The sequence below is a fragment of the Mastigoproctus giganteus genome, chromosome 12 (assembly GCF_048544385.1).
Source record: "Mastigoproctus giganteus isolate SK-2022 chromosome 12, ASM4854438v1, whole genome shotgun sequence".
In the NCBI taxonomy this organism is placed as follows: domain Eukaryota; kingdom Metazoa; phylum Arthropoda; class Arachnida; order Uropygi; family Thelyphonidae; genus Mastigoproctus; species Mastigoproctus giganteus.
This window is the reverse complement of record NC_143586.1, coordinates 27,282,307-27,354,395: the sequence shown is the minus strand read 5'-3', so window position 1 is coordinate 27,354,395 and position 72,089 is coordinate 27,282,307. Positions and strand designations below refer to the sequence as shown.

The 72,089-nt window shown below is 38.3% G+C and overlaps 2 protein-coding genes across 4 annotated transcripts; one reads left to right on the top strand and one right to left on the bottom strand.

Annotated features, from left to right (window-relative positions):
• The first annotated feature begins 16,846 nt into the window (after positions 1-16,846).
• Positions 16,847-23,805, top strand: LOC150076815 (FMRFamide-activated amiloride-sensitive sodium channel-like). Its single transcript, XM_090385688.1, has 12 exons — positions 16,847-17,103; positions 17,367-17,484; positions 18,981-19,102; positions 19,903-20,024; positions 20,213-20,385; positions 20,466-20,564; positions 20,676-20,769; positions 21,115-21,184; positions 22,742-22,787; positions 23,155-23,198; positions 23,372-23,447; positions 23,601-23,805. Exons 1-12 carry the CDS (start codon positions 16,847-16,849, stop codon positions 23,766-23,768), a joined length of 1,389 nt encoding a protein of 462 aa, XP_090241814.1. The 3' UTR covers positions 23,769-23,805.
• A 15,653-nt stretch (positions 23,806-39,458) lies between these two features.
• LOC150076814 (uncharacterized) lies at positions 39,459-58,359 on the bottom strand. Of its 3 annotated transcripts, none has more exons than XM_090386482.1 (3): positions 58,250-58,359; positions 42,003-43,543; positions 39,459-40,426 (listed from the first exon to the last, which is right to left on the bottom strand). In XM_090386482.1, the coding sequence occupies exons 2-3, from the start codon at positions 43,369-43,371 to the stop codon at positions 40,206-40,208; spliced, it is 1,590 nt and encodes a 529-aa protein (XP_090242608.1). In that variant the 5' UTR covers positions 43,372-43,543; positions 58,250-58,359; the 3' UTR covers positions 39,459-40,205. The 3 variants fall into 3 exon arrangements, with proteins under 3 accessions (XP_090242608.1, XP_090242609.1, XP_090242610.1); XM_090386483.1 differs by lacking the exon at positions 58,250-58,359 and adding an exon at positions 45,998-46,060; XM_090386484.1 differs by lacking the exon at positions 58,250-58,359 and adding an exon at positions 45,302-45,541.
• Positions 58,360-72,089: the final 13,730 nt, after the last annotated feature.

The following is a 72,089-nucleotide window of genomic DNA, read 5'->3' as shown; positions in this document are numbered from 1 at the left end:
CCTAGTAAAGTCACAATTTTTGTTTAAACCATAAATTATCCAATTTATCCAAATAATAAATTGAGGCCTCACTTGGATTGCATAAGTATTGTTGATTTAAAGTCGCATAAAACGTATTTATACATTTGAGTATTAATTTGAGTTATTTTGTTTTTTCTCTTTCCTTCACTTACTTCTTCAAATGGATGCAGAAAACGCCAGTTCTAAGAAGCACTCTCCATCCTATAGATGAAAAGAAACTCCAGTACATTGAGCAAGCAACTGGCTGTAGGTAGGTGTTACTGATTTCTCACTAATATATATCGCCCAACCAAAAGGTATTTGGGAAAAATCATTTTTGGAGATTTGATATTTGGAGGATTGAGATTCAAAAGTCAGTCTATTCTGGTTTTTGAGAACAAGGCGTTTTGTGTTTGCATTCATAAAAAAACTCAAAAAATTTAATTTAATGAATTGTGAACCTCGAGATTAAAAAACTTTAAATTTTTAATGTTCAATTTTTTTGGTCAGCAGTGTTTATATACCAGGGTGGTGTATTTGAGAAGGTATAGCATGTCTCTTTTCTTTAGAAAGTTCAGCACTTTAGAATCATCATACAATTTTTCTTGTTCAGTACTTTTCAAGCTTTAGGTCGACCCTCCTTATTGGGTTTGACATTCAATTCCCTGAAAGGGATGCCTTCATCCAATGTACACTTGTAGAAAAACGTAAACGGGTTTCCCTTTTTCATAATGGAGCCACTGTATCTTCAACCAGTTTACATTTTGGCCTTCAACATTCTTCTTCCATTTTGTTATGCCTTTTTCAAGGGTTTTTGCTTTCAAAAAGTCATCTTGTTGCATCTTTACAACCACAAACCTGTTGTGTATTCTAGAAGACTTCATAGTATCATACCATCCATCCGGAACATAGATAATCTTGTTTTTTTCCAGCTTGCTCAATCAGTTCAAAGTCTGAGTCATTTGGAAAGTAAGAGTGGCCAAAACCATGAATTTGTGGTCTATGACTTTAACTGAAGTTTCTTGAATCAGTTTCATTAAAGATAAGGATACCTCGATGTTCTGTTCTTTTTTTTTTTGTTCAACTTAATATGCTTAGTCAGGCAAGAAGAAATCTCCTGTGAACCTCTAGATGTAATGGTCTCATCCCAAACGTACATGTAGCCAAGATTATTTGTGACGTCAAACAAACCTAAATTATAGCAGTACATACGGAATGGCAGACCATGCGGCATCAGCATAATGTGTCTGTAACTGCATATATTCTTTGGTCTGTCTGAAAAATCCAACTTTCCAGTGGAAGGGAAACCATGCATCCATTCCATGATCCGACTAATTCAGCCCAATTATGAAAAAAAGCCAATAAAAATTCCTTATGCCATTCAAAGGATTTGTTTTCATACTGAGTCTGGCTGCTTTTTCATGAACTCAGCTGCCATTTTTCCGATTACATCTCCAATCGATTCAAGTCACATTAAGCAATACAACAAATCATCAGTAGATTTTAACAGCTCACTCCTTCTTTGTCTTTGTAGTTCAGCAAGGAAACGACCTGAGTTCGAGTCTCATCGATGACATTTGGAATTTTTATGGGCAGTTTTCAAAAGGTGGCTGAGTTAGTCGTCCTCAGGCGAGGGCAGCATGGTTTTTTCTCCCGGAAACTCAGGTTTTTCATCCAGCAAACAGATAATGGACCACAGAACCCATGCAAAGTACCGACATCACACACGGAGAAATATGGCCCTTGTTGCTGATGCTCCTAAAACTCTAATACAACGACAACCTTCAGAAAGATAAAAACAGAAAGGGCAGCAGGATCGATCTCTGAGTTACAGCACTTGCTGGTCCACCCAGAAGATTGTCCATTTATCGCTAACCTCTGTCTCTTATTTTCAAGCCATCCCCTGATCCAAAGAAGGGGTTTTACCATTAACTCCACTTTATTATTTTTAGGAACCTTGTCTAAAGTTTGATGAGGTCAAGGTAACGAAAGGATTTCGCTGTTATTTACTTAGACCTGGACAGGATTCAAAGTACAGCGACCATATTATTGCAAATAGAGGGCTGGATCTTGTGACATTTAAGATTTGCATGTTAAGGATTTTGCGAGACTTAGATTACGTATATTAATTTTCCTATTTGATAATTTACTTTCCTTATTTTAATGGGGATATTAAAAAATCTTTATCTTTCAGGAGTTCTTTGACCTCATATAAAAGTCCAGGATTGAATATCAGTCAAAATATATACACGAAACTTGAAATGGAGGTAAGGTTATTTCTTTGCATTAGATTTCTTTCCTCATAACAACTAAACCTTAATTAGGATTGGCTGTGGTATTGGGAAGTATTTATTTATTTTCAATTCACAACTCAACTTGCATATTCCAACTGGATCTGCAAAAAATTGGACGCTTTCAGTTGCAGAGATCATCAGAACAGGTGATCAACTTTAAGACGTAGTCTTTCTTATTTATGAAAAATGTGCAATGCTTTTATTTAGAGTAGAATCTCAAAAATCCGGAACATATGTTCTCATATTCATACACTCCCTAGCCAAAAAATTACAAACCTTTTTGTAACTGTAGTCAGAACAATTATGCAAGTGTAAGTTGGAATATGATATGATTACAAGTACCATGGTGTCATATAAATACTGTACGCTCTGCTCTTCTGGGGCTTCTTGGTGAAGGTGTTATTGTTGGAACACCTTTAGCAGGAGTGACAATTGAGAAAAAAAATCAATGGTGTGTCGAAAGAAGCCATCTTAAAAGTGGAATTTAAGGTGAATTGTGCACCAGAATATAAGGTCCAGTACGCAGCAATGAATAAAAAGTACAATTCAGGCAAAGAGAGATTCATTTCCAACCGAACTATGCACGAGAGTTGAAGATTTTGGGATTCGATTGTAGTGGTCCTACCAACTCAAGGCTATTGTGGAATAGTAGAATAATATCGTGATCTCACTAGTATCAATTTACAATTTGTTGCACTAATGGTAGGGTGGAAGTTAAGCGCGAACCTCATGAAGCCAGACTGTTTCGCATCCACCGCTCAAGCTGGAGGTATGGAGGTATGGAGTTCTTTATGTTGGTATGGACTGGATTAGCTCATACCATGCTGTCTTTCTGTTATATCGGGCCACCTTTATGCTTCATTTTTACCCCTATTGCGATGGAATCTTTGTAAAAATAGTATCTGGGTCGAGGAACATTCCCATCATTTCTAACATCCTCCCTGGCAACCTAATTCTTCAGCTCTGAATGCAACTAAGACTTTCTGTGATATGATGGAAATAGTAGTTTGCATTTGCAGTTCTCTTCCGACCGCAGTAGATCAGCTGAAAATACCCTGATGATAGAGTGGTCAAATGTGGGGCTAGACTCCCTCAGACACCTAGTAGGATCCGTTCCAAGAGGTGTAATGCTGTACTTAGGGGAAAATTTTTGTCCTACTAGATACAGATGCCGGATTTATGGGATTCTATTCTATTTTGCAATTTCAGAATTGTATACTTCTTGTTTTCTTTACAGAAAGCTGATTTCGTAATTATCGGAGTTGGAATCGTCTATTCGCACCACCTACGCATTGACTTTACTCTTCCATTCAGACATAACTCTATTCTTTTTATTTCATCGAAACCCAAAAGAAGAGTTGATATCTTTGCATTAGCAAATCCCTTTTCTGACTACGTGAGTACCATTCTTTGAATTTTAAGATAAAATTGCATTAATACACCATCTGTATTATTGAACGATACAGAGTAATCACTAGTTGAACACATTTTTTGTCGGATTGATCAGACAAGATCGCCCCTTAATAGATCCATGCTGTGACTGCAGTAGGACTGCATTACTTCTTTAACCAGAGACTCCTGGAACAGAAGTTAATCTAACAGATCTGCAATTACTCGTATCTTTTTGATTCCCTTTGTGAAAAAGGGGAAACACATTTTTCATCTCCAATTCAAGGATCAAGGACCCAAGAATGTTCTTGGGTCCTTGATCCAAGAATGTTCTTACAATTATGGTAAAGGTCCCTTGCCTATTTTCTTTGCTTCTTTTAATATAATAAGACAGAGCCCATCAGCCCAGAGTGGATTATTATTTTTACCTTCAGCAATTCTTGGTTATCACAGAATCATTTAGCTTCCAGTTACAATATGGTGTACCTCTGGTGTTCCAATCCCCAAATACTTCTTAAGTCAATACAGAAGCAAAATATTTATCGTTTTTCAACAACCTGAAGAGGATCATCAACAGTTAAATCATTCATATCTAGTGGATCGATGTGATTCATCCCCCTTCCTTCTATTGTTAATACAAGTAAAGAAATCTGTGGTCACGGTCATCTAGTGGTTCTTCTCTGAAGATTTCTAACGCACGAAGAATGACTGCTGATCTCTAACATGCTGCTGTGGAAAACAGTCATCCAATAAATTCACAAGAGTCTTGCTGTTATGAGAGTGACCAATCCACCGGATCCAGCCTATATCTGGAAAGTTAATGTCCCCTAAAAGACATTGTGACTTGCAGGCTCACTTTATTTGCCTTTATAGTGGTGACATTTTTTTGTCCTTTCTGTACCCATTGTTCTCTCCATATTCAAATTCAATATTCCTTACGTCTGAGTTATATCATGCCTCTTTTCTTCTCTTAGTAACCCTAACATAGTCCATCTATTTATTTGTCCCACGAGCTCCACCATCGAGCCTTAATCAACCATGATTTGTTTTCCAGGCTACTGTTGTTGTAGTAGAGTTTTAGGAGCGTCCCTGACTGAGGTCGTTTTCTGGACGAAAAGTCCCAGTTTCCAGGGAAAAAACCATTCTATCCTCGCCTGAGACTGGCCAACTCAACCACGTTGTGGAAAAGGCCCATAAAAATTCCTCCTCACAGACGGGACTAGAACTCAAGTCTTTTCCACCGGTGTGGCGAATGATGGCAATCTTACCAACTGTGCTGCCCACGAGGGCCCAGGCTACTGCATGTTTGATCGGAACAGTACAAGAATCCATCTATGTCCGCCTCCAATAACTGTCAATCTATTAGTCTTTGTATCCTCTCCACTCATAAACTAGCACCATCCCCAGGCAGAGGTGACAATGTCCCTTGCACTGCTTCTGTTCAAGCTCGTGGACTTCTGTTGTTCTTTGTACCATTTAATAGGCCTTCGTGAAAACGTTACGTTGACTCAATATTCACATTTAATGACATACAAGGATAATGTGTGGAAATCGTCCAGGGCTAGTCCTAATGGACAGCATGATATTTGTATTCCTTGTGGCTTCTCGTCATGGCCATGTTATTCGGTATTGTGCAGGAGTTCAATAATTGCACCTAAGAGACCTCTGGATTTTTATCCCGAAAAACCACAAAACCTTTGACCATATTAGGAACTAATTTTTGATTCTAAAGTTCATTGCATCCTTCTCTCAAAGTGTCCAGTGTATGAGACATTTTATTCTGATTTTAGGTGTGGATATCGGTTTTCGTTGCCCTGATTTTTGCCAGTGTATCCATCTGGCTCCTGTTGAAGATAAACTATAGATATGAAGAATCTCACTTTCCAGCCTTCAAAGATGTGTTCTGGAACATTTTTGCATCGTATACTTCTCACGGTAAGGTGTAGCAGTAATGTGTTTGTTAAATCCTAAACCTTTTGGGAACAATGGACATCTTACACAAACTCAAAGAGTCTAAGATTGCAAATTCTGTTCACTTTTATATTTCTTGCAGGTGTTGGTCAGTTAAGTCGTTACCACAGAATTAGATTTGCCATTGCAATCTGGTTGCTCTGTTCCTATGTGTGCTCACTGAGTTACAGCAGCAGTATGGGTTCATTGCTGATGATTCCAATCACAAATGGTCCAATTGAGACCATTAAACAACTGCAGAATGGACTAATAAATCGGGGGATGAAACTTACGTTTAAAACTGGCCACTTTTATTACGGCCACGTGAAGGTAACTTACTTTGGTGTATTTATTGGCACCATTTGTTGATATTTTTGTTTCTTTAGGATTACCAGGTGTACCATCAATTGAAATTTCAGTAATTATGCAATGGATCTTTGATTGCAAGCAATACTTATTTGGTACTTTTCGTTTCCAAAATGCAGATGATTGCCGAACAAAACATGAAAAACATCTTGAAAGCTGTGGACCAAGCAGAGCTGGTTGAATCTAACGAAATAGCCGAAGAGTTGGCCCGAACAAAGAATTATATCTTCATAACTGGATCGCCAGATTCCATCTGGAAAGCTTCTCTTTTAGAAAGGAAAGTATTCGTTGTTTCTAAAGAGAGTTTTGGCACTGGATACATCAGCATGGCCACCATAAAATACCACCCTTGGAGTGAAGAATTAAACTTGATGTAAGAAATCTATTACACACATTTGAATCCTCAGTAATATAACTTTCTTTCTTTATGTAATACATTTCTTTCCAGGCTGTAAATCCACGAGAGTTTCAGTCCACCAGAGTGCAAAAACCAATTTAAAACATTAAATTGGTTTTTCTAATCCATGTTGTGACAAAGATTCAATAAACTTCCTCGCGTCATTGAAGGGATTCGAACTCAGGTCTTTACCAGGCGGTGTGGAGAGGATGGTGATTATACCAACTGTGCTATCCACGTGGTCTCGTGTAATGGTGCTTCACGAACTTTGGCCCAAAGACGTACATTTTTAAACGGCTCAACCCTTTTAGGATTTTCATCTCCAAATTATTTTTCAAGTTGTTTTATGTTTAAATTACTGTGACTGAACAGGGCCCTCACCGGACAGGACAGTGGTTATAAGCACCGTCCTCCCCACATCGCGTGGAAAGGAGGTTGCTTTGAGTCCTGTCAATGACGCGAGGAACTTTTATGGGCTTTTGTTTCACATCGTGGCTGGGTCAATCTATCTCTAGCGTGGATAAGAAGGTTTTTCCTCCCAGAAACCTCGAGTTTTTCATCCATAAAACCGACAAATGGACACGAGAACACACTTTGTGGACATGAGTCAATGAAGTTGTTCAAGAGGAGAAAAGTACTGACCACTGTGGTGTGGTGTGGTCTTTGCAAGAAAGTCAATTCAATACTTTGGGCAAGTCAAAACAGTCATAAAAGGTTCTCTTAATCGCCTGAAGAATTTTTTAAAGAAAGATTTATATGAAACAATGAAAAGGTTGTAGAAATGTTATTTTTTTAAAGATAATTTAATGGTAAAGAAAGAGACAAATACAGAGAGTTAGTGAATGAGAAAGATAAAAAAAAATAGAGAGAGAGAGTAGAAGAAGAAGAGAGAAAGAGACAAAAAGAAATAGCAAAAGAAGGGAGAGGAAGAGAAAAATAGAGAAAAAAAGGACGAAAAGAGAGAAAAATAGAGAAAAAAGGACGAAAAGAGAGAAAGAGCAAAAGAAGAAAGGAGAGAAGTAGACAAAGAGAGAGAGCAAAAGAGAAGAGAGAGGAAGACACAAATAAAGAGAAAGAAAGTGATTAAGTTAGTGAGTGAGTGAGTGAGTGAGTGAGTGAGTGAGAGAAGAAATGGAAAGAGACAAAGAGAGAGAGAGAGAGAGAGAGAGAGAGAGAGAGAGAGAGAGAGAGAGAGAAAGAAACAAAATAGAGAGAAAGATACAAGAAGAGAGTTAGAGAAAGATAAAGAAAGAAAGAAAAAGAGATAGAAAGACAAATTTGTTTTAATGACATTTTTATTTAACGCAGGACTTTGAAGATGATCGAGGCGGCCCTTTTCGACAAGTGGTTGTTTGACTTCTGCTACCGCACCAAGAAGATCAAGTCCTCCCTACTGTCCACAGAGCGCCAAGCTACCATCAAAATGAAGCATCTCGAAGGAACTTTCTATCTCTACTTATCCGGCATCGGGACATCTCTGTTTGTTCTTCTGGCAGAAATATTCTTCCACAAACTTCATCCCGATAATTGATCGACTCTCATTTTAACCGACACCTGTACTTTTAACTTTTTTATCTCGAAACCTTAATTTAAGTTTCATTCAGGTTTAAATTTAAAGCTCGTAGGCTCTGAAAACTTTTAATTAACTTTAATTAAAACCTTCACGGTAGAGCGAATTATCGGTCGTCATTTTCCACATCCTTAGTCTGCAAGATTACCTCACTTAACTCAAGCAGACTTTTTATTCTGGGCATATCTTAAACTCCTTGTTTACAGAGTTTTCAAGAAGGACCAAATCCGTCTGGAGTTGGTGAAATGTGTTGAAGGTACAAAACAGCCTTTAGGGGCGAAAATGCATTTGAAATGTTGAAAAATAGAAATAAAATTATTGTTTGTAGACAATTTTATCCACACGTAGATATTCGTTGGTGGAATCGCATAAGTAAATACACTAATGGAGTACTGTATTTTCTTATGAGACTCCAGGATGAATATCCTCGTGCGGCCATTGTTTTTTCTTTTGCTTTTATAAACACGTTTGGCAATAAAGACTTGAGTCAGTCATCTCCGTCTGCAATTACTTCTGACACATTTCATAAGACGTAGGGTAATTAATCATCAGCTTGTTCTCTGAAAAAGTGCATCATCAAGTGCGACGCATTTGGACAGCTCCATGTTGTTCACAGCACACAAACTGCAACCCTACTTGTTTCTTTAGCTGCCTATTGGTTTTCTTCTGGACATCTAAATACCATGCACTGATTGCAGCTCAAAATCAAATACAATAACTATAATCTTGTTTCAGCATGAATGTTAAAATGAATAGTTTTGCAAACCGAAGGAAGAAAACTAAAGAGAGAGAGAGAGAGATGAGAGATCGAAACAAATAGAGAGAAAGAGAGTGATAGAGATGGAGAAAGGAAAAGAGACAAGTAGAAAGCGAGAGAGAGAGAGAGAGAGAGAGAAAGAGAAAAGAAGAGACAAACAAAAAGAGAGAGAGAAAGAGAAAAGAAGAGACAAACAAAAAGGGAGAGAGAAAGAGAAAAGAAGAGACAAACAAAAAGAGAGAGAGAGAAAGAAAGAAAAGAAAAAGAGAGAACGAAACAAATACAAACAAAGAGAGAGTGAGAGAGGTGGAGAGAAAGAAAAAGAGACAAATAGAAAGAAAGAGAGAGAAAGAAAAACAGATTGAGACAAATGTAGAGAAAGAGAGGGTGAGTGAGTACGAAAGATAAAAATAGAGTAAAAGACAAAGAGAGAGAGGAAAAGAAGAAGAGATAAACAGACAAAGAGAGAGAGGGAGAGAGAGAGAGAGAGAGAGAGAGAGAGAAAAAGAGACAAACAAAAAGAGAGAGAGAAAGAGAAAAGAAGAGACAAACAAAAAGAGAGAGAGAAAGAAAGAAAAGAAAAAGAGAGAACGAAACAAATACAGACAAAGAGAGAGTGAGAGAGGTGGAGAGAAAGAAAAAGAGACAAACAGAAAGAAAGAGAGAGAAAGAAAAACAGATTGAGACAAATGTAGAGAAAGAGAGGGTGAGTGAGTACGAAAGATAAAAATAGAGTAAAAGACAAGGAGAGAGGAAAAGAAGAAGAAATAAACAGACAAGAGAGAGAGAGAGAGAGAGAGAGAGAGAAGAGGAAGACAGAGAGAAAGAGAAAGTGTGAGACAGAAAGTGATAAACAAAGTGAGAGGAAAAAGTCACAGAAATAAAAAGAAAAAAAACAGAAAGCGACAATTAGGGAGAAAGAAGGAAAAGAAAGACAAACAGGCTAAAGAGACAAAATAGAAAGAGAGAGAGACAAACAGAGAGAACACGAGAGTGAGAGAGAAAAATAAAAACAGAAAGAGACAAAGAGAGAGAGAGAAATAAAAGGAGAGAGAAAGACACAGAGGTAGAGATACAGAGAGACAGACAGTACTAGAGAGATAGAGAAAGCAAGATAGAAAAACGAAGAAAAAAGACAAAAGCGAAAGAAAGAAAAGGTTTAGAAAGAAAAGGGGTTAGAAAGCGAGTGAGAAAGAGAGAGAGAGAAAAGAGAGCAACAAAGAAAGAAAGAAAGAAAAAGAGAGCTAGAGAGTGAGAAAGGAAACAAAAGAGTTAGAGAGAAAAAAAGAAAGAAAGAAAAAGAGAGTTAAAGAAAGAATGAGACAAACAGAAAGATTTACAATTTTATCTCGAAAACGTTTTTGATGTTACATTTTTTTTTTTTTTATTTCTCGATGAGATAATTTCATTACGAAAATTCATTCGGCTTCTGCAGCGCCATCCAGCGTAATGAATGAAAATTTAATAGTAACCATGGAAACGCGACTAAATGTACTTCTCGAAATATCGCTCGATTAGTGAGAGTGCGTCGGGGCTGCAGTAACGAAGGGGAAAGTTCGCAATTCCCTGAAAACGAGAGAGGAAATATTAATAAATGTGTGGGGGGGGGATGCCCGCGTTGCTGGTGAATAAAAAACAACTGGTATCATTTTATAATCATTGCTGAATCACACCGAAAACTTGTAGGAAATGTTCATCGGGGGCTTTTCACGGCATTAAATCCCACCGGGATCGTCCCGGATATTAAAAATCCTCGCGCCTTGCCTTCTTCCAATTTAAAGTACATCCAACCAGCACATTTTGTCCTCACCACTTCAAATGTTTTCTTTCTCTTTTTTAACCACTTTCATTCACTATTATAAACGAATAAAAATTAGTAGGGACTCACCGAACTACACTGGTGCCCAAAAGTAAAGTTACAACTACATTTCTTCCCTTTCTTTTTCTTTCTAATAAATCGCGTCGAATTTGGTCAGATGGCATGTGTTCACCGCTTGGGGCGTTTAACGGAAATATTTATTTTATTTTAAACTAATAAACAACGCTTAATTCTCATTTGTTAACATCACCAGATCCGTGATCAACACAATTCTTCTCTTTCTTCTCAAGGTCACTCTACTCACGGTTCACTTGGATCCGTTATGAAACCCCACCATGGAACATGCCCCACTCTCTAAAGCAGGGATTCCACCCTTTTTTAGCTGCCAACTCCTTAAAAAAAGAAATATTTTTCCCTCGTCTCAAAAATACACCCATTTTCATTTTAATGGGCGTATTATAACTGCCATTTTACCATCACTGATCAATAAACAGTGATCGTAATTTTTCATCAACAACCGTACTGCTTGCTATTTCTAGTTAGAAATAAATAGTGGGAAACCGTCTGGTCCTATTGTAGCTTTGTTCGGTCATTTGTAATGACATCAATCAGGGTCTTTCAGAGCCATGACCACGAGTGGTTCGAGAAACACAGTGAAGACATCACCCATCTTTATTGTACCCCAAATTCTCCTGACCTCAATTCAATCGAACTCCTATAGGATGTCTTGGAACAGGACGTGGTGTGTCCATACGCCTCATCTATTCCGACACTGTGGAAAGCCTTAAAAGCAGCGTGGCATGGGGCATAATAACTTACATCAGACAATATGGATGCTTAGGGTTCGAAATGTTCCCTTATTCAATTGTACAGCAAATTTAGTTTGGTATAATTCAAAAACAACAGCTTTTTGGTTATTGATGAAACAGCTGAACGCCATTCCATCAATACGACGTTGAATTTTTGTTGTTGTTGTTGTTGATGATGATGTAAGGTTTTGTCTATAAATTGTTTGTCTTCTAAGGGCGATTTTCGGTTTGCTGGATGAAAAACCCGATTTTCAATGTTTTCTTCCCATCTGAAAAAAAAAAGGAATAATTCAAAAGGAAACTCAACTCCCTTCGCTTAAGATCACCTCAATTACAGATGACCTTAAGAATTCTGAAAACGTTTTTTATTAATTTTAAAAAATTGAAAATATGCACGCTCTGCCACGTCATAGACGTGTCTTCCGTACTTATGAAGTGGCAAATACATGACATTGCAAAATATTAGATGACATTGCAAAATATTAGATCACATTTATTCTTAACTTTAAATGTTAATAATTTGTGGAAGTATCCACTCCTTCCATTATATTTTACATTTTGAATTGAAACGCAGAAAACAGCCCTATAATGAAACACGCAAACTCTAAATAAAATATGGGTTGCGCACGCTCATTCCTCTGACCAATTAAAACAAACGAAGCTACAAATAATTTATTGCTCCGCCTATCAGCACTCAGTATAATTGTCCTCTCAGTGATCCTCACTTGGCAAAATCGGTTGCGCTCTCAAAACAGAACTGCAGGCAACAGAGAAATGTCACAGGACTCTTGGGTGAAAGGGAATTGCAGCGCAATATTAGGTAAGTCGAATATTTCGTTATTTTGTACCTTTAATGAGGTCTATAGTTCCTCCTGATGGGTAGCCCTAGAAAATATGTCAGTAAATTGCTTGTGTCATGTGGTCCATTTCTGGTTTGCTGGATGGAAATTCAAAGTTTCCGGGAGAAAAACCACTCTACACGCGCCTGAGATCCACTAACTCAATTGCTCTTGTCATTGATGGGACTCGAACCGGCCCTTTCTATCCCGAGTAGTGAAAATAGTTATAGGTGACTTGAATTAGTGTATTATGTACTTTTCCTCTTTTTGGATTTCTTAATCATGGCATCAGGATTTTTGTATTGATGGGAAATCCTGATGCCATGAACTTCTGGGATCAACTTGACTGTTTTACCTTGACCAATCCCTGTATTTGACACTATTCATCCATCAGTACGTCTTTATTATGCCTTCACTGGTGGTGAAGTGGATATACTCACCGTTTTCCCCACACGGATTGAAACAGCATTGAGTTAGCTAAATGTTCATAGCATCCTTCCACTTGCTCAGACAACACACATAAGGGAGGGTAACAAATTTAAACTGAAGACGGATGGTTACAGGATGGATGTGCGAAAATTTGCTTTCAACCAGGGGTAGTTGATTGTTGGGACAAACATGGGAATGCCAAAAACAAAATCCTTCCCACATCACATGAGCTTGCCTCCTTTCGTCATTTGCCAATACTAATACTAACCTATACCTTGAGACCAACTAACCTGGCCACCTTGAGAAAAAAGCCAATAGTTCCTCGAAGCACCAACGAGATTCGAACTTAGGACTTTTTCCACCAGGTGTGGGAGGATGGTAATTATAACCACTTCGCAATTTACAGACAACATATACGGTGCAATATGAAATTAGTCGTTGATGGACCTAAAATCCGACAACGAACAACATTAACAACATATTATTGATTCAAGTTCTGATTAGGACCAGCTCTATGTGTCCATTGGAAGTTAAACCTGACTGGACAGTCGTCAATGCTTATATTTAATGCCAATTCTCTTTGCTTTTCTATTTGGTGGAGTGATATATCACGTTACAGTACAGCCATCAGATGGATGCAACTGGGTGTGGCTTTGCTCGAAGAGCTGCTTTCACCCAGACTGCATTACGCTAGCAGTGAAGATCGGAGCTAATGTAATGGTACAGGCCACTTTTTTGTGGTTCAGACCTGCTCTCACCATTTTCAATCAACTGCAGGATGAAGGCCTCTCCAGCAACTTTCCAGTTCCTTCTGTTTTGAGCACTGGCCATCCATTTACTACCCACAAACTCATGAATTTCATCTATCCATCTCCGCCTTTGTCTTCCAGGTTTTCTTGTAGCTCCTCTTGGGTACCATTCTGTTATTTTCTTAGTCCATCTGTCATCATGTCTTCGAGCTATGTGTCCTGCCCAAGATCATTTTAGTTCTTTAGTTTTGATAAGAATGTCCTTTACTTGAGTTTGCAGCCTAATCCATGTGTTTCTCTTCTTATCTAACAGTCTGATTCCCAATATAATTCGTTCCATTCTTCGCTGTGTAGTTCTCAGCTTCTCTTCCATTCTTTTGGTGAGTGCCCAAGTTTCACTTCCATAAGTCATGGTGGGGAGTATACATTGGTTCATTATTTTACGTTTCAGACAAACTGGGATATTGCTCTTCAGTATGTGATTATATTTCCTGAATGCTATCCATCCAAAATTTATTCTTCTCTTGACTTCCAGCCATTTATCATTATTACAGCTAATAACTTGTCCCAGATAAGTATATGACTCCACCTTTTCAATTACTGCTCCTTCAATCATTATTTCCCTTTCCGTGGCATACTTGTTCATCATTACTTTTGTTTTAGCCATATTCATCTTTAGTCCAAAATCCTTACTAACTGTGCATAACTGATTAAGATTTTCCTCTAATTCTTTGGGATCGTGGCTTATGACCACAATGTCATCTGCAAATCGTAAATGGTTTAGGTACTCTCCGTTCACATTGACTCCTTTCTGCGACCAGTCTAATCTTCTGAAAGCTTCCTCAAGGGCAGCAGTAAACAGCTTCGGAGATATTGTGTCTCCTTGTCGAACTCCTTTCTCGATTTTAAATTTGCTACTGTCTTTGTCTAGTCTAATAAAGGATGTAGCACTCTCATATATTTTCTTCAAAATCATAATATATGGAGTATCTATGCCTTGTCTTTCCAGTGCCCGAAACATTGCCTTATGCAGTATGGAGTCAAATGCCTTTTCATAATCCACAAATGCCAGGCATAGTGGTGTTTTATATTCATTTGCTTTCTCCATTAGCTGTGATATTACGTGAAGGTGATCCATGGTTGAGAATCCTGTCCTAAAGCCAGCTTGCTCTTTCGGCTGATTCTCATCAAGTATTCTTTCTAATCTGTTAGTAATCACCCTGCTGAACAACTTGTAGATGTGGGATAACAAGCTAATTGGTCTATAATTTCCAATTTCTGATTTATCTCCTTTCTTATGCAGCAAAACTATGATTGCATTATTCCACTGCTTAGGCATCACACCTTTTCTAATGCACTTTGTGAAGAGCCTTGCCAGTCTTTGTGTTATGTCTCTTCCTCCCAATTTTAACAACTCTGCAGTACCTTCATCTTCCCCAGGGGCTTTCTGAATCTTCATTTTCTTCAATGCATGTTCTACCCTATCAGGAAGAATATCGGGTATGCCGTATGTGTTGCTAATTTGCGATCCAACTTCCCCACTGCTGGCATCATTCCCTCGCTCCTTGTATAACTCTCTATAGTAGTCTTCTGCTATTTGAATTATGCCTTCTCTGCTGTTTATAAGTACACCATCGCTATTCTTCAGTTTCAGTATCATTTGTCTTCCTGTATTACTGCTCATGGCTGCTGATTTAAATCCTTTGTTTTCCCTTAATGCTTGTTCTACTTTTCTTGTGTTAAATCTTCTTATGTCCTCTCTGAGTCTCTTTCTAATGGCTTTGCATAACTCAGTATACTCAATTTTCTCCCTGTCAGTGTTTTTCTTGCTCTTCATTTGTCGTCTTTGGTTCATCATGACAAGTATTTCTTGATTAATTTTTTCTTCTTTGGATTTCTTTTTCCCTATAGATTTCTTGGGCTTTATCACTTTCAGAAAGTTGTTGCATTCCTTCTCGATATCTTGGTCCTGAGCAGTCTGCAGAAGCTCAAACTTATTCTTAAGTTCAAGTACATACTGCTTTTTCTCCTCCTCTGTTATCTCAAAGACCTTTGTATTATTTACTCGAGTCAGTTTTTTTCTTTCCTTTCCTACATCTATATCAAGTGTACATCTTACCATTCTTGTTTGTTTGTTTGTTATTAGGTTTTTAGGAGCATTAGCAACTAAGGCCATATTGTTCTGGGATATGCGGTGGTCATTCCCTGACCTTTCCGCATCCTCCGTTTTTGGCGCTGACGGACTCGAACCCCGGTCTAATCAAGAAGCGTATACTACGCACTGCTTGCTCCTTCCCACCTGGCTACGGAGACGCCTCTTACCATTCTGTGACCTGCTCTACTGGTTGTCATAGATGAAGGCATAAACAAAGCCGCCTACTGTACCATTACCATCGCAAGTAAAAATCATCTTTTCTGTATTTTTCCTCAACATTAGTCTTCGCATTCGGGTTCCCTAAAAACTAGGACCGGCCCTGTTAGCACGATAATCCACCGTGTCACAAAAAATATAGCAGTGGACAAAGAAAGGGCATTTGTTCATTATACACTATTGTTATTATTTGAATTCTTTTAAATACTTATCTGGGGTACAAATAAACTAAGCGATTGTTCTTAATTCTGCAGTTTGGAGCATTGGCCCTCAGCCATAGAGCACCATTTCCTAGGGAATTCCAGTAAGGTTTTGAACTTTTCTAAAATCTGTCAGAAATGTATTTTCTGCATCATGTTATCAATCTTTCCATGAACTTTCCCCGCACAGAGAATTCTACACAAGGATTCAAAAGAGCACACCGTTTCCCTACAAATTCTGGGGTCCCAGATTCCCTGGATCTCTTCTCGGATTCGGTCAACTTATCACTCAAGGGCTGACCTCCAGATCTGAACATAATATTATAAATGAACTACCATTATGGGAAGGCGAGAGTTCGAATCCCGTCAATGACGTGAGGAACTTTCATGGGCTTTTTTCACTCCATGGCCGACTTAGTCGATCTCAGGCGAGGTAGTAAGGTTGTTTCCTTTCCCCCACGGAAACTCGAGTTCTTCGTCAGGAAAAAAAGGCAACCCGACCAGAGAACACACGGTTTATTGACATAATACTCATAGGTAGATCATTTGGTTCTCGGGTGCTTCTAAACGACGATTTGGTTCTCCCGGATGGCTCTTCTGCCTTGAAGTCATCAATAAATTTTAACAAATTCACCTGCACTTCTTCATCAATGTCATTAAGGAAGACAATAAAAGTGGCTCAGATACTGATCCATGAGGGACTCTACTTTCTGCATTGGACGACCAATGTAGAAAATAGAGTTTTTTAAATGTTTTATCCTAATTCCATTTACAAATATATATATATATATATGTTGATAAATATTTTAATATTTGTTAAAGATCGAATGTAGAATCTTTTAAATATGACTTCCTTAATTCTTTGCAGAGATAACCTTCCATGTATTTCTAGTGGTGAGTCAAAGAGATGGGACCTGTCCGCGAATACTCCTCACGTATTTTTCAGAAGTCCTTGATCACAGGTCTACCAGAAATAGTGTCCACCAAAAGTTTATTTCGTAAAGTGATCAGAACTTTGATTCTTCTCGGATGTCTAGTTGGATTCATTTATCAAACATACTCGTTCTTCGTCATATATTTCAAATATCCATGTTACCAGGAGACAAACTTCGGATCTTACAAAGAACTGGAGCTTCCAGCTATTACATTTTGCAATAAAAACCCGTAAGTTTAAATATATAAATACATTTCGATTTGTTTTATTTGATTTATATCGGTGGTGTAATTATCGTACACCAAAACCCTCCAATGAGGGATCTCACTCTACAAACGAAGTTCTTCACTTCAAATGGACTTGGAAATATCCAATTTTGAGTTCCTCAGGAAGTGGTCCTTTTAGATATTTACAGTTACGCCACTGATCTATAGTAATAATTAAACTGTATAAATTTATAATTTTACATATCTAAAATTTTATTTTGTTTCAGAATTCGCAGAGTGGCATACTGTAAAATGTTTCCTGAAAGATGTGTCCCAATTAGAAATGTGTCAGCATTTTGTGATAGCAAACCGTATTTCTGTCCGTTTGGCACCCGAAATCTAATGGTAAGAATCTCCTGAAATCATTAATATAAAATGTTTCATAAACCGGATAATTCATATCATTCTATCTAATTCTATCTTTGTTCTTATCTCAATCATTTGTTCCATTTAATTTATTTGATTTATTTACAAGCATCATCTGACAGAATCCCAATTATAGATCAATTCAACCACTGCTCATCTCAGTTGTCCTAATTATTCGGTGTAAGATTCATTTCTTTCTTGATCTTTCTTGGCTTAAAATCTCTCTAATCCTCTTCCAACAACACGATTGAGGTGAGTGATCCTCTAGGCACCTCAGATCACAACTTAGCGATGGCCTCTTTTCTAATGGAGCCTTTCTTTCATGGCCATTCTCAATGTAGTGTTGTTTGGCAACAAGAATGTAAAATGGAATGATCTGCGACATTTCTTTTCTTCTTCTTTTCCTTAGCTGGATTACTGTTTTAAATCTTCCGATGTTAGTGTTAGTTCTTCTTCTTCAACTGATGATTTTCCTTCTGCTTGGAAAAATTGGTCATATCCAACCAGTTCGTTCCTAAAAAGCCTGAAAAATCTCTCCCATCGAACTTACTTCTACTCTTTCTAAAGTAATGGAGAAATCCATTATCCACCAGCTCCAAAACAGTATAGAAACCTCCAATCTGATTAATGATCGCCAGCATGGATTCTGTAAGTTTCAATCCACCGATGATATATCTTTACAAATTTAATGGAAAAGTTTAGTGAAGCTCAAGGAGTTGCTCTTGATATTTCAAAGGCTTTTGATCGTATTGGGCATAAATGTCTTCTAAATAAACTTTCATCTTATGGTTTGCCAACTGTTTTTGTAATTGGGTTTCCAGTTTTCCCCCTGATCGCTCATCCGTGTGATGTAAACGGCTGTCTGTCTTCTGACTTCCACACTAATGCTGGTTCCCCCAAGGTTCAGTTCTTTCTCCCACTCCTTTCCTCTTGTATATTAATGACCTTCTTCCATTAAGCAGAAGTCCTTAAAACTTTGCCCTGCACAAACAGCTTCAACTTCTCGAATATCCACAACCAAATACGTAAATGCTGATCTCCTGGTCACTTACCAGTGTGGCAATGATAACTTAGTTATTTTCAATCCTTCTAAAACTCAGTTCTAAATTCTCTCATTTTTCGATGACCCTCAGATTTCTAGACAAGATCCATGAAATATTGTTCCCACATCTGGGGCAGTTCCTCTGTAACTTCCCTCCTGCTTCTAGGCCCCACTCAAAATAGAACAGTTAGGTTAATTCATGGTCCATCACTTACGAAGACCCTCAACGTTCTGCAATCCATGCATGGTACCAAGTAATATAGGTTATAATATCTTTCTTTTTTGGGGGTTTTCTTAAAAAGAACTGTAGTGTGATTATTTGTAAATAAATATGTCTAATTTGTGTTTTCTTTATTTTCTTATTAATCAATTGTACAATCATTTTAAATCGGGTATAAGAAATTTATGATAAGAAAATCTTCATTTATTGCAGTTCCCTCGAATGTGGGATTATAGCCTTAGCTATGAAGAGTCAAAAGAATTAGGCCATGGAGCTGAAAGCATCATCTTTTCTTGCTCTTACATTAATAGCGTAGGACAGCGAGTATCTTGCATGTGAGTATTTATGCCGACTGATTATTATCATAAATCCTTCAATATCGCTAAAATCTGATCTAGATACAGAACTGTTCCATCACCAAGATGGCATCTCCAAAATATGCATCCAGAAACGCCTGTAACAGAAACCAACAACTCATATTCCCTATGGCAGACCCCAATCAATACATTAGGCATTGAGATGGTGCTCTACTCACCTATCTTAAGATTAATATTAAGTGCTCAGCACTTAATCTTATAATCTCCTTCTTTTAACCCCAATATTGATGGTCACCAACTTTCCCCTGACCTTCCACTTTAATAGAGCAAATGCCGAACATTTGCACGTACATTCTCAATTTGTTTACCACAGAGCTAGCTCAAATATCTTCAAGAGAAATCAGGGCATCGAATACTGGGTTCTGAACCAGCCCAAAGGATGCCCTCGTCAGCTGAACGGCATCCCAGCACTGCACCACCTCTGAGACATGTGGGACCAGAGCTGTGCTCAAAATCCTTCTGGATATTATTATGGAATATACCTTTCACAATTATCAAAGATCACATCAATGTGGATAGCATGGTTTCCCTCCCGGAAAATAGGGTTTTCATCCAGAGAAACAGGCAATTCGACCAGCGTTAGCATGCAATTTTATTGGTTTTCGGGTGCCCTAATATGAAACTTCACTTTTATCCACTTCCAAAGCTTAAGGTTTTAAATTCGAAGTCCACCTTAAAATTTTTTGAGCTTCAAAGATCGACTTAATATAAGTATTATAAAAAATCTAATTCTTTAAAATGATTCATTTTAATTCCAGTGAATACACAAGCGAGAAGATGGTGATTTCCCCCTATAGTACAGGATCTCAGAAGTGTACGACCCTATTTTTCAGAAAAAAGAAGGGCCCGCTAAAAAAACTCACCATGCTTTTCAAAGAAGGTATGTATAATTGTTTTGTAGATTGGATTGAGTAATTCTAGCAAGAGAAACAAAATTAAAGTAATCGGTTGCAACGTTATTCGTTGATTCGAATTTTGAATGAGTCATTCTAAAGAAACATGGGCTTTTGGGACTGGGACTAGTGAGTGGGCCTACTACAGTTGCTGAACCCTATTTTATTCTTCCAGATGAGCAGATATTTCTGCTTTTGAAGGTGGACTTTTACGAAGACGAATATTTTTTTCCCGAGTGGAAAATTGGAGGTTTTCTTCAAGTGCATTCCCCATTCTCATATCCAGAGCCTTTCACAGATGGACAATTGATTCACCCAGGAAAAGTGTATCGTGTTGTAATCAGGACCGTAAGTGGAATTGATATTTTACTTCAGATTTTTGACTTCTTCACCTTTTTAAACTTTTTACCAATTTTACCTTTTTTCAGATACATGAAAAGCTGTTGCCACCCCCTTATCAGACAAACTGCACTGATTACGTCGCTGAGTGGGAAGCAAATGGAGGTTCTGGACCTTTGACCACAAAGGTATCTAATCATCCATTACCATACCGCCATTATTTAAAACTGCCAATTAAGTGAAAGCAGTTGGTCAATAGGTCAAATCTTCTCATAATTCAATTTTTATTCATCTTTCAGGAGTGTTACTATTCTTGTCACATCGAAGGTATCAAGGCCAGATTTTGCAAATTCCATCCATTGTACTTCCCCTACACAGATTTCCACGGAAATGGTAAATGTGGTTTGAAAGAGCTGATGAAATACTATCGCTATAAGTTTCATTTATAAATTCTTTTTACAGTTTGAACCAGGCTTAAACTTTGGATGGGCCAGATGCCATTTAGTATCCCGTTAATTGGCCACTCTTAGTGGAAAACATTGAAATTGTACATTGAAGAAAAAATTTATTGTCGATCTTTTTTCATGGATCCACCCATCAGTTATGTGCCTGTCAAGTTCCTGAATCTTCGATTATCTTCTTGGACGATGGCGTCTTATCCATCGCAAAAATTCAGCTCGGTTCAAATATGCAATTGAATGTCTAGCAAGGTTGTAATCTGCTCTTCCACTCATTTAGGGTCTCATTTGTGCAAAATCACGGACGAGAAAAAAGAATTATGTTTACAAAGATGTCGCCCAGCATGCAAGTAAATATTCATTTATTTAATTTGTAGCCGATATAAATTTTTATTAATTAATTCAATGACCAAAAATTTGTACCTTGTACTCTTTTCAAAATATTTAATTAAAAAGATAAAAATTGGTTTAAGCACATATTGATTTTAGATTCATTATTTGTTTTCATAATCCTCTTCTACTATTGATTTATTATCACCGAAAAATTTAGCTTTACTCAATATAGAGGTGGACGAATCTGGACTTTATTTCTACTCCTAGATGAAGCAATCTTCCAACTTTCTTCTGATAACCATGCTGAAGTTATTGTGCTTGTCATCTAGCATTTAGTACTATTCTAAACAATTCCCTGAAGAACTCTGTCAGCTGATTAGCCTCACATTTCAGGTACATCCTTTTCATCCTAAAAACTAACCGAGATCTTTAAGATCTTTTGAGAACCAAGTTCTGATTCTCCAAAAATCTTAAACAACAATTTTCCTCTGATTTCACTAAAATCTGACTTAATGATGGCCAACGTGCTACTGATGAAGGATTTTGGCAAAATCTCATAAAGAATTTGAAAAGTTCGAGTAGGACTGCCCTCCCAATCTTCTTTAATAGAATCACCAAAGAAGGTAGAATTTATTAGGAGTTGTCTGCGTCTCTTTAAGATAGCAAAATCTTGAAAACAGTTGAACTCATTTGCATATTTCCGATATGATATATAGATAAGTTAACACATTAGATGGTTGCATCTTAACATAATCCACTTCGATACCAATGTCTAAAATACAGGGTGATTGCTATCAATTATTTTCCCACCTTTAAAAATTAATAATTTAAAATTTAAAATTATATATGCGAACTTTTTTAGACACTATAAAATTAATTAGAAATTTGGTCACTGGGGTAAGGGCGTGCATAGTACTTAATTTTTAAAAATAACGCAAAGCTAAAATTTTCACCAAGCAATTGAAGACCAAATCTCCACGTGTCCACAATTACTTTCCGCTGAGCAACCAAAAAGTTTTTTCTTTACAGCTATCTTCACAATTTCCGATGGAACGTTCACTACCTCTCAATGTATTGGGTCCTTCAAATTCAAACCAGAAAGAAGTTTTACTCCTCATACTTTGAATTACTTCTTGTGACGCTGATGGACGACCACGTCTAGGTTTAAGAGTTAGGAACCTTCTTCATCACGCTTTACAATATTTAATAAGGTTCTTCTCGAATAAGGAGTCCTCGAGACATTTTCTGTCTTTATTAGGCTCTGAAAACAGTAATAATGCAGTCGATATAAGGAAAATATGACTAGCCTGCCCTCGCCTGAGACCGACTAACTAGGCCACGCTGTGAAAAACACCAATAAAAATTCCTCTCGTCATTTATGGGTTTCGAACTCTGTTCTTGACTCTGTTAAGAGGACGACGATACACAAATTGTGTTACCCACGACGGTGGCCATTTGTTTATTGGAGTGAATAAATTAATTATCCCCCTTTTGGTCCAATTTCGAACAAATTTTTTATTGTTTTAAAAACTGCCAGACATTCAGATTACAATCTGGATTTTCTGTTTTTTCAGTGAAATCAAGTACAGATATCAAGTGCGAGAGACAGAGAAACCAGTGGTAAGTATACTGAATGAAAGAAAATGAACGGTTGAGAATCTTTCTTAAATAAGGTTTGACAATTAAGTTTCAGGACTTGGCCCACTGATTGGTGTAAGACCACTTAGAGCCATAATTCAACCGTAGGACCTAGAAGACTGCTCTCCTCGACAATTTTCCCTGCATACTGTAAGTCGTTCGCAGGCAGTCGTATTAGACGTGTTGTGTTCTTCAAGGTGGTGTCAGAGCAAACATTAAATTTTGTTTCAAATTGTCAAATCTTGTACAAACTTTCGATTTTCAAATTTCGCTTCCAAAATTTGTGAATTTTAAGTTAATTTATTATTAACTCCAATTGAGATAAATTCTTTTTTTTATTTTTCCACAGGCTGGTCTCTTTAACGAGACTAAACATATCACTAAAACTCAGGGGTAAGTATTAATTATCCATTTGAAATGAAATAAAAATTTAAAATTGTTTGCTTTTCGTCTCTTACTGCCATTTAAAAAAGGGGGACAGTTTTCGAAAAATACTCATTGTATTTCTTAAATAATTTCATTTTTACAGCTTTATAAATATTTAACAACCTTTCTTCTATTTTCAGAGAGAAACAACCATCGTTCTTAACGTTTTTGATGAATAGACAAGCGGTGGAATACGTTTACCAACCCAAATATGAGGTGGGACATTTTGACAACTTTTAGGATGATAATGCTTGTTTGATACAGCAGTCTTTTATGTTTTTAATATTTATTTACTTTTCCACAAATAGTGGTCAATAACAGGTTGGACAACGAACTTAAAATTCTTAAATTCAATTCTTGTTTTCACAGAATGTTGAAGTTCTCAGCTACGTTGGTGGTTACATCGGAATTTGGCTTGGAATATCTCTGGTTGCTGTTTTTGACCTGTTGGAGAGTATTTTGATGGTACTGAGGGTCTGCTGTGTCGCCAATAACAAATCTCGAAACTCAGGAAGAGACGCAGAAGCCAACGATTAAAAATATCAATCCACAAAATATTACCGATTGCCTCCTCTACTGAATTACAATTTTGCGTTTTTCATCCAGTATTACTGTTTGTTAAGAAAATCTGCAACCCATTATCCAAGCAGTTGATTGAATCTTCACACGTTGATCAATTTTAATTGAATAAATATGTATTATATTAATATTTCGGCATTTTCAACAACGTATGGTCATTGTTCTTCCAAGTAATTTCAACATAAATTTACTCCTTGCTATCTTGTAATAACAAAAGATGGAATCAATCCAAATTAATTTTATTTCTATTCTCTATTTTGATGTATAAAAATCCATTGTATATACATTTCAATAAATGTTTTCTTCCACGGAATGAAGCCATTTTGTGTTAATGTCTAAGTTGTTAATAACAAATGCCACCAGATTCCTCATTGGTGTCACTAATCAGGAATCTGGCAAATTTCACCGCAAAAGTTGGAGTATGATCGACAGTCATTGATGCTTTAAATACCATGACATTACATTAATTATCAACTTCATCTTCAGAGAAGTAGACATCGGAAAGGGTGGAAGAAGTGCAGTGGAGGTGCTCCGAAGGGAAGCCATCTCCTTCAGCTTGCGAATCATTATGCCTGAAAACGAATTCATTCAGATTGATAGAAACGCTGGTGGAATTTGTATTCAAAAAGATTCGATTGTCACTCTTAGTCTGTTGGGGATAAATTTGCTTAAGAATTATTACTTCATCTACTGAAAAGTCTTTCTCATATCAACAGCAGCTGCAATAGGAAACCGTGAGAAGAAACCTGCATTTGTATTTCCATGGTTGGTGATCGGAAGAAAAATATGAGACATTAGCATTAGCATTAGCATTAGCATTAGTAGAGGCATTTGATGCAAGAAAGCAAGCTTATGCAGCGTCGGCCAAAAAAAAAAAAAAAATAATAAATAAATAAAATAAAATAAATAAAAAATAACCACTTCCACTTCACCCCTCTGTTTGTTCGAAATACCTGTCCAGCTGAGCCTTAAACTTATTTAGGCTATCAACTTCCACAACAAGGGATGGAAGTCTGTTCCACCAACCAACCACCCGCTGGCTAAAGGCAAATTTCCTCACGTCTATCATACATCTGTCTTTCCTCAATTTGAATTTATGCCCTCTCAGGTGATTATTCTGAGCAAGAGGAAGAATCCCATCAGCATTGAGCATGCTCAAACCATTCAAGGCTTTATACACCTCTATCAGATCACCTCGCCGGTGCCTAGTCTCCAGACACTGTAATTTGCAAAATTTAAGCCTTTCTTCGCTCTTACGAAGTTCCAGCAGCTTGACATCCTTCTTGAAATGAGGCCTCCAGACCTGTATACAGTACTCTAGGTGTGGCCTGACCATTGCCTTATACAAGGGAATAATCACCTCCTTAACCCTGCTAGAAAAATTCCTATATATCATTGACAATACACCATGAACTACTCTTGCAGCCCGTCGGCACTGCTCAGAGAACTTCATATCTGCCTGCACAGCCACTCCCAGGTCCCTTTCATTCTCTACCACTGTCAGTGTAGTACCACAGAGTTGATACGTTGCTCTGGGGTTGCTGTTTCCCATGTGTAGTACTTTACATTTGTCAATGTTAAACTTCATTTGCGACCTCTCAGCCCATCTGCTCAACCTTTCCAGATCCTGTTGCACCAGCATATTGTCAGTAGTGTCCTTGACAACCCTGCCAACCTTCGTATCGTCTGCAAACTCGGACATTAAGCTGATATACCATCATCAATATCATTTATAAATACAGAAAACAATAATGGACCCAACACTGAGCCCTGAGGGACTCCACTAATAACATTAGTCCACAATGAGCAGTGTCCATTGATTACCATTTTTGCCTTCTCCCACTCAACCATCCTTTTATCCATAGCAGCAATTTGCCTCCAGTGCTACACTGCTCCAATTTGTGCAGCAGTCTTCCATGTGCAACAGTATCAAAAGCCTTTCTAAGATCCAAGTATATAATATCAAAGTTATTCCCTGCATCCAGTTCCTTTGTGACTGCATCATAGTATCCAATCAAATTGGTCAGGCAAGACTTCCCCTTAACAAAACCATGGTGTGTCCGAGCTATAACTGAAGTCTTGTCTAAATGATCCTGCAGTGCTTCTTTAACCAGTGCCTCCATTAATCTTCCGGGAACAGAAGTTAAACTCACAGGTCTATAATTAGTTGTGTCGACCTTTGATCCTCCTTTGTGAATTGGGGTCACATTTGCACATCTCCAGTCGATGGGTACCTCGCCTGAGTCCAAGGAAGCTCTCATAATTATGGATAAGGGTTTGCTTACTTCCTTTGCTGCCTCCTTTAATATAACTGGATAGATCTCATCCACCCTAGGTGCCTTTCTTGTGTTTATCTTCAACAATTTCTCCTCCACTTTACTGTCAGTTATTACAAGACTCTCTAGCTTACTGCCAGAGTTGGATACACCTCAGGCATTCCCCTCACTGAATAACTGTATCATTAAGAATGATACACAGCTTATTATCTGTTTGGTTGTGTGGTAGTAAGATTATAGGAGCATCAGCGACTAAGGCCATTTGCTCTGTTTATATTGAGTGTGTTCTGTGGTCGAATTTCTGGTTGCTGGATGAAAACCATGCTACCATCGCCTTAGACCAACTCAGTCACGTTGTGCAAAAGGCCCATAAAAATTCCTCCTGTCATCGACGGGACTCAAACTGAAGTCTTTTCCATCGGATGTGGGGAGGACATCGATTCTTATGTTTGGAAAAAACGTCTTGCAGCAGTATTACGTAGGAAGGGATTAAACCACCCAGAACTTATAGCCAAGATTTAATCAAATTCTCAAAAAATATCTGTTAATCGTTATAGTACTAATGACATACTTATAAATGTAGAAATCATCCATCGATTACTTTTAAAGTGAGGCTTTTCTTTTTACTACGATGGGGCCAACAGTTCTTAAGGAGGTGGGACGGAAGAGGCAAAAGGATAAGATCCGTTGATCTAATTGATATGTTATTCTGATATTACTGCTGACCATATGCATTTACAATGCTAATCCTCATTTGTCACTCCTCAGCCCATCTACCTAATTTTTCTTGGTTTGCTGCAGTAGTCTTGATTACTTCCTTAACTACCATTTTAACCTTAGAATCATGTTCAAACTTGGACAACAAGCTTGAAATGCCTTCAGTAATATTGTAAACAGTAAAAGGCCAGGACTGAGCACTCGTGGGTAGCGAAGTCAATAGGATGGTCGTCTTTCGCACACCAGATGGAAAAGACCTTAGTTGGAGTACCGTTAATGGTTTCACGGGTAGTTTTCACAATGTTGATGAATTAGTCGGTCTCAAGCGAGGATGGCACGGTTTTTCCTCCTGGAAAATAGGGTTTTTCATCCATCAAACAGAAAACCAACCTCAGTCTGCTAAGGATGCAATATTTTATGTCTACAGATTCGTTGCGGTCGGTGCCAAGGGTTGTTGATTTTCCTTTATCCTCAGTAATTTAACCTATGGTTAAATTTTGGAGAAAGATAAACAATAGAAGTGTCTTACAATGAGAAAGCATTCAATAACAATCATTCTATTATTATTGTTAAGTGATTTGGTTCAATTGTTGCTTTAACAATAGAATGTAACGTAAAACGTCACAGCGCTCATCTATATAATGCGGGTGTACGGTCTATCTTTGCTACTCGATATTCTGAACAGAATTGGGCTGAGAGCAAAGCGATATCCAACAGAGCTCATTGAGGACATTGGTAGAATAATGTAAATTTATTGATTCTTAAGACTTATATCTCTTATAAGTTTTATGAGAAGCATCTGCTTTTTAATCTTAGTATGTTTCAAGAGTTTTTATGATAGCAATTTCATGTGGAGAGGAGTGGAGCAGAATTCCGGAGGAAAATCGGTGGCGATCCTCGGATTCAAGGTAACTTCGGTGTGCTTTGACTTCAAGTTGTTCAATTTCGTTTGCCGGAGGTGTGGAGAGGATAAAACGGAAATGGCGGGTGTGGCGAGGGTTTTTTCTGCAGTGGTAATTTGTGGCGTGGAAGTGGTTGGGGTTATTGCTCATAATCTGACTTTGCAGATAATATAATCTTTGCAAAAGCAGACGATGTGCGGCAAAAGATGTGTAGTTTAACAAAAGTACGATGCTTATCTCTGCTGGATATTTGCGTGGGGTGGATATGCATTTGGAATAAGCGTTTCTTCGAAACCATCGGTATTTGCATGTCTGCCAGCAACCATAGTCGATTCTTGAGGGAATTGGTGGAAAGATGGGTTGCGCAGCACGAGTAGTCTTCGTTCAGGTATCAATTTATATTATAAATTGAAAAACGTGTAGAGCAATTTGCTCATTAAGGGCTAATATTCAAATTGGCTTTAGGTAGCCTAGTGGTCATCAGCGAGAGTGCAGTAGCACGCGCGTTTTGAGAGGAACGGGGTTCAAACCCGTGACTGCTAAATACAACTAATGTTTGTATCGATGATTTATTGTATAAACTCCACTGACCGTGGTCTTGATGGAGTGTAAACAAGACCAAATGAATATTTTTACGAGCTAACACGTTTGGGTTATGAGGGTGGGAATTTCGGTCAAGTTAAAAGTCTTTAATAAACATGGGCAATTGCCCTCTAAGATCGAGGTTATGCAAATATTTTTCCAGTTTGTGTCCTACACGCTCACCATGTCAAAGAATACAGACATTACATTTAAAATACCAAACGTTGAAACATTCCCTAGGCCGAAGCCTATCCAGGACATAATCCGCCAAAATGCAATGTCTGTAATCGGGTGCTTCCTTCTTCTCGACATCCATTTATTCTTGGAAACCATGGGGTATTTCAGTCTTCTTGATGTTTTCTCCAGTAACTTTTTTCGGCACTGCTGGAGCATTAGAAGGGACACGGATATTTTTAGAATTTTTTAGAATTTGTATTGTTTTAATGTTTCAATAAATTAATGAAAATATTAAAAATTGTCTATTACTTTGAAATGCAAAGGTTGTGCATTTGCATCACTTTGCACCATGCCGAGGGCACCCATATATACAGGGTTGTTAAAATTAAAGTATCCCTATGTAGAGGGTTCTGGGGCGAGTTCTTAGTAGAGCAGTGGAAAACAGTCCTCTGGACAGACAAGTCGAGGTTCCCCCTGTACCAATCTGATGGCCATTCCTGGGTGTTGTGAATACCAGGGGAACAGTTCCTTCCTGACTGTATCCTCCCAACAATGAAGGTTGGTGGAGGCATTGTCATGCTATGGGGCTCCTTTCATGGTTTGGGCTGCCCATTAGTCGTTATCGACAAAACCATGAACGATGTGCAATACCAGGACCACCTGGACAATTACGCACTTTCAACATTATGGCAATACTTCGGGGAAGGCCCATAACTGTATCAGCAAGCAACGCGCCATGCCATGCCATACTGCTAAGATCGTAACAGAGTGGTTTGAGGACGTGTGTGTGGAAAAGTTGGATTGGTCGGTCCAGAGTACTCATCTGAACCTTATCGAGCATCTTTGGGATATGTTAGATCGTCGGGTACGTGCACGTCTATATCACCCAAAGAACATGTTCGAACTTGTGGCTGCGTTAAAGGCCGTGGAGGAACATATCACCTCCTCTAACATCTTCGGGGTTTTGTCCACTGTTGTTTTGTATATTTATCAATGATTTTGATGAAGGTATATCAAGCTTAGTGTCGAAGTTTGCAGATGATACAAAGATTGGCAGGATTGTTAATAACAGTAATGGCAGTGTGCTATTGCAATATGATCTATAAATTTCGAAAGATGCATTAAGAAGTGGCAACTGAAGTTGAACATCGACAAATGCAAAGTACTGCATATGGGTAGGAATAACCCCAGAGGAACATACGAACTGTGTGGTACTACACTTAAGGCGGTAGAAAATGAAAAAGACCTGGGAGTAATTGTGCAGGCAGATATGAAGTTTTCTGAGCAATGCAGACAGGCTGCCAGGACAGCTCGTGGAGTTTTTGTCAACGATATAAAGGAATTTTGCTAGCAGGGAAAAGGAGGTGATTGTCCCTCTGTATAAGGCAATGGTCAGGCCACGCCTTGAGTACTGCGTACAGGTCTGAAGGCCTCATTTTAGGAAGATTTGTTTGAGCGTGTACAGAGAAGGGCAACAAGATTGGTGAGGGGAATGAAGGGATCCTCTTACCAAGAGAGGCTTATGTTCTGCAAATTGCAGTGGCTGGAGACTAGGTACCTGCGATGAGATGTATAAGGCCTTGAATGGGTTGAGCACGCTGAATTCTGATGGGATCCTTCCACTTGTTCAGATTACAAACCTAAGGGGGCATAAATTCAAATTGAGGAAAGACAGATGTAGATTAGATGTGCGGAAATTTGCCTTTAGCCAGCGGGTTGTTAATTGCTGGAACAAACTTCCATCTGTCGTTGTGGAAGTTGATAGGTTGAATAAATTTAAGGAGGAACTGGACCGGCATTGGAGGGAATGGTGTCATTTTTTTTTTTTTTAATTTGGCTGATGCTGCATAAGCTCATACACTTGCTTTCTTGCATCACATGCCACTACTACTACTACTACTAGTACTACCTGACATTTATAAAAATCTGGTTGAGGGTATGCCGCAAAGATTGAAGGTCGTCATAAAAACAAAAGGTTTCAAAACAAAATATTAAATGACACAATAAAAACTCTGTTTTTGTCTACAGGCAGGTAGTAGTAGTGGCATGTGATGGAAGAAAGCAAGTGTATGAGCTTATGCAACATCAACCAAAAAAAAAAAAAAAATCACACCATTCCCTCCAAATGCCTGTCCAGTTCCTCCTTAAATTTATTCAAGATGGAAGTTTGTTCCAACAATTAACCACCCGCTGGCAAAATGCAAATTTCCGCATATCTATTCTACATCTGTCCTTTCTTAATTTGAATTTATGCCCCCTTAGGTTCGTAATCTGAACAAGTGGAAGGATCCCATCAGAATTCAGTGTGCTCAACCCATTCAAGGCCTTATACACCTCAATCAGATCACCACGCAAGTGCCTAGTCTCCAGCCACTGCAGTTTGCAGAACTTAAGCCTTTCTTGGTAAGAGCACCCCTTTGTTCCCCTCACCAATCTTGTTGCTCTTCTTTGTACTCGTTCTAGCTACTCTACATCCTTCCTAAAATGAGACCTCCACACCTGTACGCAGTACTCAAGGCGTGGCCTGACCATTGCCTTATACAGAGGGATAATCACCTCCTTTTCCCTGCTAGCAAAATTCCTATATATCATTGACAAAACCGCATGATCTGCCCTGGCAGCCTGTCTGCATTGCTCAGAAAACTTCATATCTATCTGCACAATTACTCCCAGGTCTTTTTCATTTTCTACCACCGTAAGTGTAGTACCACACAGTTGGTACGTTTCTCTGGGGTTACTTCTACCCATATGCAGTACTTTGCATTTGTCAAGGTTAAACTTCAGTTGCCACTTCCTAGCCCATCTACCCAAATTTATAGATCCTGTTGCAGTAGCACACTGTCAGTAACAACCCTGCCAACCTTTGTATCATCTGCAAACTTCGACATTAAGCCTGAAATACCATCATCAATATCATTGATATATATACAAAACAACAGAGGGCCCAACACCGAACCCTGTGGGACTCCACTAATAACGTTAATCCACGAAGAGCAGCACCCATTGATTACCACCCTGTGTTTTCTCCCACTCAACCATCCTTTTATCCATTGTAGCAACTTATCCTTAATACCATTCTGCTCCAATTTGTACAGTAGTCTTCCATGCGCTACAGTGTCAAAAGCTTTCCTGAAATCCAAATATATGATATCAAAATTATTTTTTGCATCCAGTTCCTTTGTGACCACATCATAATATCCTATCGAATTTGTCAGACAAGACTTTCCCTTAACAAATCCATGCTGTGTCTGAATTATTGCTGCAGTCTTGTCTAGATGATCCTGCAATGCATCTTTAAACAGTGACTCCATTATTTTACCCGGAACAGAAGTTAAACTAACTGGTCTGTAGTTACTCGTGTCACCCTTCGATCCACCTTTGTGAACTGGGGATACATTTGCACATCTCCAGTCCGTGGGAACCTCCCCTGAGTCCAAGGATGCTCTCATAATTATGGCTAAGGGTTTGCTTACTTCCTTTGCCGCCTCCTTTAATATAACTGGATAGATCCCATCCACCCCAGGTGCTTTTCTTACGTTTAACTTCAACAATTTCTCCTCCACTTTGCTCTCAGTTATTACAAAATCATCCAGCTCACTGCCAGAGTTTAGTTCACCTCTGGCATTCCCCTTCTTGAATAATTCCTCATGTGTGAATGTAGATGCAAAATACTCATTCAGTTTGTTTGCTATCTGAGCAGGATCATCAAAAGTCGAACCATCGATGTCAAGTGGACCAATCAGATTCAACCCCTTCCTTTTAAAGTTTATATAAGTAAAGAAATCCTTGCTGTTTTTCTTTGCATCTTTTGCCAAAGATTTCTCGTAATCTGCCTTCGCCTGCCTAACCTTGGACAATATTTCTTAATAGGTATGAAACTTTTAGTAGCATCCACGATTAATTCCTTGAATGCTTGGTTGCAGGTGTCCGGATATTAATGGTAGGGCAGTGTATATATAGGGATCCGCAAACTTTTTTTGATTTCTGAAGGAGTTCATAGACCTCAATGTTTGGGAACCACTGTAGTTGAACAAATCCTTTTCTCTCTGCGCTTTTCGAAATGATGGCCCAAAATAATTTTAACACGATATGTTTCAGTTACAAGGGAAAGAAGGCGTACGTGTATTGTGTATCTAATTTGCGTGTATTCTCAAGTCCGTTTGCTGATTTCTACTGTCTTCTTTTAAAAATATGTGTATTAAAATATTTTTTGAATGTTAATTAAAAATTAAATTTTTAACAAGTTTAATGGCCGAAGTAAGACAGTCTAAATTAAGAATTTTCTTCCTTTTAGAAAAATCTGCTCTTGAAATAGTGTTAAAAGATTCAATCAAAATAAACACTTAAATCTTAATCATTATTTTTTTTTTATTTGGAAAATAAGAAATTAAATACATCAAATAAACGAGGATGAGTTTTAATTTTTCAATAAATATTAAGAAAAAATAATAATTTTTAATAATATTATAAATAGATCAAAAAATTTATTATAATATTATATTTTTAAATATAATAGTAGTAAAATCACTGTCCTTCCCACGCCAGGTGGCAAAGACCTGAGTTCGAGTCCCGTCCATGACACAAACAATTTTCAAGGGCCTTTTCACAACGTGGCTGAGTTAGTTGGTCTGAGCCGAAGGTAGCGTGGTTTTTTCTCCCAGAATCTCTGGTTTTAATATGTTTGCTAATACCTAAAGCTCGAAACTGAAGTTCGTAGTTATTAAAATTAAAAATAAATTAAAAACAGTTATTTATACACTCACTGGCCAAAAAATTAGAAGACTTTTGCCCGAAGTACAGTGACTGTATAAATAACAGTTTTTAATTTAGAATTTTACCATTCTTCCATCAGGATATGTCTCTAGAGAACTGCGTAATCGATCTGCCCTTGCCAAAACATCTCAGAAGTTCTCATTTAGATTGAGATCTGAAAAATTAAGCGGCCAGCGTAGATTTTGGAGATCTTGGGAACGTTCCTCGAACCCTTCAAAAACAATTTTTGTGGATAATTGTCATCTTGAAAGAAGAACACACCCGATAAAGGAAACATTGCAGGATAAAGTTAGTCCAATAAGACAAAATGATGTCTATTGGAGGCAATACAACCTTCTAGCGGTATGAGGCTATGCTAACAGAACATATCCCATACCATGATACCGCCTCCAGTCGCTTGAATAGTGGACACGACACAGTGTGGACGCATTGCTTCATGAGGTTCACGCCACACTTTTACCCTACCATTAGATTTGTGGTCTCCAGCTGGTGAGACGCTTGAAAACTTGCCACATCCCGAAGTGATTGATGATAATGGGCAATCTGTTTGTTTTCAGTTTTCCCCTCTGAGGGCAGAACGCTAATGGTAAAAGGGCAATGAGGCCTTTGTGCGAAGAATGAATTATGATCGAAAGCTGTCAAACTAACTCCAGTAACGATATCATTTAAGAAATGCTATAATTCGAAATTGATTTCCATTCTCAAGAAGAAATATGAAAAACGGAAAATGTTATTGGACTCTTTTGGAGTCTATAGTTTCTGATTGGTTGACTGCTCTGTGCGTTTCAATCAATCCAACGATCGCAGTGGCTTTCGCAATGCAGCCATTTCTCACGGACAACGTCACGAAGAGGCTTGTACTTTGTGAATTGGAGTCTGCACTGATTACACCTGTCTGCCCTTCCAACTAACCGGTGATCTCCAGGAATGTTTAGTACTCCTAAATGGAATGAGGAATAAATAAAGATTGATTTCAACTGATCATTATTCAGATATTCCTGAAACGGATCTTTTATCAAGGTAAAGTTTATAAATAAAACAGTCATCGTGATCGATTGGATGAACATTGTGTCCAGTATCTGATTCGCTTGTACCTTGTGAAAAAGCCAATAAAAATTTATCGCAATATTTATTTGTTTAGGATTCCTTCGAAAAATGAATCCAAGAAGAAAAGAAACATTTCTTTCACCAGGTCTATAAGTCTTGGAATTACTTTTCGAAAATTAATGTTTACCACTGATTCATCGATGTATTCTGTAGTTTTGAAGATGCATATATTTTTCTTGTAATGTTAGCCCTTTATTTTAAACTGTAGAACTGGTGAAAGAAGATCTACCATGTAGAATGGAACCTTCTTTAGAGTCATTTTGTGAATTCTAACAGCACTCTCTAATTCTATCTTCAACGGAAGACGTTGTAGTTATCTACAACAAAACCGCATCTATTTTCTTATGGGACCATTGTGCAACCACCTGAATGCGTGGTAAACATGACAGCATCTGTGTTTTATGTAATAATGCAACTAGGTCTGTTCCATTAGCAAAAATTCACACCACCATCTTCAAACACAAGTGGAGTTTGAGTTGCATCCAGAAATCTAAGATAAACTCATTAAAACTGTCATATTAGGGTGACCTGAGAAGAACCTTATCCACCCATGTATATTATGGACAAATTGCATCCATAATATTGTCGATGTGCCAGGAAATATTGCCTTATCTTGTTTATTCCCACGATCTTTCACCTTTGGATTTCTTCCTCTTTCCTGCCTGAAGTCCTTTCTTCGTGGAAAACTGTTTGCTGCTGATGATGAGGTAATATCTGCTGTTGAGTCATGGTTTAAAGGCCAGCGGAAGTGTTTGTTTCGACCTTCCATCACAACCACTCCCGGCTGAATACAAATCTGGTTTGAACATCCCCAAGTACGGTTTTATGACCTTGGAGACAAAACTATACCCAAATGAAATGAAATACGATATAATCTGTTCCAAAAAGCGACGCTAGGATTAAAATGGCGCTGTTCTCTCATTTAAAAAACTTTCATCCCGAGACATTAAAGATTCTGATGCTAGTATTAACTTGGAGTGGTCAAACTTTGAACCGCCAACGCCACAGCATCTTCTGTTTCACGATAACCCTTGCCCAAAATGTTTTTTAAGAGTGTCAAACATGTTTTACTTGAATAAACCTCATATTTGAAGAAAAACGATTGACCTTTCTCTCTCTTCGATGAAAATGTAAACAGAAAACATGACAATGAGCGTGTTCATAAACCAGCTCTTATTACACTTTGCGAACGGCTCCTCCAATCATTATCGTCCACGCTTAAAAAAAGAGCGAAACAACATCTTCAGAATCATCTCCGTGGACAATCAGGCTTTGAAATTCAATTTCCAGGAGCGCAGCGTTGCATAACAAAATTGTCCTCACGCAGATGGTGAATTTTTAATTAAGAAAAGGGTTTTGTATTAACAAATATAAATTTCTTAATTTAAGAGAGCATTAAATTCTGACAGAGGACTGCGTAATGAAGTCTCTGGCTGCTGCCGTGATTTATTAGTTGCCTTGTTCCGTGCACGCCACCCTGCGTGGGTTTAATGAACTGAGTAGCCGAGCTTTTCCCCTATCTAAATTATGGCAGTTAATAAATTCCTTAATTTCCCTGTGGGATTGATCTGAAGTCATCTCGCTGCTGGAAGACGTTTGTATCTGTCTGAGAACACGGTAAGCTGAAATTATAGGGTGGGACTTTCGTGACTGATTGGGGTAATTGAAGGGGGAGGGGGGATAGTCCACAAAGACGCCGTCAATGGCTATAAGTAATGCTCGTTCATCTCCCAAGAGTTCGTGATACTGTTTGAGATCGTCATTTAAAACATTTTTATTTATTCATTGGAAATTTGATTTAAGGTTGTCGAATATGAATGATACCCAGACCACGTGGTAAATTGCTCGAGAATAAAAAAAATAAATTGGTCTTAAAAGGCGAAGAACCACATTTGAAATACAGATGAACCGGGCCAGTGGTTGGACTAATATCAGCTCTGTTTGTTGGGCACCAATCGTTACATTATATTCAATCCGTTATACAGACTACATCATCATCATTTTCAGCCATTGTCAATCCACTGCTGGATGACGGCTTCCTCAACACGTTTCCAGCAACTGCAATCAACCAGAAAATTTCAAAATTTCATCGATCCATCATCATCTTTGGTCTTTTTCTTGAGCGTTTAGAGTCAAGAGGCATCCATTCTTAAATTCGTTTGGTCCATCTATCGTCAGTTCTTCTTGATATGTGACTTGTCCATTTCCATTTTAAGCATTTTGTTCTTTAAATGATGTCACAGACCTTGTTCTGTTGGCGAATCCATGCGTATGTTTCTCGGTTTCTTTTGGTTTTGTTCAAAATTTGGCGCACCGTATTTCTCTGTGTGACCCACAGTGTTTTTAAAAGTTTGGCATTCAGTGTCCGTGTTTGGTGGTCCCTATACAAAAGTCCAACTCCACCATGAGAATTCTTCGTGTTGCAACAATACTACTGTCTACAGGCCCGATAGTTTCGGGCCATTTCGCTGTCAATAAACGAACGCCACCTGGGCAGTCATATGTTAGGACAGGGAGGACACGTGGATCTTAGTGTCATAGGACAGAGAGGACACGTGGATCGAAATCTTTTTGTTTGAGACAGTGGCAAGTTTGTCTTGAAGACTATGTTAAGCTTTGCAAGTGCTTGCCATCCCAATTTTATGCGCCGTTCAATTTCCATCGTGATATTCCATCCGTTGAACTTTCTTGTCCGAGGTAACCATATCTTTCCATTTCTTTTAGTTCCTCTCCATCGACCATGATTTTATTCGACCTGGTAAATCTGTTGAACGTAACCTGTGTTTTCTTGATATTCATCTTCAAACCGAATTTTTTGCTTTCATGTTACAGTTCTTCAATACTTTGCTGCAATTCTTCCTGATCGTTGGCAAAGAGAATATGTATGGTGTTGTTGTTGTTGTTGTTTAGGGTTTTAGGAACATTTGCAACTAATGTCATATTGCTCCGTGGATATTGTCTGTAAATTGCGTGTGTTCCGAGGTCGATTTTCTGTTTGGTGGACGAAAAAGCAGATTCCTGGGGAAAAAACCGTGCTATCCTCGCCTGAGATCGAGTTCTGCACTTTGCAACATATAAAGGGTTCGGGTTTTGATTTAATAAAGAGGCGGATTCAATTAACCAGCGATTCCTATAAGCAGAACCCACCCTATTAAAAAATTTTAAAAATTCTGCCGTGTATCCTAAAAGGTACGCGGCAGAAACCGTTTCTCGTGCCCTTTGGGGTACGCGTGCCACACTTTGGGACACACTCTAGAATATTCCGTCGTTCGCACTTTTTCCCTTTTTGTTTTTTCCCTCTTCTTTTTCCTTTTTCTTCCTTGCTCTCTCTTTCTTTTAACTCAATTTAAAGGTCCACTCATTGCTTTTTTTCATTCTTTTTCTTTCTCCAGCTTTTCTTTCTATTTATTCTTTTCTTTTCTCTCCCTTTCTCCTCTAATCATTCCCTCCTTTTTTTTCTTTCTGTTTTCTTTTGCTTCTTCCCTTTTTCTATTATTTATTCATTCTCATTTCCTTTTCTCTTCTCTTTCCTTATACATTTTCTCTTTATTTCTCTCAGTTTGCTCTCTCTCTCTCCTTTTTTTCTCTTTTCCTTCTTTTCTCCTTTCTCGTTCTTCCTATTTTCTTTCTCCCTTTCTCTTCCTCACATTTTTCTCTTTCCGCTATTCTCTCCTCTCCTGTTTTTATTCTCATTTCTTTATTCTCATCTCCTTTTCTCTTTTCATTTCTCTTTCTTTACACATTTCCTTTTTTTTCTCTCGGTTTGTTCTCTCTCATTTTTCTCTTACTCTCCCACATCTTAGTCTTTCGTTCTCCCTTTTTCTTTCTTTATTTTTTTTTCATAATTGCCTTTTTTTTCGTTTCTCTCTCTCTACACGTTTTCTCTTTTTTTCGCACTTTTGATTTCTTATTTCTTTCTCCTTTTCTCTTCATTTCTTTTTTACACATTTTCTCTATTCTTTCTTCCTTTTCATTTCTCCTTTTTCTCTTTCCTTACACATTTTTTTCTCTCTCATTTTGTTCTCTTTCTCTCCCATATCTTTTTCTTTCCTTTTTCTCTTTTCCATCCTTTATTTCTTTTTTCATCCTTACCTTTCTCGTTCTACTTTTTTTCTTTCGTCTCTCTCTCTCTCCACACGTTTTTCATTTTTTTTCTCCCTTTTTTATTTCTCCTTTTCTTTTTTTTTTCTTTCACCTTTTATTTTCATTTCTCTTTTTTACACTTTCTTTTTCTTTCTTCCTTTATCTCTTGTTATATCTCCTTTTTCTCTTTTCATTTCTCTTTCCTTACACATTTTCATTTTTTTCTCTCACTTTGTTCTCTCTCCTTTTTCTCTTTCCCTCCCATATCTTTTTCTTTCCTTTTTCTCTTTTCCTTCCTTTCTTTATTTCTTTTTTCATTCTTGCCTTTCGCGTTCTACTTTTTTCTTTCATCTCTCTCTCTCTCTCTCTCTCTCTCTCTCTCTCTCTCAATTATCTCTCTTTTTTTTTCTTTCTTTCTCCTTTCATTCTTTTCTCACATTTTTCTCTTTTCTTTCTCACTTTTTCCGCCATTTTGTTTACTTTTTCTCTCCACCATTTGTTCTCTTCTCTACTTTTTTTCTTCATTTCATCGTTTTCTCTCATTTTTCTTTTCTCGCTTTTCCCTTTATTTCTTTCCTTCTTTCTATTTATTTCTTTCTCTAACTCCTTTCTTTCTTTCTTTCTATATCTACATCCAAAATGACACGCTTCAAATAACAGGCATTCTGTAATTTGCTAAACAGTGCGCAGCAAAGACCACATAAAACACACACACACCGAGCACCACCTAGTGGTAATTTATTAAATTCAAAAATTTCAATAAATATGTGAAAAAAAAAATGAAAATAAATCTAAAATTAGAAAACATTTATTTGAATATTACATCCAAATCGTCAATTTTTTTTTTTAAAAATAGTATAAAAAAAAAATAGGCCGAAATAAAATCAATGAAACTTTAATGTGCCCAATCCTATACATTACACCTCACAATTATTCAAAATGACAAAAAAAAAAACCTCAAAATATTCAACAGTTCCAAATAAATAATAATTTTAAAATATTTACTTTTATCTACTCTTTGAAAACAAATATGTCAATAAATAAATTATTTTGTGCACAGTGTCTGATGACCAAGAAGCCGAAGTGTAAATCCTTGAACAACTCTAAAAAATGTCTTGAAAAACTCTTTAAAGACGTAATTAAACCGGAAGTGGACTGTAAAAGCGGTGGATATTTTCGAGCATCCCACAATGACGTAGACGATGACGTAGACGAACTTACCGATTCTCCGACAGCGCACCCATTTCGCACGTAATTTACGGACAATGCCAAAAGACAGCCAAACGGAACATTACTATGGTTACAGCCTCCCAATGACTGCAACTATAGCAGTGCAGGATTAAAGTATGGGCTAGAAGGGCCCTTGTCCTGGGCGCAATCCTTCAAGGGGCGCCAAAAACAAAAGAACGAGGAGGGAAAAATTACATATCCTTAATAAAAGGCGCCAAAATACCTTGGTCCGGCCCTAAACCATAGTAATCACCGTTTCATTACACTTTAAATGAAACGAAGAAAGTAGTTTGAATAGAAAGAGAGAAGAAGAAGACAGATGGTTTTGGTTAAAGCAGTTATTTTCTTTTGTTCGGCGTTTGCAGTCCGCTGTATCGCACGGAAATTCTGCGCGGCTTACCGCCGGTCTCGGGAAATGTAGGCGAAAGATAATACGTCCATTAGTTGCCATGGCAACCGTCATAAGTGGTTCGCTGGAGATAAAAGCGGATGAGTTGCATTATTTATACGACCAGCCACTCTTTGGTAATGCGAAATGCAGAAAGATACTACCACGGAGAGCCGAGAGGGGGCGCCAGTGGACAGCGTCTTTTGGAAGGAAAAATCGTGGTGCATCGGGTCATCACCCGATCCAGTAAAGTGCTGTTGAATCTTACGGCAGAATAATCCACAACTGACTCCTTTTTGAGACACTGGAAACCTCCAAATTCGCAAATCCTGTAGTGATGTAGGAGAGCCTCTCCTTCAAGGACATGGGCTGAAGCGTAGCCTGCAAAAAGACAACACATCCCATTACTTTCTCCATTACAAGTTAATTGCGCTCATAAAGAAAATTTGTTGCGCAACATTGCTCTCTAAGCTTTGTTGCTCAAGATATTAAATAGCACTCGATAAATTGTGCCATGCCAAAAAGATCTGGTTGCCACTAGAAATTACGAGGGGCGATCAATAAATTATCTTCTTACCTATGAAGGAAATGAGGTAGAGGAAAAAATCTTTTTTTATTTTTCAATGTAACTCCTTGAACTTCACTTGTTCCATTTGTTAGCAATCAGGAAATACCAGACAAATAAAATTCCTTGTCCTGTCCATCAACGAACGAAGAAACAGCAGATTTCAGTTCATTATTATCAGCAAAACGATATCCACGTACGTTTTCCTTGAGGTGTCGAAACAGGAAGTAGTCACTAGGGCCAGATCCAACCTGTAAGGTGGATGTGTAAAGTCACAGTCTCTCGAAGCAGCAGCAGCAGCAGCATGCGACTTGTCCACTTGTGTGTTGTCGTAAAGAAGCAGACACTTCTAGAAAGTTTCCACAATACGGATTCATATAACTCTCCAGTGACTGTCTGCTTGTGTTCCAAGTAGTGAATGTACAAAATTCCCTCAGAATCCCAAAAAATGGTGGCCATAATCTTGTCAGTTGAAGATTGTGTCCAAAATTATTTGGGTGGGAAAGAACCCCTTGTGCTTCCATTGCATTGATTCTTGCTTGGTTTCAGGATCCCTTCCATAAAGCTCTAAATAATCTGAGGATCCACCTTGCACTGATCTCACTCATCCCCAAATGTTCATGGAGGATGGTTATAATTGTTCCCTCAGATATGTCACATTCCCTAAAGATTTGGGATGATTTCAAATATCTATCATTCAGCACAAATGTGTCCAGGGCTTGCCACATTTCTAGAGTGGTCGCTGTCACAGGCCTTCATGGACGTGGATCATCTTCGATGGACTCTCTACCCTACTTGAATTGCTTTGACCAGAATTTCACCTGCTACTCTGAAGGTGCACTGTTGCCTATAGCCACCATCCTTCCATTAATGGTCTTTGGCCCATCTTCTTCTTCGGTCAGAAACTTGATGACTGAACGATGCTCCAATTTCAGAAATCCATGATTTGATACACGAGTCTTCCTCCTTCCTGTTACAGCAACAAAACCTCAAAACACAGTGGGATCAAAATTAGTATGATTCAAGTTGAGATGTGCAGAAACATGATAAATCATGAATCATTGAAATATACCTTAGGTAGATAATCTATTGAACGCCCCTCATATATAAATGCATCATTTTGGTATTCCAGATTGGCCTTTCAGCAACAAAACTATTTATTATTTAAAAAAAACTCTTAAAACTGAAAAATTAGGTCACGACTCTTGATTTTTTAGCTTAGTATCACAGACAAACCCATCTTTAGAACACTTCTAATTTGCAGCCAATTAAGTTTTCTTTTATTCACCTATTACCGCGAGTTGCATGTTCGAAAGGTTGGTTTGTCTGTTTTACGAGCTAAAAAAGCAGTAAAAAAATGGAATAGAAAGAAGAACGAGAAGAGAAACTTACCAGGGATATAACGCCAAATCACGTGATTTCCAACTTCAAGTACCTTGTCCGGCATGACAATGTATTTTGACCTCGCCCCATATCTCATGACTCCAGTCATTCTCTTAGTCTTGTATTGAGTCAGCAAATAGGGAATATAATTGGGGGGTTTCTCTGGTTCTTCCCCATAAGCTTTTGTGTCATTCTCCCAGTACAGGTAAAAGAAAACATTCCTCACGAGAAACCCACCAGTCTTTCTTTTGTTCCTCCAATTGGTCTTCACGGAACTCAAGAGGGTGGTGAAGTTGTCGTGTTTCCTGGGGATTATATACTCATCAAAATCCAACAGGGCGACGTATTTGAATAAATACATGGTCCGGTACACGCAATCATTCAGCGAAGAAAACAACCCCTCAGTTCTTATCTCCTTCTGCGAACGGATATCCAGTTCCCATGGCAACGTGGTGACCAATCCTTCCTCTTTGTACAGGGTGAGAATCTTCTCCACATCGGGACCGACGGAGTGGTTGTAGAAGAAGAAATGTTGGATCCCCAACAGTCGATACATTTCCAGAAATTCCACCAACCAGATGGCGCGGTTGTAGCTGTAATGCAAGGGTTTCACGCAGAGGGCAAGTTCACCCCTCGGAGAAAAAGTGTCCAACTTATTGGAACGAACCAACACATCCGCATACACCTCAATACTTTGATCGGCCGACACGGAAACCTTAACGGGCATGGAACGATCTTTGGGACTCGCACAATACACGAAAACGGATGCGTACTTCAACTTCCAGTTCTCATTGGCCACCTTCAATGTCGCCTTCACGTGATGTTGACTGCTGTTGGCGTATGTCAAGCGACAATAAACGGGTGGAGGCTTCATGGTCAAAGTCACGGCAATCACAGTGACCACAGGGTTACTCAGACGGTCATCCCAATAAGCCGAATAAACTAACAGCTTATAAGAAGCCTTGGGACTGTTGGCCCTTTGCCATTGGTCGTAGTAACCATGGAAACGCCTTTGGTATTGGGTCATGTTCGAAATGCTCTTATGGCCGGTAAGCGGAGGTTGCGAAATCTTTTCCGAGGAGCGAAGACTCTTGGGGATGGCTTTGCTGGTCCGAAGAGGTAGGGAAAACTTTGGAGGGAATATCTTGATGGGTGCAAAAAGTCTGAAAGCTCTCTGAGTAAAGTGGAAACCAGAACGATTGTCTGTCCTGTACAAAGTATCTCCGGGTGATATTCCGTCTGGGCTGATTTCTGTCAGATCCTGGACGGATGAGTTGAGGATTAGGAAACCGAAGAACGCCATCACAATAGAACCATTGATGATTACTTTCAAGAAGAACTTCTTCCATCTTCGAGAAACCAAACGTCTTGTCGGCATTCTCTTATTTGATCTTTGTTTTTGACTAGATATGGATGGGAAATTGGCAGTTGGAAAGTGGAGCTATCCCTAGGATCCGGGCCAATTCTGGCTGCAAGAATTGTTTGGAAGTGAATAGGTAAGACGGAATGGTGTCATCGTGCTAATAGGGCAAGGCCCTTCTCAACAACCCCTGAAAATAAAGACAAAAAAAAAAAAAAACATATGGTTAAATATTATATTTAAAAAAAAATTTCTGTTGATTAATTCTTAATTTTAAGATATTTTACTACCGGAATTAATGTAGGTCACGTGACCGGAAGAGAGATAAACGTTTAAAGTAAATCTGTCCTCCATTACAATTGATTTTTTAACATTATTCATTTTGTTTAAATTTATATCCCAATTTATTCCAAAAAAGTATAAATGATAATAGTAATAAATAATAATAAACAAAAAGACATCGCGCATCGCGTGCAACTTTGCCAGTTTCATTGTCCACCAATTGCGTGAGCTTCATGCATTACCATAGCAACGGCTCACGATGCTTTTGCATTGTTGATGCGCAACTCCCGGAAATCGTCTGTTACTGCGAGTTTATCTGCACGAGTTTCAACTTTGTAAGTAACACGCTAGGGATGCTTTTGACCTGCCACCAGGGATTTGCTTGATTTACATCTGTAATTCAGAAGAAGGTAACTGGAATGGCTTTGCCAATTCTCCTCGTTGTCATGCTCTCTTATGATAATTCAGTTCTTTCTCGATTGCATCAAATTCAGACGACAATTGGACTTTTTTTTTTTTTGATCGCCAAAAGATAGGAGAGCAGTTAAAACGAGACCACCTCATTCTTTTCAAATGTAGAAAGATGGTCTTTTCTTATTACTACTGGATGCGTTCAACTGTGAAAGATAAAGGGATAAGAAAAGGAAAATTTGTTGAGGCAGACGATATACGAAAACGACAAATATCAAAACAAAAAAATTATCAAACTTTACTTGTTTTCTCCAAGAAAAAATTTTATTGTAGTTTTTAATTTGAAATAGACATTTGTCGTTTGCTCCAAGAAAAAATCTTGCTTCCATTTTTGAAATAAACTTTTGTCGTTTGCTCAAAGAAAAGATCTCGCTGCCATTTTTTATTTGAAATACATTTGTCGTTTGCTCCAAGAAAAAATCGCCACACCATTTTTGAAACAGACATTTGTCGTTTGCTCCAAGAAAAAATATTGCTGCCATTTTTGAAATAGACATTTGTCGTTTGCTCCAAGAAAAAATATTGCTGCCATTTTTGAAATAGACATTTTTCGTTTGCTTAAACAAAAAAAATCTTGCTGCCATTTCTTATTTGAAATAGACATTTGTCGTTTGCTCCAAGAAAAAATCTTGCTTCCATTTTTGAAACAAACTTTTGTCGTTTGCTCAAAGAAAAGATCTCGCTGCCATTTTTTATTTGAAATACATTTGTCGTTTGTTCCAAGAAAAAATCTCCACGCCATTTTTGAAATAGACGTTTGTCGTTTGCTCCAAGAAAAAATATTGCTACCATTTTTGAAATAGACATTTTTCGTTTGCTCAATTTTTCTTGCTGCCATTTCTTATTTGAAATAGACATTTGTCGTTTGCTCCAAGAAAAAATCGCCACACCATTTTTGAAACAGACATTTGTCGTTTGCTCCAAGAAAAAATATTGCTACCATTTTTGAAATAGACATTTTTCGTTTGCTCAAACAAAAAAAATCTTGCTGCCATTTCTTATTTGAAATAGACATTTGTCGTTTGCTCCAAGAAAAAAAATCTTGCTTCCATTTTTGAAATAAACTTTTATCGTTTGCTCAAAGAAAAGATCTCGCTGCCATTTTTTATTTGAAATAGACTTTGAAAGTCAGAAATACGTGAAAACAACAATTTTTATATCTTAAATATACAATATTATTAATACACTACTTTACCAAAATATTAGAGAGCACAACCCTCTAAGCTTGCCTTCAAGTTAGGTTGCATTTCAATCCAGTGGCTGCCGGGAGGTTAGAGAAGGTTTCGCATTCACTCTTCAAACACGACCTGGACAATCTTTGTCCTCTGACCACTGTAGCCGTTCACAACACCACTGTTAAACGCATTTATCTCTTCCATTTAGACGTGGGAAAAGGAGACTTTCCTTCAACAGGTACAAGTGATGTCACTGTCATTTTATCTTATGGGTGACGATGATTTCTTCAACGTCCCTGATAGAAAGAAAGTGCAAAGAGACAGCAAGATGATACATGAGATGTTTAGGTTAAAATGAAACCGGTTTCGGCATCTGTGGATTTCCACATCCTGGTTCCTTATTGCAAAAGTGGACAACAGAGGGATTTCTTCAACAACAGGACGAACGCTAGTTTTATAGCCACGGGTCAAAAGAGTATGGCGATGACGTCACGTGGTTACTTCGGCATTGAGAAATAGCTAATTTCTTTCCTTCTGCAGAATTTCCTATAACAGACAGGCCCCCGAAACGCCAACTATTCCTTCTGACTAATTATACTTTTGTATCGGCTGGATTAAGTAATAAACTGGAAAATGTACAGCAGTAGACAAAAAAAATAGCAATATCCAAAAAAAATTTCCGAATTAATAAATAAAAAAAAGTGGATTAAATTTACCTTTATCAAACGATGACAGGTGTAGAGTTACCATGGAAAACAACACCCCTGTTGGAAATTATCGAACATTTATAACGCTCCCTCGAAACCCGGATGTTTGCAGTCATCCATCGTACCCATCAAACCAAAATCGTGCTGCGCATTTTAAAGATTCTGAAATATCACACACAAAAATATTTGAATAATCAAAAAAGGGTACTCCATCCGCGAATGCAAAATATCCGGCAATAAATTATAATAAGGAGACGCGGATCGATAAATTGTGGTTTAACACCCCAGGACGCAAAATTAGGACGAAGGTCGGCACCACACAGTAGCAGCGGATGGAGTCAGCGTCAGTCGGAGCGTAAATGATCCGCTACTTGACGCCGGTGCTGTGGAGAAGGTATAAATGGCCTGGTCACGTGATTGTCCGAGAACGCGTTTGCTATTATATCCACCTCTCACCGCTTTTATTGTTTGCACTATAATAGGACAGTCTCAAAACTTGCCCGACCCTTAAAATGCACAAATTTTAAAGGAACATCAACAACAACCCTTTTTTTCTTTTTTTTTTTCGGCAACTCTCCATATCCCATTTCATTCAGCAAAAGAAGCAAACTATCCACATAATATATACTACATGGTCAAAAGTAACCGAACACTTTCATTACTTGAAATAGTTTTTTAAGTTTTAATTATTCAAAATAATAATATGCGCACACTATACTGCGCATTAGACGGTAATTTCTTTAAATGATTGGAACGCAGACGATACTGTCGGCTTCAACAGCGGGAAGCTGTATTAGTCCCGTACCTCATTTATAATGGAAGATCCCGGTACAACGTGTCTGCTCGGCTGTGATGCCATCAGCTGCCCGGAACTGAAATGCCGAGCTAAATTCCATGTCACGTGAGTTGGCCTCAGTAAGATTAAGCGCCAAAAAATGTCCGGGGAGCTAAGAGAGGAGAAACTGAGGTGTACAGCATCTGCACGCGCCTAAAACAATCAATCTTGTGCGAATAAAACGCTAATTGCAAAGGACCAGAAGGCAAGGAGATATATTATCCAGGAGAAAGGGAGAACTGCTTGATAATAAGAGAGCAAGACGACATAAACAATACAAACCTCGCGAGGGGATTAAGGGAACCCGAGAAATTAGCCAAAAATCACATTTAAGACAAATTTCTGCAAAACCAGCGTTTCAAAACACGCTGGTACCTTTTCACCTCAGTTGCCTTGGTATTTAACAACGACTATGTAATTCGGACAACCTAATTCTATCAAAAAACTGAATGAATCAAAAAACTAAATGAATCATGTACAGTAGCCCAAAAAAAAAAAAAGTCACCAACTCAATGCCTGACTTATGCCATGGATACGCAAACAGTCCTAAATATAACTATTGATCGAATTACGGTGCATGGATTTCTAATAAATTGAAACGCTGTCTTGTCTTTCGGGCGACGTCACGGTCACGTGATCAAGCTGTCAAGTCCGTCTGTCCGTTTTTCAACAGACGAACGCTCTATAATATAAATGTAGTAATCGTAGTAATACTTTTCGCCTGTCGTCTGCAATTCAGTAGACGCTAAAACTCCTCCAATGGTCCGAGATTAGCGAACTTCTAAAGGTCGGGGTAATTGTGTAGCCCGCGCGCGAGAAAGCCTCAAAAGGCTCCACTGATTAAGCGGTTTCCTTTGGCAAGTTTGTTCCGAAGTTCTGATAGCGTTTGTGTGATGACCTTTTAAATATCTGATGACACGGAAAGCAGCCGTAAATTAACGCGTACGTGTTTGTAACGTCTCGCATCCTGTGTTAAAAATGCGCGTTATACGATGAATGACGACCTCGAAGCTGCACGTGCAGCAACGACTCTAATAAGCGCCTTCAATAGATTGGCGATTGATTTATTGGCTAAAGAAATTGGATTTGTACCGATAAAAGCCATCTTAAAACAAAACGTAATATAAAAAAATGAAAACATCATCAGGAGTCTACAAGATCCTTACTTCACTTATAACAAAACTGTTTCTGCATGTTTTTTGTGCACTGGTGATTAAATTTGAATGCCCACCATCTTTCAAGATGGCTGACCTAAATATAAATAAATACCAGATTAATGATCTCAAAAGCTTTTGAAAAGTAGGCTAATAAACTGTATGGCACGTGTTTAAATTTAAAATTCATAGCACGTGACTATACGCAGCTATTAAACTAATTACATACAAATCACTTCCTATTATCGAATTATTCTTTAATTTCCAGCTTCCCAAATTGAAAACATCATGGAAGAGTGATTTCCAATAAATCATCTTTTTATCAACCCGATGTTAGCTTCATTGAGTCTCTATGGGATGTTTTGGAGTCCAAACACATTGCTTTAAAAGATGATGGCCTACTTCTAACACCCTCGTGGTTAGCGTAGTAGCAACGACCTCTGTTCTCTCCACCTTTCAATCCATCGTGGGATGAAAAGCCACAATAAAGCAAAATATATCTCGTATATCCAAACCTGAAACTCTTTAACCAACGAAACAAAACAGACTATCGTCTGACTGAACTCCTAAACAAAGTGGTCCGGCCCTGTCCTTGACCTTACCTCGTTTACTGCCTGGTAAATAAACGAATATTTGTTGAAGGTCGAGTCTAAACAGGTTTGAACAAAGTGGCCAAACATGTGGTTTGGCCACTTTGGAGAACTTCCCTGTCCGATACAAGGAGCACTAAATCAAGTACATGGTCCTTCCCTGTAAAAGAGGGATGGTACACTGCTAAGGGGGGGGAAGAACTGATAATAATCTTTCAAGATAAGGAATATTATTTCTTAACTTCCCTAAGTGGGGTCAAGTGTCATCCACACATTTTTGTTTTTGTTTGTTTCTGCGCATGTACACAACTAGAATTACACCATCCTACTCAATCTCACTTCCAAGTAAAATGTCAAAGCGCGTGCGCTGTTTTCCTGTTTATCAATAGGCGTTGTATTTATTGTGCGTCTGAGGGTTAGCAGTGGTCCCATTGTTGTGGTTACGTCATTGGGGTTACATTCTACAATAGCAGTTACGTTATATTAAAAGGAACAGCAACCGGGGGATAAATATAAAGACAGGAGAAGAAAAAAAAAGAAATTCTTTATGGTATTGGGCAAATATAAGTAACATTAAGACAGTAAATTCAAATAAATTTAAGTCTTAAGAGAAACATTGGACCATTCTTTTGGAAGAACTTTCAAGCTCTTTGAGTGATGAAGGTGGAGGAGATCTGTCTTTCACTGTCCTCGCCAAACATGCCCACAGTGACTCAATAACGTCTGGTGATTGCGCAGGCCATTTAAGATTCTTAGCCTCAGTTTCATGTTCCTCAAACCAAGATTGGGCACATCTGGCTGTGATAGGGGAGCATTGTCATCTTGAAACATGGCATCGTTTGTGGTAAACAATGTTCGAACCATGGGATGAACCTGGTCACTCAGAATATCAAGACAATCGGTGGCAGTAATTCGTCCCTTCAGGGTTGTGATGATAGCCACTAAAGAATACCAAGATATTTCTGCCCAAGAAGTTATTTTGTCCACCACCTCCCCATTGATAATGATAAACAAGAAATATTTCAGATTACCATTGCCCTCGTGGGTAGCACAATTGGTAGGATCGCTGTCCTTCTGAGTTCGAATTCCATCAATCACGGGAAGAAGCTATGGGTTTTTTTTCACGTGGCTGAGTTAGTCAGTCTCAAGCGAGGACAGCGTGGTTTTTCCTCCCTGAAACTCGGGCTTTTCATCCAGCAAACAGAAAATTGACCTCAGCCACGTGTAAAATGCCACAAAAAATTGTTCGCATTGCCAATTACTTGACCCCGAACATCTTTAAATTCCAATTACCGCCCTCTGTGTTCAGAAACAGGAATTATTTCAAATTTCAATTAATTAACCTCGATCCTTCTGAAGTGCAAAAGTCATTAAATCTTATTTTTATCCAATTAGCGTAAGAATACTTAATTAACAAGCATTCTGCAAAACCAAAATTTTTTTGGGGGAGCTTTCTGTTAAATTGAATGTTCAAAGAGATTTTCAAAAGAGAGAAAGGATTAGAAGCGTTAGGAAGTTTTCCCTCCCGACTTTCTCACGTGCGTGTCTAATTAAAGTCTTCCGATTAAGCACTTTTTAACCGCGCAATAATCTTATTAAATATGCAAATCAATCGATTGTGGAAATGAGTGCAAAAACATTTCCTCCTTCTCCTTCGTTATTCTGATTAGAATTTTTGCTGACGAATTCCTCCTCTGTAATGATTCTGGTAAAATGCAGACTGCGCGCGCATAAATTATTCACACTTTCAGTCTTCTGCGTGTATTAATACAGATCTGTGCTCCTTGCTCCTGAGAACCCCTGCCAAGTAATTTAATCAATTTAAACGAGCCTATAATGACATTTGTGCTCAGCGGTTCACCTCTTGGCTAACAGAACGAGATTTAGAAACTCGCATCACGTGACCTGTATAACAATTTGAAATTAGAAAAGCGTAAATGCACGGATAGGAGGGGTGAGGTGTATTGTTGGGGATGACTGTTGTTAACGTTGAATAAAACAGCTTTTATTTACAACTGATAACAATGTGAAGAAAAAATGCAGGGGTTGTTCGGTGAATACACGCTAGTCATATGCTTGTGTTGCAGATAGAATTATAACAAAACAGATTAACATGTGAAGACTGAATTTTTAATCGTGAAGGGCAAAAGCTACGTGTCGAGTGCTGATTATTATTCCCAATCAGCATTAAAAGTCATTATTAGTGGAGAAGCGTCTTTAATATTTACTTTAAAATCAGGAGCACCAAAGGGCTCTTCATTGGGCCTTTAATTTGCATATATATAGTTCATAATTAAGCTTACAGACTCCAGTTGTTGTTGTAGGGTTTAGAAGCATCAGTGACCAAGGCCATATTGCTCAGTATATACTGTCTGCAACTTGCGTGTGTTCTGTGGTTGATTTTCTGTTTGCTGGATGAAAAACCCGAGTTTCCTGGAGAAAAAACCATGCTACCTCGTCTGAGACCGACTAACTCAGCCACGTTGTGAAAAAGGCTCATAAAAATGCCTCACACCATCGACGGGACTCGAACTCGTCTTTTCTAATGTAGGTGGTAGATTATTCTCATCATACAGTGCAACACAACCATTTTACTTATTGGAAGCTTAAATTTTTGTATATTCTTTCTGTGTGTACACCATATACAAAAATTTCATGAACTGCCCCCTACATAATTTTACTTTATCTATTGATTACATCATGAATAGTCAAACTAAAAGATCAAACATATCTGCGAAAAGAACTAAACCTCCCCAAAACTTCCTCATTCATTTCACAAATATCATGGTCTCAGTTCCAATCTCAACGAAACCCATTTCCATCTAACTTCTTTCAAGCCTCACTTACTCTTTTAAACAGGATTCAAATTATCATTTGCATCAGAGACATCCTTGTTTGGAAGCTTCTCCATTCGAATTTCTTTGGCTTAATATCTCTACTCCATTCTATCAAATTCATCTGTCTCTATCGATCTCCAAACTCCACTAATCACTTGGAACCTGACTTTCTTTATTTGAGACTCGGTACTCTCCAGTCCAACTCTCCTAAAAGTGTAAGTTTCCTTGGTGATTTCAATGTTCACAACTTCAACTGAATTCAATTTCTGGTTAGACGGATCCAGCTGTTCGAGATGCCCAGACTTCTGCAATTACTAATGACCTCGACCAGACTGTTCATTTACATGCCAAACCCAACGCACTTGATCTTTTAATCGCAAACAACCATTCCAGTACGCAGTCAAGGTGAGTGGCCCTCTAAGCATCTCAGATCACAACTTGGTGATGGTCTCTTCTCCGATGGAACCTTTCTCTCGTGGCCATTTTCATCCTACTGTTGTTTGGCATTACAAAGATGCAAAATGTGATAATCTGCGAGATTTCTTTTCTGCTTTTCCTTGGTCAGATTACTGTTTCAAATCGTGATGAAATCCTTTGTTCCACACTCCACCTTGCACTCTCGTCCTTTGTCCAAACCTTGGTTTTCCGGAATATGTGCTGTTCAAGACGTTGCATATCACAATTGGCTTGCATCCAAATATCCAGGTTGATATTTTGATGCAAGATTTTGGATTTAAATCTATTGGCAGCAACTTCTATCCATTAGAACTTCCACCTCTGTTTTCTCAGATCGTGATTATTCTCTTGCATTCTCAGCAAAGCCGAATTATAATCTTGGCAATCCACCTCCTGGAAAAACCAACACACCCGACTCGATGCTCCAGTGGTTTGTTGCAGAACAATAGACGAATTCTGAACAATCTTGATGCCATGAAAGCTCCACTTATTCTCAAAGCATGCCTGTTCCATGTCTCTTTTTAATTTCTCATTTACTCTCTGCCATCCAAATATTACCCAATTACGCTTACTTCTACTGTGTCCAAGTAATGGAGAAACCTTCAACGCCAACTTTAAAACTACCTTGAAATCTTTGATGTAATCAGTAATTGCTAATATGGATTCCATCAGAGTCGATCAACTATGACCTACTGGCTTCTGTTGCTCACCTTTGAACAAATTCCATTGAAAAAAATATGGTCAAACCCAAGTAAATTGCGTGTGTTCTGTAGTCGATTTGCTGGATGAAAAACCAGATTATCCGGGAGAAAACATCATACTGTCCTCTCCTGAGACCAACTAACTCAGCCAAGTCTTGAAAAAAGCCCACAAAAATTCCTCACATAATGGGGTGTGTTTTGAACGAGTGATTTTTGCCACAGTATACACTGCCTAGCCAAAATATTAAACGTTGCAATTAATAGATTATCACGTACTGTAAAGAACACTCTGCAATGGTGGTTTTGTTATCCTGGACTACTTTTTTATTAGGACTTGAGTTAAAATTTAAAGTCCAGCTAACAGATCCGGTTAGAAATATTCCGTATTTTGCTAGATGAGCAACTCCAGGTGTTATTGACCCCTCATGCGTGTATCCACCTTTTTTCCTTCCAGTCACGCGATTGATCGTGATGGGGTTTTATTCAATTACGAAAAGATCCTTTTAGACGATGTTGCCAAGCTGTGTGTTGACGTCAACTTTTTGAAATTGTCTTCGGAAACCAAGAAAAGAAATTCAAACATGTTTTGCAATTAGCGCTACAATATATTTATTTCATAACACTTGCTTAAAACATAACCCGGCCCTTGAAGTATTTCGATCACGTACACACCTCTTTCTGTCTCCACTCTTCAGACTGGTATCTGTCTGTTGCTAGGCAACCGCGTTTACATAGTATACAGTTTCCTAGATCGTTGTGTAGAAGGATGGGTGCAGTACCTGACCACACCCATTCGTTTACCTTCTCTTAAGGGGATTTATAATCAAACACAACTGGGCGTATTCGGCCGACACCCCTTAAAGAGTTGGGACAAACAATGTCATGTGACAGCTAAAATACGCTTTGTTGGTCAAAAGAAACCTCTGATCGTTTATTAAAAGATTGGATCCCTCAACAAAGTAATGAGATGTCAAGTTAAACCCCTAGAGTGCAAGGTAATAGTGCGTACACTGAGCATAACCTACAATTTCTGTGCATTTTATACGATTTTAGTGCACAGATAACCCTTCTTTGAGAATTCAATTGTAGAATACAGTGAATCTTAAAAATAAAATTTCTGATTAGTGGATGGCTAGACACTGACGGATTTTAATACATACATAATAGAATAATTATAGTTTGGCGTTACTAAAGGGAGCGCTGCTTGCACAGTGTCATCCCTGTTAAGTGAAACAGTAGTTGGTAGCCTACAAGTTTTACTTTGCAATAGGACTCCAAACATATTTAAAGACTATTTCTCGCTTGAACTCAATCCAATTCACTTTTTTTTAAAGTCAATTTCAAAATTAATGAACAAATCCTGACCAATTTCACGCAAACGTGAACGAATCATCTTTCTAACACGAATCATTAATTGCTCGATCCATTCGAAGTAACTTTGGACAAATAATAAAATTTCGACCAGTGGATGGCTAGACACCGACGGATTTTTGTACAAAATCCGTCGGTGTCTAGCCCAATGTAGTCTAAAATATTTTACAGGTACACAGGTTACAATAATTAAGAAACATACAAAATAGAATAATTGTAGTTTGTCCTCACTAAAGAGGGCGCTGCTTACCTAGTGTCATTTCTTTTAGTAAAAGTAGCAACTCGGGGCTGTTAACTCATCGCTTCGACCGAACCTCTGTACCACGTGCAGAGGCGAACACCCTACTTACACGCAGAGTTTTATTTACGCAGGCGTATTGGGCGGGTTATCTTTTATTCAAATGTTGGTGCGCGTGGTCATGGAAAACTTCACAAAAAAGTCAATTACGGTTTTAGGACGTCGGAGTCATTCAGTAGGGTTCATCAGTCAACTGTACTAACGATCCAACAGTCATCAAGAATCCCCGAGTGTCACTCGATGGTCTTCTTGCGTGAGCACAGTCTTCCTCATCTACGCCATACTCTTTTATTGTCTAAAATTCGCTCTATACTTATTATTGATTACATCCGGGTTTTTATTCACCTTAATTTTTATGTACTTTGGAAAGACAATTCATCTCTATCCATTCTTCGGGGTAATTAATGTTTCAAAACTGAAAACAGCTCATTAAAATACATAGAAAATGACCAAACGATCTTTTGATATCGTCTGCTGTCCTCGTTTTAGACAGAAATGGAATAAATAATGAAACAAACAGAACGCCCAGAATTTTACATTCGTCATCTGCTTGTTTTTTTTTTTTTTTTTTTTTCACTCTAAATCTATTTTTATTTATTCACAGAAACAATTAGCATATTCGTCGTCTGCTTTTTTTTTTCTTCTGTAAAATCTATTTTTATTTATTCACGAGAAACAATTAGCATATTCTAATGAACGCACGCATGAATGATAGAAATGAAGTAACAACATTCGCTTTTGCGCGTGAACTATGTGACATTAAAAATTACTGAAAATGGAAAGAAAGTGGAAAAATGTAAAACGTTTTACAGAACCGTTGAGAGGAATAGTTTTCGAAGTCCATTTACTGATTGGCGCATTTATTTAAAAGAAAATAAATAAATAAAATATAGCAGTCGATAAAAGAGTACCCTCTATTAGCGTCTATGTCGTCTGACTCATAGCTACTGTGTCACGTGCAACAATGGTTTCGCGTAACTTTTTTTCCGGGCCATGTCGCACATTGAATACGCAACAATAAATCACGTGTAGTATTCATGTCAACAATCAAAAGAAAAAAAAAAAAAAACTGATTTGTAGTCTTGGAAAACGTTACCAACAACAGCTGGATATTTTATTCAGTTACAACAGCTATTTATAGCCAATAACGACCATAATAAACACAACATTAATATACAGCAGGACTTCGTTGTTCATCAAAAATACCGTATTTTTCTGATTTTAAAACCTGTCTTTTGTTTTATTTCTTTTCTAGAAAAAAACCAATGGCGACAGGACATTTAAAAAATTTATATCCATTATTTGATCGTTCGAAAACGTATTGTGACGTAATAATAGAGATTTAATTGTTGAGTCAATAAATAAAATTCATTGTTCAGTCTGAAGATTTGGCCTAGAAGCCACTATTCGAATCTTGTTATCTCATATCCTAGAAGCAACTACTTGAATCTTGTCATTTCATATCAACAATTAAATGATTGTTGCAAATAAGTCGTTTGGTACTATGGACTGTTTTCATTGTTCTGGTTTGTTCCAGTTCATACACTTTAAGATACTGTTATAATAGTTGCAGACGATGTCAAAAGTGTAGTTGTAATACGAAATTGTATCGTTAATAATATAACAGAATTCATTGTCCGTCAGAAGATTTGATCTAGAAGCAACTACTTGAATCTTGTTATTTCATATCAACAATTAAATGATTGTTAGAAATAAGTTATTTGGTTTGTTCTAGTTCATACACGTTAAGATATTGGTATAATATTTGCAGACGACGTCAGAAGTTTAGTTGTAAAACAAATTTGGATCGCTAATAATATAATAAAATTCATTGTTCAGTCAGAAGATTTAGTAAAGAAGTGACTACTCGAATCTTGTCATTTCATATCCTAGAAGCAACTACTCGAATCTTGTCATTTCATATCAACAATTAAATGATTATTACAAATAAATCGTTTGGTACTACAAACGACTTATTTGTAACAATAAATCAGTTACTACGAACTGTTTTCATTCTTCTGGTTTGTTCATACACGTTAAGATATTGGTATAATATTTGCAGACGATGTCAAAGTTTAGTTGTAATACGAATTTGGATTGTTAATAATATAACAGAATTCATTGTTCAGTCATGAGATTTAGTATAGAAGTAACTACTCGAATCTTGTCATTTCATATCATCAATTAAATCATTGTTGCAATAAGTCGTTTGGTACTACGGAACGTTTTCATTCTCCTGGTTGGTTCTAGTTCATACACGTTAAGATACTGGTATTATAGTTGCAGACGATGCCAGAAGTGTAATTGCAATACGAATTTGAATTGTTAATGAAATAATAGAATTCATTATTCAATCAGAAGATTTAGCCTGGAACCCTCTGCTCGAATCTTGTAATTTCATATCAACGATTAAATGATTGTTACAATAAGTCGTTTGGTACTATGGAACGTTTTTATTCTTCTGGTTTGTTCTAGTTCATGCACGTTAAGATATTGGCATTATAGTTGCAGACGACGGCAGAAGTGTAGTTGGAAAACGAATTTGAATGTATGACTTGCGTTTATTGTAATACGTGTTGAAACTGTATCTTATGAAACAACATTTGTTGTTTCATGAGTTACGAAACTGCAAAGCCGGAATGACATTGTTGTTATGGGGTTTTAGGAGCATCAGCGACTAAGGTCATCTTGCTTCATGTATACTGTCTGCAAATTGCGTGTGTTTTGTGGTCGCTTTTCTGTCTACTGGATGAAAAACCCGAGTTTCTGAGGGAAAAAACCATGCTATCCACTCCCGAGACCGACTAACTCAGCCACGTTGTGAAAAAGAACCATAAAAATTCCCACGTCATTGACAGGACTCGAACTCAGGTCTTTTCTACCTGTCGAGAAGATGGTATCCTCTCAACTGTGCCACCCACGAGGGCCCAGAAAGAAGTAGTGATAACGGGCTCATCAAATATTGCAAAACCTTCAGAAAATTCCACGCAGAAAATCTAACTAGTCTCCTTATAGTCACTCTAACTGGCGCCAATTATAAATAAAAAAATGACGTAAATCTAATTCACATCGGGTAATCGAGGAACGTTGCAAATGGGAAAAAATGGAATTTTATTCATGCAGAGCACATCGACTTTAATGCGTTGTCCAATATGTTCCCTTTAACGGGTCGTAATAAGGGGAAGGGGTGAGAGAGCAAGGGCCGTACAGAGTGCTCTAGGTCCACGTTTATTTATGTTGAGACTTTGATGGCTCCCTCGATTGGGGGCCCTAAATCGGGGGCTCTGGTGTGGCGCATCCAATGCACACCCTACATTTTCACGGCTGTAGAGAGAGAGAGAGAGAGAGAGAGAGAGAGAGAGAGAATGAACATACACCGGTGGCACTACGTCGACACGTTCAATGGGACTGCATTGCTTTACAGAGAGCCGGCCCTTCGCCGCTGCGGATTTTGATGCCGTGATTCACGTTTCTTGGAACCGTTAAACCCGCTTCCGCGTCCCTGGTCAAAGCGAATGGGTCAATCAATGATTGTAAGGAGTTGATGGACCGCAGACTTTCATCCCAGGAAAAGAAAGCCCCTGTGGCGAGGCTAAAGAGGCTAGCTCACTTAAGGGAAGTGAATCTTAACTATCCTCCCCTCAATTTTCTTCAACACCTCCTGTCGGTTGTAAATTGTGTACCACGTGACCAGAGAATCCTAATTTAAATCAATCAAATCCCTGCAGGAGTCACTAACGCGTTCTAACTGTATTGCTACAAGATATGCAAAGGGCCGGCGTACTGCATCCCTTATAAAAGCAAGTTTGCAGTGAACACAACCGGACACAGAAAAAAGGACTATTTTAGGCCAATAGAGAGAAAAAAAAAAAAAGAAAAAAAACTGTTAACCGCTACTCCTCAGTGCGCATGCAGTAAGACAGGATGGGGTGGGGGTTTCGTCTGCTCTTAAGAAAGTCTACTAAGAACGCGAGAGAGATGAAGGGAAAAGGAAATAAAGAAAAGTTTAAAGAGCTTACCTGTGTGCGAATAACTTTCTGCCAAGCTTCCTGACCAAATGAGAAGCAGACGAATCGGTCAACAATATCATTCTCACTCACTCCAGACGAAAGTGGTAAATGCGCACGCAGCGGTGGCGCGCGCGCTAACATGTTATTAACAATGAGATGCAATCGATTCAAAGTATACCACGTGACCAGCATATGGAAAACGTAACGCTTGGACTGGCAAAGAGCCAATAGTAGTATTTGTACTCGAAATCAGTGGAATTTTTATACCGCATTCTCTCTATCCGAACTCAATCAGTGCTTTGGCCCACGTTAAAGTAATTTTTGCCCGTGTTATTAGCTAAAGAATAAAGGGCCCCCATCCCCTCCCCCCGGAATTGTTTATTGATAACGGTGGATCTACAAATATTACAGTAGTTTAATAAAATTAAAACAAAAAATCGCATGAACGAAAGAATTTTTTTTATTATTTTATTTCCCCTCATAGGAAATCGTTATCGCTAACCTTGGGAGCTGATATCAGGGGACGGGCTGATTGCTAATGGACAATGAGCTATAAGGAAAGGTACACACGAACATAGATATGAGAAATGAAAGCCTTCCCCTACTAAAGTGTTGCTATAGGAACGTTAGTGGGTGATACTTCTTAGGTGGGAGGTTGCTTGGGGTGTACGCTGACCCCCTCTGTAGGAAACATCTACAGGCTGGCGTTAAAAACTAAAAAAAAATGTTAATGTACACGGTGGTCAAAAAAAAATTACTCCATCCTTAAGTGACGTCATTTAATCTTTTAAGAAATGACACAGCCGAAAATTCCAAACTGTACACGTTGAGCATCTGGTGTTTCGCAAAAGTGGGCAGATAGCAACAATACGTCTGCTATTACGTGTTCTGTAAAGTGGCATCTATATCAATGCTGCAACAACGTTAGCGTGCATATTTTGATTCCAGTTGCAACACATGATCGTTGAGCCTGACGTTAAAGGGGATGTTGTTCGAAAATCGCATGCCTAGATGATATTTGGAAAGGAGCAAAAATATTCTCATTATCTTTGAGTAAAGTAACGGCGGATTTGTAACGGAAGTGACCTCACAGGGTTTCCGGAATGTTTCAATTAAATAGTTGTTAAATTACCAGTATTAAATTATTACTAAATGTGTTTAATAAATATATCTGTAGAACTTTCGTACAGAACATCCTCGTAAATTGTTTACCACTACTTTATAATCAACCCCCGCACATGTCGTTTTTTTTGTTTTTTTTTAACTCTGGCATGATCGTTAGGTCAGATGACTTTTTTTGCTTGACCTATGTCATTTTACCTTAAATGTAACGAAAAAAAAATCGGAGCCCTTTTGGGATACAAGGTTGTAAATACCTAAAATAGGTATGATCAAAAGTGGATGTGGAAAAAAAATATTACGTATTTTCATCTCATTTCTCCACGTTAGATTTAAACTTTAATTAAACTCTATTCCAAATTTAAATAAATTGTAATTTCCCTATTGTCCCCATTTTCTCTTTTTTTTTTTTTTTTTTTTTTTCAAAACTAACTGCGAGCAATTAAGCAATTGTTCGAGAAATCATCGCTATAACACCATGAGTCTTTCTTGCCTCCTGGGCACACTACTGAGCTTCTTGTCTGACTATATCTTAACTCCCAAAATCCCTTTCTTCCTCTGCTTTTTTTAAATTCAACCCCACTAAAGGTATAAATTATTTTGGGGTTGCTGTCCCCCCCCCACCCTACAAACCTTCCATTCTTCTGCATTAAAACATAACTGCCACTTTTTTTACCATCCCTGAAGCTTGTTCAAATCAAGAAAATCAGAAATAAGAGCGGTCCTAGGACTGATCCTTGGGGTACTCCACTTTTAAAATTAGTACAATCTGAAATTAGATGAATCTAAAGAGTAGCATTAATCCCAACCCCTCTGCCTCCTGCCCTCCAGCGATCTAATCCTAAGATCTTAAAGGGGATCCTAACGTGCTGGATCACCTTTAAGTTCTTTTTTTTTTTGGATCTTTTGGAAGGACTGACACAACAAATCCAACGATTCTACATTATCACGAAGGGCAGTCAATAAATATTTACCCTCACTTGGAAATGTTTAAGCCAGGGATTGATTTAATATTATGTGTACACGCACTGACAAAAAAAAATACGAACCTTTATTCAGTTTCGAATAGTAGCAAGCGTACAGCGTGGCATGGATTCTGTAAGGTCTTTCAGTGCCTTTTGGTCGAATTTGTCCAGGATGAAACAAAATGTTTCATCCTGGACAAATTAACAGAACAAAATGTAAAACACTTTGTAGGAATTTTTGAGGAAGCACTCCCACAAATTGTTTAAATTCTTCTTGGTGAACGTGCATGGTGTCTCTCAGAAGAATAAACATCCCACGAATATCAGATTTTTCGATCAATAGCAATCCGACAAACTCTTGGTGTTTACAAAGTTTTCTTTCGTGTTACCAATTCCATCCAGTACGCTTTGTCATTCTACGCGTTTCATGTTTACCTTGTGACTCACGCTGTGTCCAAGTCACCTGACTGAAGCAATTATTGTTGTCTTTGGATTCAATGATTCGCAACGAACTTTTTTTCTTGGTTTCGCTCCACGAAACAAAAGTGTCTTTAAGATCTCAGTCTCCCCCTCATTACGCCCTATTTTTCTTGCATATTCAAAAGCGAAATGTAAACAAGAGAACGCATTTGCCTCCTTTCCACTGTGCAACTGCGAAATGAGTCTCCAGAGATCGTTGTCATGACAACAGATTGGATGCACCGAACACACGTGTAACAATGGCAACGCACAGCGAAGACAGCTACCAACTAAGAAAGTTGGAGTAATGTTCAAAGAGAGACTTAACCCACTTTTTATAATGCGAGAGGTTTTGTTTCTTGTCACGTATTAAACCTGAAATAGGCTTGGAAATAGAAATTGTCTTGAAAGACAATTGTCTTGAAAAAAACAGTTTTAATTTACTAAAATAAAAACTCTAACGTTCGCCAGGTGGTGTTGGAAACCATCTTTTTCGTGATCATAACGAGATAATTTTATTTATTTATTACCATATTGTTCTGCATTCCTTATATCTGTGTCACACCACGTCTCTGATGTCCCAACAATATCTGCTTTTGATGTTTTCACCAACACCTCAAATTCATCCAATTTATTTACCAAACTCCGGCATTGATGTACCTGCACCATACATGCACCTGTTCCCTTCTTAGCTACCCTAACACAACCCATGTGTGTCCTTGTACCGCAATGACTGCTGGGAGTCATTGCGGTACAACATTGATTTGTTAAGGGGAAGTCTTTTCTGACCAATTTGATTGGATACTATGATGTAGTCACAAAAGAACTGGATGCAGGGAATAACTTTGATATTATATATTTGGATCTTAGAAAGGCTTTCGATACTGTTGCACATGGAAGACTGCTACACAAATTGGAGCAGTGTGACATTGGAGGCAAATTGCTGCTATGGATAAAGGGGTGGTTGAGGGGGAGAAGACAGAGAGTGGTAATCAATGGACACTGCTCATCGTGGACTAATGTTATTAGTGGAGTCCCTCAGGGCTCAGTGTTGGGTCCATTATTGTTTTCTGTATTTATAAATGATATTGATGATGGTATATCAAGCTTAATGTCCAAGTTTTCAGATGATACAAAGGTTGGCAGGGTTGTCAAGGACACTACTGACACTGTGCTGCTGCAACAGGATCTGGAAAGGTTGAGCAGATGGGCTGAGAGGTGGCAAATGAAGTTTAACATTGACAAATGTAAAGTACTACACATGGGAAACAGCAACCCCAGAGCAACGTATCAACTCTGTGGTACTACACTGAGAGTGGTAGAGAATGAAAGGGACTTGGGGGTGGTTGTGCAGGCAGATATGAAGTTCTCTGAGCAGTGCAGACGAGCTGCAAGAGTAGCTCATGGTGTATTGTCAATGATATATAGGAATTTTTCCAGCAGGGATAAGGAGGTGATTATTCCATTGTATAAGGCGATGGTCAGGCCACACCTAGAGTACTGTATACAGGTCTGGAGGCCTCATTTCAAGAAGGATGTAGAGCTGCTGGAATGAGTACAGAGAAGGGCAACAAGATTAGTGAATGGAACAAAGGGGTGCTCTTACGAAGAAAGGCTTAAGTTTTGCAAATTACAGTGTCTGGAGACTAGGCACCGGCGAGGTGATCTGATTGAGGTGTAAAAGGCCTTGAATGGATTGAGCATGCTCAATGCTGATGGGATTCTTCCTCTTGCACAGACTAAGAACCTGGAAGTGTATAGTTTCAAATACAGGAAAGGCAGTTGTAGGATAGATGTGCGGAAATTTGCCTTTAGCCAGAGGGTGGTTAGTTGGTTGGTGGAACAGACTTTCATCCCTTGTGGTGGAGGTTGATAGCCTAAATAAGTTTAAGGCTCAGGTGGACCGGCATTTGGAACGAACAGAGGAGTGAAGTGGAAGTTTTTTTTTTTTCTTTTGGCTGATGCTGCATAAGCTTGCTTTCTTGCATCGTATGCCTCTACTAATGCTAATGCTAAAATGCTAAATACGCCTGGCAGCGCCATCTGTTCTGTTTTTCTTCTGAGTAAAGCGAATCTCAATTAGATTCCAGTCGATTTTAATCGGTTCGCATTTTGAAATCCACTGAAAACAATTAGTTGTATAATAGGTTTTTAACTAGTGCCAATTTGCAAAGCGCCTTCTGTTTTGTTTTTCTTCTGAATAATGCGAATCTCAATTAGAATCTGTCCGTTTTAATCGGTTCGCATTTTGAAATCGATTAAAAATGCGGGGCTGTCGATTGTTAACACTCATATTGTTAATACCTTCACGGGTTGCCTAGGCATTGCACTACTTCGAATAAGTAGTACTTCTCCGGTAAAGAAGACTAGCGTTACTTATTCTCAGATGGGCACCACCACCACCCAGACGACACCGTTTCGAAGCTGGTTGGTTGCAACAGGATACCTGCCCACCCACCGATGATGTAGCTAGTCAGCTTCGAAACGGTTGCGTCTGGGTGGTGGTGCCCATCTGAGAAAAAGTCTTCTCTACCGGAGAAGTATTACTTATTCGAAGTAGTGCAATGCCTAGGAAACTCTTGAAGGTATTCACAACATGAGATATAATAAAACGATACTTGGGTAGTAGAAATGATGGAGATGCATTGCCCATTTTTAAAAAAAGTCTTTTTTCAACTTAATAATTAGTTCTACAATAGATTTTTAACTGGTTCCAACTTGCAAAGCGCCCTCTGTTTTGTTTTTCTTCTGGATAACGCGAATCTCATTTATATTTCAGTCGATTTTAATCTGTTCGCATTTAGAAATCGATTAAAAATTCCGCAGAGTTGACAAACACAATAGTTAGTTCTATAATAGTTCTTATCTGGGGCCAACCGGTGTAAGCCTCCACCTTTCCTTCATTCCCTCCCTTCTAAAAAAGTCCTCGGCACTACCAATCACCATAACAGTTCCATACCGTGCAGCACCCGGTTACTCATGCGATACTTCTTTCCAGAGATATCAAAAACAAAAATAACAAAATGGCTGTGGTAATGGGAAACTATAGACCAATGAGTTTAACTTTGGTGGAAGGTAAGACTATGGGATTGAGGAAACAACGCGGGACTATATCCAAAGACGGCCAATTACTGTCAAGTAGCCGAGGCTGAGAGTTCAGTAAAGTTCAAGAATTATGCATCTTAATAAAGGTATTTTTGAAATCTTTAATTTTGTTTTTTGAACAAAATTCCATCCATAAGATCCATCATGCATCATAACTATCCCACGTTGAGGTAAATCTCGGGTTGAGCCTTGGTTTCAAATGCCAGGGTTTTATTAAGTTCGTTAATTTTTAATGAAAAATTACAGGTTTTATGGATGTTCCTCATTAAAGTAATTTTCTCATCTACACCTTTCCCCTCTCTTCGCCTCTAGTGGGCCCTCTTCTCTGTGACCTAGCCCTTTCTGACCCACCCTTCTTCTCCGTGTCCCTTATAAAATATTTATAAATAACACGCTGGAAACCAAAAGCTAATTTGTTTCCAGTAACGTTCCTCTCCATCGTGATGCTATTCAACTGGATCCTTTCTTCACTTAAAATGCACGCCACCACGTGCATGTAAAAGGGGTCGTATTTCAGACATCGGCTACTGTTATCAATTAAACATGGAGACTCCACAATTATGGTTATATTATAATTGGAATAACCTTTAACAGCTGCCATTTATGATCGCTCTTCGGCTGTGATGGAACTAATTGCCCAACACAAAACGTGAAAGGCCAGCGGGAAGGCGATATTAAAATTCTATTACCCACAATGAGGTGGGAAGAGATTGATCGCCGAAGTCCTCCCCATTACTGCATAAGCTCGCACATAGATTGTATAGGGGGCGCTGTTATGACAGACTTAAAATAGCCCATAAGAGACCAGAAACTGGAAGTTCATGGTCTGAACAAAATCAGGGGGTGTCCATGATGAGTACTTCACGATACAAACGTTGTTGTGCGTGAACTGCTAACCCCCTCGAGGCAGAATAAACTGCAAACTCTTTGGAGTAGATCAACCAGCAACCCTTCCAGGGTATATCAATAAACGCCATATGGACGAAGGGTTAGCCCCTTTTGAACTCATACATTCTGACCACCAATCACTGCACTTATTCCTACAGGTTCTTTAGTACCACAAGACCCGGTATATCACTGACTCTTTCTTCTACCAGAAGACAAGAGGAATTCCAAACTCTTGAGGCATCTAATAAAGTGGTAAGCTACTGTATAAACTGCGATTCAATCCATAGAAACTTTTAATTAATAATAAAATAAACGCTCGGAGTTGGTAAACAGAAACATGCCTCCTCACACACCAGGTCAAAGTGCGAAAGTGGAAATTAAAACCATGACACTTCTTGGAAGAAACCATACATTTATCTTAAATGCCTTTCTTTGTATGAAAACAAATCCTGGCATATCCCGAATACGTTTATGTTTTTAGGCCCTCATCAATTCTCTAAAATATGCATCGGCACGTATAATTGTTTTGTTACCATGGTTTCCTCTGACACCCGATCCATGGTCTGCTTTTGAGTTATTCAAGAGACCGGAGAGGGGTGGCATTAAAAATTGTCCGATGTCACAAAGCGACTGAGAATACGCGACTAATTCTCAGCGAAGTGTGTAACCACTAATGCTTGTTCCCATGGTGACCAATTCTAATAACTCGGGCTCCTATTACTTTAATAACCAGTTGGCATAATAATTACAACTTTGTCTGTACATGCCATAAGCTTTTGCTGCTTTGTTCTCAATAAAATAACCCTTTTTTTTACAAGATAATTGCTAATCGCTAAAGATTTGGTGGTCTACAGATTTCCTTCTTTGAAGAAACCTTATGTAGAACGCAGCATTGACCCTCCCTTCCCTTCTATTAAACATTCCTTGTGAATCACACCCTGTTTGTCGAAAAACATGGCCAGAACCGTCTTGATCCTGAATTTCTGTAAACGAAATTTTTATGGTCTTGGTCCACTTTGAAATCCACTGCGTTATCTCAATCTTCTTCTCTGAGTCTACTAAAACACCCAACAGTCATCTCCAGTGACAATACATCGAGGAAATTAGGAATATCTTGATAGTCTATATGAAGTATTAGCGTGATGGCACTCTTCGTTGCTTTTGCTCATCAGTGAGTCTGAGATGCGCAAATTTTGCGCAGACTTTCCTCTTTCCTAAATTTTGATGCACAATTTGAAGAATCGTGTCCTTATTCAAATCCAACTCATCAGCCATCATTCTGAGTGTCAAATGACGTTCACTTGCCACAATTCACCAAACTTTTGCAACTCTGTCCTCATTTCGAGAAGTGCTACTAACGAAACTGGTTGTTACTTGCAGCCTGTTAGCCTACTGAACAATTTCTGTACCATCATCTGTTTGTGGAAGTTTGAACTACAACATGACACTTTGGCAAAAGATGCTAAGAAAAACAGCAAGGATTTCTTTACTTATATAAACTCTAAAAGGAAGGGGATAAATCTGATTAAAGGACCATGGACCATGGACATAATGTTGAGACTAAGTACATGGAACTTTAAATGATAAATAGTTTTCTCGCGACCTTGTTAAGCCATTGGAAAATTGAATACTCAATACTATAAAATTTCAAGCGGAACATTGGAGCAGGGTACCAGATGGCGTCCTCCCATGGCATGGTTTGCTCTCCAGGAAACTCTAATTTTTCGTCCAGCAAACAGAAAGTCGACCACAGAACGCACGCAATTTACAGACAGTATCCACGAAGCAATATGGAAGAGTCCAAGCTATCAGAACTATCTTCAGAAGCATTAGAATTAATGTGCAATAAGATCCTTTGGATGAAGATTCCAAATCTTTCGATGCTTTTAGGTGTTCTCTCGTTAAAAGCATTACAGACTGTTAGATGCCTATTTGTTTAGACAAGCTTTCATAGCACCTCTAAGTCTTACTTCAGCTCATCCACGGTAACAGACGTTATTGGACGTTCTACTGCAACGATCAGCTTTACATGCTAATCGTTTACGTCCATTTATGATAATTATGCGTGCATATTTTCAGATAAAATCCACTTTTTCAAGGTTTACACGTAATTTAATATCAGTTTTAGCAGATAGAGTAGATTTTAGTAGGAAATAGTGTGCCCTTTTAAATTTATTGACTGGGGTGTCCAAATATTAATCCGACCCTAGATTCAACGTTGTTAATTTTATGATAAGAATGGAAAAGCAGCTAGAATTATTGGCTGAAATTCATAAATTACGCTTGAAAAGAAACTTCTCAAAGTCCCCTGTCATCCTCTAAGACGATATTAGATTTGGCGAGCACATTTGTGACCAACAGATGCTGCTAGCGACACTTTTCTTAATATAAAACATGAATGCAGCGAGTGGGGGCAAAATTAAGAGGAAACAAGGGAACGAGTTAGCGCCTTGGTGTTTCTCCTGAGAGGCTTAAATCGATTGGGTAGTTGATAACACGCAGCGAAAACTTAAGAATTAAAGAAAGAAAAGTAATAAAAATCCGAAACTGCTCCTTTAATGCGGTCCTTTGCGAAAAATCGAAAGATGCTCAAAAGTGGAAGACATTTGTATAAAGAAGAGAATGCCACCGTGTTTTCTTCTGTTTTCTTAATGAAAGGAAAGGAATGTCTTGGCCTAAAAGAAACGCGAAACGCTAGTGGCATTCGCGAGCTTAGAACTTAAGACGGATGTAATCAGGGCAGGTATTTCCAAAGGAGACGCTCTTTCGTATTCGCAGCAAAAATTTCCATTAGTCAGGATTTAAGTCCAACGGATGCACAGTCAGCAGTTTTAAGTTTCCATTCTCAGCCTATTCTGGTTTTTTTTCCTTCTAAGAAAATGCTGTCCTCGCTGTACGCTGTTTCTGTTATAAGATTTGTCATATACCGTGACGTCATCCTGCACTCGTAAAAAGTTCTGTCCAGTTTATACGGAATTGTCAAAGTATTGACAAACTCATTGGTAACTATGACAACCGATCACGTGATGTCATTTCTAGCCAGATGACAAAAGGCCGTTTCATTTCGACCGAAAAGGTATCTGTGGAGTAGTACAGTGTTCCTTAGTGCGATGCGTAAAATGGGTTTTTCCCATTTCACGCACCGCACTTGTACCAACTGCACAGGGTGGTTGTTATGTCTGCTGTTACCCTTGGTCGAGGAACTCTCTGACTGACCATCCTGGAGGTGTTCTGGATTGCCACTTTTTGGAGTTCCTTGTGGGTGTTCTCTGGAAGACTTATTGCTGCTGCTAGACTGTTATGTAGGGTCTTCAGCACCATATTGGTGGTTGACTCGATGATCGCGATCTCTTTGGTCACCTATCTTAGGTTCTTTGATCTCTTGTCTTGGGTCAACAAGGATTATGTCCGGTCTGTTGTGCGGGATTGTCTTGTCCGTTATTATGGTGCGGTCCCAGTACAGCTTATGGGGTCTCTGGTACTGCCTGGGATTTTTACTTGTAATACGGTACACTTTCTTTGATCAACTGGTATTTCCTCGCTAGCTTCTGATGTATTATCCTGGCTAACTGGTGGTGTCTATGAGTGTACTCTGTCTGGGTGACCACCATGCATCCCACGACAATGTGTTGGATCGTTTTTGAGGTCAGGTGGCATCATCAACATATGTCATCTCCTTGGCGATGTATTTCCATAGTTCCTGGTGTTGATTACCTGGTCTTCGATGGCGATCATGAATCCTTCTGTTTCGGGGAAGAACGTCCTGTTCGTGAGCCATGCATTGGAAGCCATTTTATCTATGTGGTCTAGATGGAGTTCATTGCAGACTCTACAATGATTTCCATTAAGGCTACACTGTATAAATGGCTTCCAATATTATTATTATTATTATTAAGGAACTGTAACGTTACTTGCTAAGGACCACATACATTTAATGCATGGAAGGATCCAGACAGTTTTTCTGAGGAGCGAGATATAACAATAATAATATATGTGATTGATAGTAATGAGAAAAGGCCCTTGCGGGTAGCACAGTTGGTAGGTTCGCCGTCCTCACTACACTGGATAAGTAGACCTGAGTGCGAATCCCGTAGATGAGAGGAAGAATTCTTATGGATCTGAATTGGTCAGTCCCATGCAAGGGTAGCATGGTTTTTTCTCCCAGTAATTCGGGATTTCGTCCAGTAAACAGAAAACGACCTCGAACACACCCAATTTACAGACAATATACAAGGAGCAATGGCCTTAGTCACCGATGCTCCTAAAAACTCAATAACAACCAACCAATCAATGGGAGATGAAGCTCTAATTTTGCTTGAATATGACTCGAATTTTTAACCAGACATTTGTATAGTATGCATGCCACAAATTAAATGATCAACTGCATCCTAGATCCGCCACTTATTTAAAAATGTAATTATAAATAACAAATATAAGCAGAACCATACTTATATTTCATATTAGGGGCAAAAATGTCTTGACCAGCCTGTTATTTTAATCAAAAATAACATTGCAGTAATAAAAGAGTTTCAGCCACGGTTTCCAGTTATTAGTTATTTTCTAGTGCGAGAATGGTTAGTCGTGGACTTAATAGTAGTAGTAATAGTAATAATAACCATGGCATGTGATGCAAGAAAGCAAGTGTATGAGCTTATGCAGCATCAGCCAAAAAAAAAAAAAAAAAAAAAAAAAACACCATTCCCTCCAAATGCCTGTCCAGTTCCTCCTTAAATTTATTCAACCTATCAACTTTCACAACGACAGATGGAAGTTTGTTCCAGCAATTAACCACCCGCTGGCTAAAGGCAAATTTCCGCACATCTATTCTACATTTGTCCTTCCTGAATTTCAATTTATGCCCCCTTAGATTCGTAATCTGAACAAGTGGAAGGATCCCATCAGAATTTAGCATGCTCAACCCATTCAAGGCCTTATACACCTCAATCAGATCACCGCGCAGGTGCCTAGTCTCCAGCCACTGCAATTTGCAGAACTTAAGCCTCTCTTGGTAAGAGGATCCCTTCATTCCCCTCACCAATCTTGTTGCCCTTCTCTGTACACGCTCAAGTAAATCTACATCCTTCCTAAAATGAGGCCTCCAGACCTGTACGCAGTACTCAAGGCGTGGCCTGACCATTGCCTTAGGGACAATCACCTCCTTCTCCCTGCTAGCAAAATTCCTTTATATCGTTGACAAAAACTCCATGAGCTGTCCTGGCAGCCTGTCTGCATTGCTCAGAAAACTTCATATCTGCCTGCACAATTACTCCCAGGTCTTTTTCATTTTCTACCACCTTAAGTGTAGTACCACACAGTTGGTACGTTTCTCTGGGGTTACTTCTACCCATATGCAGTACTTTGCATTTGTCAAGGTTAAACTTCAGTTGCCACTTCTTAGCCCATCTGCCCAAATTATCTAGATCCTGTTGCAGTAGCACACTGCCATTACTGTCATTAACAACCCTGCCAACCTTTGTATCATCTGCAAACTTCGACACTAAGCCTGATATACCTTCATCAATATCATTGATAAATATACAAAACAACAGTGGACCCAACACTTAACCCTATGGGACTCCACTAATAACATTAGTCCATGAAGAGCAGCACCCATTGATTACCACCCTCTGTCTTCTCCCACTTAACCATCCTTTTATCCATAGTAGCAACTTACCCTTAATACTATAATGCTCCAATTTGTTTAATATCCAATTAAACTATAATGTCCAATTTGAGCAACAGTGTCAAAAGCTTTCCTGAAATCCAAGTATATGATATCAAAATTATTTTTTGCATCCAGTTCCTTTGTAACCACATCATAATATCCTATCAAATTTGTCAGACAAGACTTTCCCTTAACAAACCCATGCTGTGTCTGAATTATTGCTGCAGTCTTGTCTAGATGATCCTGCAATGCTTCTTTAACCAGCAACTCCATTATTTTACCCGGAACAGAAGTTAAACTAACCGGTCTGTAATTACTCGTGTCACCCTTCGATCCCCCTTTGCAAATTGGGGATACATTTGCACATATCCAGTCCGTGGGAACCTCCCCTGTGTCCAAGGAAGCTCTCATAATTAGGGCTAAGGGTTTGCTTACTTCCTTTGCTGCCTCCTTTAATATAACTGGATAGATTCCGTCCATCCCAGGTGCTTTTCTTATGTTTAACTTCAACAATTTCTCCTGCACTTTGCTCTCAGTTATTACAAAATCATTCAGCTCACTGCCAGAGTTTAGTTCACCTCTGGCATTCCCCTTCTTGAATAACTCCTCATGTGTGAATGTAGATGCAAAATACTCATTCAGTTTGTTAGCAATCTGAGCAGGATCATCAACAGTCGAACCATCGATGTCAAGTGGGCCAATCAGATTCATCCCCTTCCTTTTAGAGTTTATATAAGTAAAGAAATCCTTGCTGTTAACTTCTTTTGCCAAGCTTATATCTGCCATAGGCAGATATAAGCTTTGCAGATATATCTTCTAGCTTATATCTGCCATAGGCTTCTGAGTCGCTTGATAATTTATATGCACCCCATGCATTTTTCTTCTCTGTAACGAGTCTCATTAGTTCATTAGATAACCACTTTGGCCTAAACCTTGAACAATATTTCTCAATGTCAATGTTAGGTAATAAAATACCTAACATTGTAATTTGAAATATTTGATGTAGCTATGTGTAAAAACTAGGAAACTTTTACGCAGGTTCATTAACTTTTCTAAAAAGTATATTCTCTTTTTAATAAGTCCACAGAAGATTAAAAAAAAAGGACAGAAGTCCAATTTTTAAAAATGTTTAAGCTGTCAAAATCGTTGGGAATCATATATGATGGCTGAACTTATTACAAAAAAACTATTGCGCATCGCAGTGATTCCCTGGATAGTGAACGTGATAAACAGAACCATACTTTCATTTTAGTTGTGAAAAATGTCTTAACCAGCCTGTTATTATAATCAAAAATAACATTGCAATAATAAAAGAGTAATAATTAAACTTTGAAATTTTGTACTTCTATTTCGCGTCAAGAGATGGCGCCAATGAACAGAATTCTTTATTTTAGAAAATATTTAAAAATATTATTTCAAACTTCAACGGGTAATCCTAGCGTTAATATCGAGCGAAAATTAAAAAAATATAAAATTTACAAATAAAATAAATTAAAAATATTAAAAATATTATTTCAAACTCTCGTACTGTACATTCAATTTTTGAATGTACAGTACTGTACATCTTGGTCAAATGTCCAAAGATCGTGTCTTTCTTCGAATGGAAAGTCCAACACCAGGGAAAATGGCAGAAATCATCAAAGACCAT

Bases quoted from the DNA above. Each gene is read 5' to 3' on its own strand.
- LOC150076815 (XM_090385688.1), top strand. From the start codon at position 16,847: ATGGGACCTGTCCGCGAATACTCCTCACGTATTTTTCAGAAGTCCTTG. The intron at 20,025-20,212 runs GTATGTATAATT...TTATTCTTCCAG, and splicing joins CACCATGCTTTTCAAAGAAG to ATGAGCAGATATTTCTGCTT. The intron at 23,448-23,600 runs GTGGGACATTTT...TTGTTTTCACAG, and splicing joins TTTACCAACCCAAATATGAG to AATGTTGAAGTTCTCAGCTA.
- LOC150076814 (XM_090386482.1), bottom strand. From the start codon at position 43,371: ATGCCGACAAGACGTTTGGTTTCTCGAAGATGGAAGAAGTTCTTCTTG. The intron at 40,427-42,002 runs GTAAGTTTCTCT...GTCTTTTTGCAG, and splicing joins GATTTGGCGTTATATCCCTG to GCTACGCTTCAGCCCATGTC.